The 72,089-nt window shown below is 40.8% G+C and overlaps 1 protein-coding gene and 1 pseudogene across 7 annotated transcripts; both read right to left on the minus strand.

The window, feature by feature from the left end:
• Positions 1-10,845: 10,845 nt before the first annotated feature.
• Positions 10,846-53,257, minus strand: ZNF169 (zinc finger protein 169). 6 transcript variants are annotated; one of them, XM_080668732.1, is made up of 7 exons: positions 53,160-53,254; positions 51,009-51,038; positions 46,590-46,615; positions 42,402-42,488; positions 27,810-27,936; positions 27,254-27,349; positions 10,846-13,999 (listed from the first exon to the last, which is right to left on the minus strand). In XM_080668732.1, exons 4-7 carry the CDS (start codon positions 42,432-42,434, stop codon positions 12,453-12,455), a joined length of 1,803 nt encoding a protein of 600 aa, XP_080524858.1. In that variant the 5' UTR covers positions 42,435-42,488; positions 46,590-46,615; positions 51,009-51,038; positions 53,160-53,254; the 3' UTR covers positions 10,846-12,452. The 6 variants fall into 6 exon arrangements, with proteins under 6 accessions (XP_080524858.1, XP_080524857.1, XP_080524856.1 ...); XM_080668731.1 differs by lacking the exon at positions 46,590-46,615 and having other exon boundaries at positions 53,160-53,257; XM_080668730.1 differs by lacking the exon at positions 46,590-46,615 and having other exon boundaries at positions 10,846-14,002; positions 53,160-53,257.
• A 16,490-nt stretch (positions 53,258-69,747) lies between these two features.
• LOC308248140 (AN1-type zinc finger protein 5-like) lies at positions 69,748-70,744 on the minus strand (annotated as a pseudogene). Its single transcript has one exon. The product of its transcript is annotated as an AN1-type zinc finger protein 5-like (transcript).
• Positions 70,745-72,089: the final 1,345 nt, after the last annotated feature.

The raw sequence follows: 72,089 nt of genomic DNA on the forward strand, positions 1-72,089 counted from the left end.
TCCCATAGATTTTGCATTGTTGTATGTTCATTTTCATTTGTTTCCAGGATTTTTTTTTTAATTTTTTCTTTTATCTCTTTGGTAACCTACTCATTTTTAATAACATCCTATATAGTTTCCATGTGTTTAAATGTTTTTGAGTACTTTTATTTTAATAGATTTCTAATTTCATGCCATTATGATCTGAAAAGATGCTTGATATGATTTCAATCTTCTTGAACTTGTAGAGACTTAGATTAGATTGTGTCTAATATGTGGTCTATCTTTGAAAATGTCTCATGTGTACTTGAGAAGAATGTATATTCTGTAGCTTTGGGGTGAAATGTTCTGAAAATGTCAATTCCATCTGTCCTAGTGTGTCATTTAGGATCGCTGTTGCGTTGTTGATTTTTTTTTTGTCTAAACCTATCTAATGATGTTAGTGGGGTATTAAAGTATCCTACTATGATTGTATTGCTGTTTATCTTTCCCTTAAAAATGATCCAGAAGTTTTTTTATATATATTTGGATGCTCCTGTATTGAGTGCATATATGCTTACCAGAGTTATATCCTCTTGTTGTATTGGTCACTTTAGTATTATGAAGTAGCCATTATTATCTCTTGTTATGGTCTTCACTTTAAAGTCTATTTTGCCAGATATAATTATTGCTACCCCAGCTTTTTTTTTTTTTTTCCATTTCCATTTCGCTGCTGTAGTCTTAGACCTAGATTCCCCAGCTGCCAGCAACCTTGTGGCTTTTCCTTTCCACAGTCCACAGTCGGACGTTATGCTGTCCCCAAAGGGGTAAAAAGAAAGAAAAGAGAAAAACTAAAGTGGGGACAGGAGAAGAAAAGTGAGTCCTTTGTTCTGAGGTGGATCTCTTGTAGACAGGATATATTTGGGTCACATTTTTCTTATCTATTCAGCTACCCTATGTCTTGATTGGAGGATTTAAGCCATTTACATTTAAGGTTCTTATTGATAGTTATTTATTGCCATCATTTTTTTATGCCTGTGTTCTGTTTCTATTTCTTCTTCTTAAACTAGTCCCATTAGCATTTCTTGCAGTGCAGGTTTAGTGGTAATAAATTCTTTTAGTTTTTTGTTTGTTTGTTTGTCTGTGAAGCTCTTTATTTCACCTTTGATATTGAATGATAGCATTTCTGGATAGAGTAGCCTTGGGTCCAGTCCCTTGGTTTTCATTACCGTGTATACTTCATGCTATTCCCTTCTGGCTTGAAATGTTTCTATTGAGAAGCCAGCTGACAGTATAATGGGAGCTCCTTTGTAGGTAACTTTCTGTCTCTCTCTTGCAGCCTTACGATTCTTTACCTTTAATTTTTGCCATTTTAATTAATATGTGCCTAGGTGTGGATCTTTTGGGGTTCATCTTGATTGGGGCTCTCTCTGTTTCCTTAACTTGAATGACTTTTTCCTTCACCAGGCTTGGGAAATTTTCTGCCATTATTTCTTCAAACAGGTTCTCTATTCCTTTTTTATATTCTGCTCCTTCTGGTACCCTTATAATGCCAATATTGTTACATTTCATTTTGTCCCAAAGCTTACTTAGACTCTCTTTTTAATTATTTTTCCATTTGCTGCTCTGAATTGGTGGGTTTTTTTCCTACCTCATCTTCTAATTCACTGATTCAGTTCTCAGCTTCTAGACCTTCCAGGGTGTTTTTTATTTCAGCTATGTCATTCCTCGTTTCCAATTGAGTCTTATTTATTGTTTCAAGATCTCTCTTCATGTTGATATAGGTCTCATCAAGACCTGTATAATTCTGATTAAGTTGTTTATAGTTCTCACTGAATTTTTTGAGCATTTTTATTACCATTACTCTGAATTTTTTATCTGACGAATTGTTTACCTCCATCTCATTTAGTTCACTTTCTGGTGATTCCTCCTTTTCTTTCAATTGGGGGTTGTTCCTTTGTCTCCCCATTTTTGCTGTCCCTTTGTTTTTGTTTCTGCATATTAGATCAAACTGCGGTACCTCCCAGATTTTGTGGGGTGGTCTTATGTAGTAGGTATTTTGTGGGACCCAGTGATGCAGTCTTTTAAATCTCCTGAGCTGGGTGCTCTAGGAAAGGCCCTTCCTTGTTTTATTTGGGTTCTCCTGTTGTAGTTGGGTCTTGAATGTTATTGTTCCACTGGTGGATGGAGTCTCCTCTCAGGCTGGCTATGTATCTCACCCACAGCCACATCATGTGAACTGTTGTGGAGGTGCTGACTGAACAGAACAAAATACAACACAACAAAACACTAAGCAGGAGAAACAAAACCAAAATGTACTCAAGATCCCTATACCACCAACAAAAGCAACCACCAGAGAAGAGAGAATTGGGAAAGAAGAGAGTAAGAATAACAGACAAAAAGAAAGAAAAAAATATGAGATGAAAACAAAACAAACAATAAACAAAAAAAAAGCACACAAAAAAAAAACCACAAGAAGAAAAGGGGGGACAAGAATATATAGATGAAATAAAGAAAATAAAAATAAAGAATTAAAGGAATAGGGGAAGGAAAATGGTTTAAAATAAAGGATGGAGAAAATAAATGAAAAGATAATAAAAAATTGAAAGGGAAAGTAATAAATTGAAAGGGAGAAAGCAGATAGACCTAAAATAAGAAAAAAAGATGAGCAAACAGGAGAAAAAGAAGAGACAGAGAGAAAAAAAAAAGTGAATAGTGAAAAAAGAAATAAGAAAAAAAATTGAGTAGGAAAAGGGAAGAGGAAAATTAAATATATAAATGAAACAACAGAGATTAGAATAACAAATCAATAAAGCAGATAAAGAAGATAAACTTTAAAAGGGAAAAAAGAAAGAGAAAAATGAAAAAAGAGAAGTGGGAAAAAATAAAGGGAGAGGGGAAAAAAGTGAAAATGGCCTTCATTTCAGCCGAGTCTAGTGCCCCATGGAAGCTCACTTTGGATCCCACCTGTCTGCCAATTCTGGGCTTCCTGTTAGGTACACAGCTGCTAACCACTGTCAGGCACTGTCCTTTGGCTTTCAGCAACCTGCTTGAAGGTCCAGGTGATCCACTGTGTCTGTCTCCACAGGCCTTGGCTGCCAGCAGGAGGAGCCAATCTCCCAATAAAGCATTTTTAACTAAGTTATGCACAGTTTTTTTTTTTTTAAGCTATAATGCTATTGTACACTTAATTGACTACAGTTTGGTATAAATGTAACTTTTATATATAATCAAAAACCAAAAAATTCATGTGACTTGTTTTATTTTGATATTTTCTTTATTGTGGTGGTCTGGAAGCGACCCCACAATATCTCCAAGGTTCACCTGTATAATTCTTTTTTTAAAATCATGGTTGGATTTAATTTGCTGATAATTTTTGAACATTTTTCATCTGTCTTCAAGAGATATTGGGCTACAGCTTTACAATTTTGCACTTTCTTTGTCTGCTTTGGTATAGGGTAGTATTGGCCTCATAAACTAAATTAAGAAATGTTTCCTCCTCTTTTATTTTTCTGAGAGATTGTGTAAAATTGGTATTAATCCTTCCTCAAATGTTTGGTAAAATACTCCCTCAAATCCTGGCAAAGAACATTCTATTTTCTACTTCTAGATGTTTCACTATTTTATATACTACACATAAGTGGAATCATGAGGTATATGTTTTTCCTATAATGTCCACTTGAATTTTTGGTATAACTTCTACTTTTTTATAATATCTTGTACTTTTTCATTTGCTTCAAGAGAACTTGTAGTTGCTTATAGCATTGTAATAATAGCTGCTTTAGCATCCCTGTCAGATGATTCCAATGCTATACTCTCTCACTGCTGGTGCCAGTTGATCATTTTTCCTCATTGTGGTTGTGATTTCCTGGTTCTTGTTATGACGGTTAATCTTCTGTTGTATTCTGAACTTTAACTGTTAAGAGATTCTTGGTCCTATTTAAAACTTTAATTTTAGCAGGAAGCCTCCCTATTTTTAAGATTAGCACCCAGATGCTGGCCTACTTTTCTTATTCCAACAACCATTTAATTTTCAGAGCCCTTGCGATGCTAGGTAAATCTGTTTGTTTGGTAGCACCAGTGCTTGCACTTTCCCTTGCTATTTTTGCATTATGAGCTTCTCCAAAACAGGCTGCTTTATCTCAAGATAAGGAAATGGATGCTCTAGGGCAGTGGTCGGCAAACTGCGGCTCGCGAGCCACATGCGGCTCTTTGGCCCCTTGAGTGTGGCTCTTCCACAAAATACCACGTGCGGGCACGCACGTACAGTGTGATTGAAACTTTGTGGCCCATGCTCAGAAGTCGGTTTTCGGCTGTCAAAAGAAATTTTTTTTTAATAAATCTTTATTCAGATTATCACAATTGTTTCTCCTCCCCCCCCCCCATAGCTCCCCTCCACCTGGTTCCCAACCCACCTTCTGCCTTTACCTCCCCCCCACTGTCCTCATCCATAGGTGTATGATTTTTGTCCAGTCTCTTCCTGAACCCCCCCATACCCCTTTCCCCCTGAGAATTATCAGTCCACTCCCTTTCTATGCCCCTGATTCTATTATATTCACCAGATTATTCTGTTCCTCAGGTTTTTAATTCACTTGATTTTTAGCTTCACTTGTTGATAGATATGTATTTGTTGTTCATAATTTTTCTCTTTACTTTTTTCTTCAACTTCCTCTTTTTAAAGAATACCTTTCAGCATTTCATATAATACTGGTTTGGTGGTGATGAACTCCTTTAGCTTTTTCTTATCTGTGAAGCTCTTTATCTGACCTTCAATTCTGAATGATAGCTTTGCTGGGTAGAGTAATCTTGGTTGTAGGTTCTTGCTATTCATCACTTTGAAAATTTCTTGCCACTCCCGTCTGGCCTGCATAGTTTCTGTTGAGAAATCAGCTGACAATCATATGGGTAATTAACTCCCTTGTAGGTAATTAACTGTTTTTCTCTTGCTACTTTTAATATTCTCTCTTTGTCTTTTGCTCTTGGCATTTTAATTATGATGTGTCTTGGTGTGGTCCTCTTTGGATTCCTTTTGTTTGGGGTTCTGTGCGCTTCCTGGACTTGTAAGTCTATTTCTTTCACCAGGTGGGGGAAGTTTTCAGTCATTATTTCTTCAAATAGGTTTTCAGTATCTTGCTCTCTCTCTTCTTCTGGCACCCCCATAATTATGATGTTGGTACGCTTGAAGTTGTCCCAGAGGCTTCTTACACTATCTTCAACTTTTTGGATTTTTTTTTCTTTTTGCTTTGAGTGTTTTTGCTTCTGGTTGAGTGTTTTTTGCTTCTTTGTATTTCAATTCTTTGACTTGATTCTTGTGTTCCTCTAGTCCAGGGGTGGGCAAACTTTTTGACTCGAGGGCCACAATGGGTTCTTAAACTGGACCGGAGGGCCGGAACAAAAGCATGGATGGAGTGTTTGTGTGAACTAATATAAATTCAAAGTAAAGGAGCGGAGGGGAGAGCAAGAGAACCCTCCACTCTTTCGGCTCCGCGGGCCAGATAGAACAGCCGAACAGGCCGGATCCGGCCCGCGGGCCGTAGTTTGCCCACGGCTGCTCTAGTCTGTTGTTGGGTCTCTGTATAATATTTTTTATTTCAGTCAGTGTATGTTTAATTACTAGTTGGTCCTTTTTTATATCTTCGAGGGTCTCGTTATATTTATCAGCCTTTTCTAGGATATTCTTGAAAAGCCTTATAACCGTAGTTTTAAATTCTATATCCAGTCGTTTGTTTTCCTCCATTTCTTTCATTTGTGATCTGTTTCTTTGTTGCCGCATTTTCACTGCTTCCCTGAGTTGGTAGGGTAGCTTTGTGTGCTAGGTTTCCTATATGGCCCAGTGGGTCAGCCTCCCCAGTTAACCTGAGGTGGATACTCTTGGTGCACCCCTTTGTGGACTGTGTGTACAGCCTTGTTGTAGTTAAGTCTTGATTGTTGTTGGTGTCACTGGGAGGAATTGACCTCCAGGCCAGTTGGCTGTGAGCATCTGCTGTGTCTACGCTGGGAGAAGTTCGGTGCTGGAGACAACCTTATAGGATTAGACTTGCCAAATAGCAAAAGCCTCTGTGCTCAGCTTGGATGGGGTGGAGTCTCAGGGCGGAGCAGACAGTCTTGGCTTCCCGTCAGCCTTGCCCTTGCGCGCGCGCACCTGCAGACCTCTGCCTTCCCCGGCTCCCGAGTCTCCGCCTGAGAGTCCAGATTCCCACCGCAAGAGCGTGGGTCCCCAGGAGCTCGCCTGGAACTGGGGTTCAGTGCAGTCAGAACTGGTGCTCAGTGCAGTCAGGAGCTTCTGACTCCCTTCCACTAGGGAAAGCCTGTGGCAACCTCCGCAATCTTTGTGCGCACTGGCGCGTGCGCCTCCAGACCTCTGCCTTCCCCGGCTCCCGAGCCTCCGCCCGAGAGTCTAGATTCCCCCCCATAAGAGCGTGGGTCCCCAGGGGCTTGCCTGGAACTGGGGTTCAGTGCAGTCAGAACTGGGGTTCAGTGCAGTCAGGAGCTTCCGACTCCCTTCTGCTAGGGAAAGCCTGTGGCAACCTCCGCAGTCTTTGTGCACACTGGCGCGCGCGCCTCCAGACCCCTGCCCGCCGGGGCTCCCCTGGGTCTCCCCCGGGTTTCCGAGTCTCCAGGTGCCTTTCTCTCTACCTGACAGTCCAGACTCCCCCTGTATGAGCCTGGGTCCATGGGGTTTCGCCCGGGACTGGGGTTCAGTGCAGTCGGAACTGGGGTTCACTGCAGTCGGGGGCTTCCTTCCCCCTCCCGCCAGAGAAAGTCAGCCAGGCTCTCAGCCGCCCTTCCTCTCTGCGCGCACAAAGCCCCTTTGCTGTACCTCCAATTCTCTGTGAGCTTTTCTCTTTCCTTCTAGTTGTAGAATTTTCACTCAGCCAGCTTTCCTGTGGTTCTGGATGGTGTCCGTTCTGTCTTTTAGTTGTAGTTTTGAAATTGTTGTGCGAGGCAGCAGTTTAGGTGCTTACCTATGCTGCCATCTTGGTTTCTCCCCTCAAAAGAAATTTCAATCGTTGTACTGTTGATATTTGGCTCTGTTGACTAATGTGTTTGCCAACCACTGCTCTAGGGCAAAAGGGAGGAAAAACTTCACAAGCTTAGCCACTGATGTGTCAGGGTTCCCCTTCCCTGTGCCTCTTGGCCACCCAATGTCTGTCAGGGGACAGGAGTCCCTTCCTGGGCTGGGCACTTTACAAGGAATGTCATTTCTGGTACTGCCTGGCTACCAGTTGTCTTGGATCTAGGTGGGGAGTCTCAGGTCTATGGGGATAAAGAGCACTTCCCAGGACAGGTATTTCTGTGGCAGAATCCCCCTGACTGGTGCCACCTAACTGCCTGCTGTCTCAAAGTGAGGGAAGTGTTAATCCTATGAAAAAAACAGAGTACTCTTTATCACTGTCAGTAGGGGTCCTAATCAGTCCCACCTGCTGGTGCTACTGGGCTCACCTGGTGTTAGCAGCAGGACTTACACCCCATCCAGGGAGGAGAGAATGTACCTGGACTACCATGGGAACCAAGAAACACCAGGCCACTTCCCTTTGTGAGGTGGGGGATGTAAGAAGCACTGTTCCCTATGTTGCTCTTCTGGTCACAAGGTCCACTCTGCAAAAATGGAGCTTAATTCCCAACCCTTGAAGTATGGGCTGGACTTAACAAATTACTTTTACCAAGTGATCAAGGTTAACATCACTAGGAGTAAGTCCTGTTGGCATCATGTACCTCTGGATGAGATGTAGTCAGGACATTTTACTTCTGTGTTATTCTTCCAAAGAGTCCATAATTCACATCTTAATAGAACATCACACAATTGCAACTTGAGGGGCATTCAATAAAATACCTGACCAGCTCTCTTCAAGTATCAAGGTCATGAAAGACAAAGAAAGACTGAGGAACTGTCACAGATTGGAGGAGACTAAAAACATATGGTGACTAAATGCAATGGGGAGTCCTGGGTTGGGTTCTAGATTAGAAAAGGGACAATGGTGGAAAATTCGAATACAGTGCGCAGTTTCTAGCAGTGTTGTCACAATGTTAATCTCTTCACTTCAACAAATATAATTATGTAAGACGTTAATTTTAGGAGAAAAAAGTGGTTACCATTTGCTCTTGGCACTGTACAATAAGCAACAGACTTCATTTATTTATATACTAGAGGCCCAGTGCATGAAATTCATGCATAGGTGGAGGGGTCCCATCAGCCCAGCCTGCACCCTCTCCAATCCAGGACCCCTCGGGGGATGTTCAACTGTCGGTTTAGGCCCGATCCCTCTCACGATGCCTCTCACAACTGGTAGCCAGGCAGTACCAAAAATGACATTCCTTGTAAAGTGCCCAGCCCAGGAAGGGACTCCTGTCCCCTGACAGAGAGACCACTGGCTCCTAACTACTCACCTGCCTGCCTGCCTGATCACCCCTAACTGCCCCCCTGCTGGCCTGGTTGCCCCTTATTGCCCCCCTCTGCCGGCCTGGTCACCCTCAACTGCCCCCCCTGCTGACCTGGTCACCCTCAACTGCCCCCCCTGCTGACCTGGTCACCCCACACAGCCTGCTGTTCAGTCGTTTGGTCATCCATCACTAACCCCCCTGCCAGCCTGGTCGCCCCATGCAGCCTGCTGTTCGGTCCTTTGGTCGTCCCTCACTAACCCCCCAGCTGGCCTGGTCACCCCACGCAGCCTGCTGTTCAGTCGTCTGTCTGGCCGTTTATGTCATGACGACCCCTGGCTTTTTGTATATTAGGATGTTGTTATAGACCCATTGGTTTCTTTTCCCCCCAATGGATTATGGCTCAGTGAACTCAATTAGTTTGTGCTTGACTTGTCCCAGATGTAGCCACTGGGTTGAAATCCCTTCAAACTGCGTCCTGTGTTTTAGTATCATGCTTTATCCTAGTTTTTGTTTTGGGGTGTATTTTTTTTTTTTGCACTTCCTTCCCCCCTGTCATTACCAGAGGATTGGGATCATCTCTTACCTACCCTGCCCTAACCCTGGAAGCAGCCATTAATCCAAGAAGCCTGGGTTTTTACTAATGGAAAATGGTGTCAGGACTAAAATCTGGATGCTAGATGTGCTTGCTGCTTCAGGATTGTCCTTGCTTCTTAGTCTTTTCAGCAGACAGACGTAGAAAATAAATACAAGTATATACACATATGCACAAATATGTATTAACACATAAACATATACAGACACACATGTGCAAGTGTCTAAGGAATCTTAAATTCACACTGGTACATCTTCACATGGTTCTTCCTTGCTTAGTTCCATTCTCCATTTGGATGGCTTTCCTCCCACAGTGAGAACTCTGGCTCCCAACCACATCAGCATTTGTTCAATCCTGTAATGCAGGGGTGGGGAATGTCCGGCCCTTGGGCCCTGTGGGGCCCACAAAATCATTTAGTCTAACCCTGCCAAAGTATTAGGAGTGAATTAAATGTTTGACCAGATATAGCAGGCTAATTTTTAACTTGATAATATTGTATGACCTGTGAATGATGTTATAAATATCCAAATGGCCCTTGGCAGAAAAAGGTTCCCCACCAAAATAGTTTCAGAATTGTTTCACCATACAGCTACAAGAAGCAAACCCATGAAAGAGTTTAGGATTTGTTTATAATTCTAACACACACATGTAAAATTAAACTCTGCCCAAGACTGAGGATAATACTGTAAAATACTATGTTCATTATTTTCCCTTTGTTCTTAAAAAGGTGACAGACTATATGTGCTTATGGCACTTGGCTCTTTTCATTTAGGAAACTTCCTCCATGTTTCACTAGTATGTTCTTCCTTGGTGTTTTTCTCAGCTGCATTTTACCCACTGAGTGTATGCTCCAGTCTATATAATTGACTATGCTTAAACATTCAATATTCTGGAACTATATGAAAATAACCATGTGCATGTGTATTCATAAAACTGCAACTGACCCTTCAGGAGAGACCTTGGAAGTGTGCTTGCTGTGTCAACAGTTACATGTATAGTTTACATATTGCCAAATTGCCCTCCCTCTAAAAGACTTTACCATTCTGCATTCCTAGCAACAATGCATGGAAATGCCTGTTTTCTCACAGCCCCACCAATAGACAACTGTCAAGCTTTTGAATTTCTGCCAAGCTGCTGAGTGTGAAATGGTATCCCAATGAAGTTATAAATTTGCCTTTCTCTTATCATGATTGAAGTTGAACATATTTTCATTTGTGTATACCTCTTTTGGTAAACTGAGTATGTTTCTTGCCCAATTTTCTCAAACTTCTGGTCTTTTCTGCTTGATTTTTTAAAGTTCCTATAATGTAGGGATATTAACCCTTTATCTGCAAAATACTGTTGATTTATGTTATATATTTCTCTTCCAGTCATTTGGTTTTTGACACTATTTATAGTATTTTTGCAATGCAAAATACTGCTCTTGTATTCAACTTTATCAATAATCTTTTATTATCTCTGGATTTTAAGTGAGGAAAGCATCTGGGCTGGGCATTTGTTAGGCTCTGGGGATTAGAGATCACAAGAGGAAATGACTAAAGGGGCAGCACCTTGCCTGGATTTAAAGATGTGTGCTGTAGACCCCCAAACTGGGGAGAGTTGTGACTGAAAGCCCTCAGTCCTTGGGCTTGATCACTGCCATGTGGTCACAGCTAACGGGATGGGGCCTCGAGCTGCAAGGACGGGTATTAATAGATACCCTTCAATCTGTTGTTGGGGGAGGCAGAGTGTGTGGCTTGGGGAACTCATGTCTGTTGGAGGACTTAGGAAGGAGTGTTGGATGAAGGCCATTATAATATTGCTCTCCCCTTTATAGGACCAGAGCCCAGAAGAAATACAGAATGACTCTCCATGTCTCCCAAGAAGTTGAATATTTTGAGGTTCTTGATAAAATGAGGTACACATCCCAGGTGTGCAGCTTTGTATAGAAGCAGTTTATTAAAATAAAAGGAAATACAATATATAGAAGGACTGCTGCTTAGAAAAGTAAACCATAAGCAAACTATCTCATGAACACTGGAAAAAAGCAACATTGTTTTCCCTCCATTCCATTTCAGCAGAGCACAATGTTTCCTAGTGATTTCTGCCATCTTCACATTCATGGTAATGGGAAGGAAAGGTCAGAACACATTTTTATGGCAGGAGTTTGTATCTGGCCACATCAATTTTGGGCATCCAGAGGGTTTGAGTTTAGCAGAGATTACCGAACAAGGTGTTGAAGGTACAGTACAGCCTGGTTTCTTCTTGCTACTGGATAAACTGAATGAACTGTTAAACAACAAGGAACCAGAACTTGAAGATTTGGGAAACTCTCAGCCTATCCATATTACAGAAAATAAGCACATCCTGGGAAGAACACCAGTGTGACTGGACAATTGTTTCGTAAAGATAGAAGTTTGGAACCAGTCACCTATCTCAGCAGAAACTCTGGCAGGTTGGATTAACCGTGATACACATGGGACAAACTGAAGGCATTCTATAGGTAGAATAGATCTACCCAACTGCAAACATGTGTTACCCATCAAGAAGGGGAATGACCCCAAAGGTGAAACAGAGATGAGCAGGTCCGCTACTCCCACAGTGGGCCCAGAGAGTAAAAGTCTAGGGGCCAGTATGTCTCTTCCATGGTTTCAGTGGGCCTGGCACTGCCGATGCCACCCAAGTGGGACCAGAGAGCAGAGGACCCAACCAAAAATAGTCCTTGAGCCTTAAACATAATAGAATCTAACTTACTAGGTTTTTTACTTGTTTGGGACCATCAGTCCTTTCTTCTCTCCACTTTTGGAATGGGGATGTAAATTCTAGGCCTGTCCCGCCAGTGTATTTTGGGACCAGATAATTTGTCTGGTTTACATGTTCACAGCTAAAGAGGAATTCTGCCTAGTCTCGCCCATGTGTGATTTAGGTGAGATTCTAGACATGCCATTGATGTTGGAAAGCATTAAGACTTTTGAAGTTCTTAAAATGGGTGGATGTATTTTGTATGTGGGAAAATGTGAATTGGGGAAGGGGTGGGGGCGAGACTAGAGGGCTGAATTATTCCCCCAAGTTCATATGTTGAAGTGATAATCTACTGTGTGACTTTTTTGATGACATGGTCTTTAAAAGGTAAATGTTAAGATGTCCCTAACCCAATATGGATGGATCCCTATAAGAGAGAGAGACCCCAGGAAAGCACACACATGGAAAAAAGGCCACATGCAAGAATGCAGTCACATCTGCAAGCAGAGGAGGGAGTCTTCAGTAGAACCAAACTGCTTACAGTTGATTTTGGACTTCTAATCTCACATACTGAAGAACAGAAAGTAAGTTTCTGTTCTTCAAGGCACCAAGTCTGTGGTATTTTATTATGGCAGCCCTGGCAAATTAGCACACATTCCTAGTGCAGTAAGGAAAACATAAACCAACTCTCTTATCACTGAAAGAATGCAGCACTTTTTCTCCACTGCAATGGAGAACAGGGGAACATTTCCTAGTGACTTCTACTGTCTGCACACTGAGGACAAAAGGAAAAGAAAGGTCAGGAGAATAGCTCTTTTGGAAGGGCGTGATGGCCAGACTTGGTCCTCTTATGTCTGTGGAGGTGAGACTTCTGGCTGAAGCCCCGTCCACACTCCCTGCACACATATGGCTTCTCTCCTGAGTGGGTCCGCTGGTGTCTGATGAGGGCTGACTTAAAGTCAAAGCCCCGCCCACACTCCCCACACACGCATGGCTTCTCTCCTGAGTGTGTCCTTTGGTCAGAGGTGAGGTCAGGTTTCTGGCTAAGTCTTTGCTCACACACTCCATACCCATCAGAACCCTCCCCTAAGTGTGTCCTCTGGTGTCTGGTGAGAAGTGACCTGAAGCCAAACGTGCGGCCACACTCAGAGCACATGTAAGGCTTTTCCCCTGTGTGTGTCCTCTGGTGTCTGATGAGGGTAACCTTCTGACCAAAGCCCCGCCCACACTCAGGGCACACATAGGGCTTCTCTCCGGTGTGAGTCCTCTGGTGTCCTATGAGGGCGACCTTCTGCCGAAAGCCGCGCCCGCACTCAGAGCACAAGTAAGGCTTTTCCCCTGTGTGCGTCCTCTGGTGTCTGATGAGGGTGGCATTCTGGCGAAAGCCGTGCCCACAGTCAGCACAGACATAAGGCTTCTCCCCTGAGTGTGTGACCCGGTGAATGAGGAGCAGGGACTGCTGCCTGAAACCACGCCCACACTCTAGGCACAAGAAGGGCCTCTCACCAGAATGTGAGCTCTGGTGTTGAAGGAGCGATGCCTTCTGGCAAAAGCCTCTCCCACACTCAGAACATACAAAGGGCTTCTCCTCCAAGTGTGTCCTCTGGTGCAGGACGAGGGCAATCTTCTGACGAAAGCCTCGCCCACACTCCTGACAGACAAAGGGTCTCTCTCCGGAGTGTATCCTCTTGTGGTTAGTGAGCGAGGACGTATACCTGAAGTGTCGCCCACATTCCCTGCACGTGTACGGTTTCTCCCCCGAGTGTTTCCTCTGGTGTATGGTGAGGGAGGACTTCCGGCCAAAGCCTCGTCCACACTCCCCACAACTGTAAGGCTTCTCCCCTGTGTGCATCCTCTGGTGCTTGAGGAGGTCTGACCTCTGGCAGAAACCTCGGCCACATTCAGGGCACTCATGATGCTTCTGGAGGCGAACCAGGCTTGAGTTTGTGCTGCGTCCTCGTGTGTATCTTTCACACAGGACTGCTCCAGATTCTGAGCAGTCTGCCCCTGTCAACATGTCTGCCCCCTCAGGATTCATCTTCTGGTCTGTTCCTTCACCTCTGTTGCCTTCCACCCTGTGTACTGGCTGACCTTGAAATGGGCCAAAGAATATGCTTGAAGTCCCACTTAGCTGCAGCCTCCTGACCACGGTGCCAGAGCCTTTGCTCTCTCCATCTTCTGCTTTTTCTCTCAAGCAGCTTGGAGCTTCCAGTGGGAAGTGACTTCCTACAGAAGAGCTTGGGGAAATCTCAGGGAGGTGGCCACACAGCACATATTGTCTGAGGAACTGTGGACTACAAAAGGCTGCAGGGCAGGAGAGACTGGGCTGGAATTCTGTCCTTGGTTCTGCTGGAGAGAAAGTCTGTCATAATCACCACGGTACCTTGTGGACAGTGAAACTTACCCAGCAGTCATTCCTCAGGTCACAGAAAGACTTATTTTAGAGAGCTGCCTTCCCTCCCGCTGTGACACCTTCATGTGTATACTGCTGCAACCCAAAAAACTCACAAGACGAGCCAGCTCTAAATGATCAGCCTGGCAAATAGTTTCAAGAAAACCTGAAAGATGGCTTTAGCCCTATAAAGTGCTGCCATTAGAGTCATACATTTCCCGCAGTACAGTTATCTCACAACCCACAGGCATTATCACTGATATAAACATTATCACAAGTACAGGTTGGAGCAAGAGCAGGTTTACAGTTGTGAGTAGGTGAAGCACAGAGTTTATTTTCATATTATTTTTGTATTGTTTTCCATATGAAATACTGTAAACCTACTTTTGGCACAGCCTGTATATGCTTTTACTGAAAGTATATGACTTACTACAAATTTCTTTAGTGATTTTTTCCTACAGGAAAGGAATGGGGTCATTACAAGGAATCATTCCACCTGGAGGCCCCATCGGGGAGGCAGTAAAAAGGAAAGGTCAGGGATCCATGCAGGAAATGAACCAGGAGGTGTTGCCACCATCCTAAACAAGTGTTTTCTAGAGGATATTTGCTGGGTTCCATGCGAGAAAGTGGGGACTCAACAGTGAAACAGTCTGCAACCCCTTAAAGGATTCTGGCACCTGATGACCCCAATCAATGCCAACCTGCTTTTCTCAGTGTTGTACAAATTGTTGTGAAAGGAACAATACCCCCTGCAATAGCTCTTTACTAGGAGACATCAATTTGTATGCCTTGTTTTATTACACTGGTTCTATCCACCTGAAGCTGATGAAAAAACCATGACACTTAAACTCAGTATCCCAGGCTTTTTCAGACCTACCAGATTCTTTCTTCAGTCACAATGAGATGTGTTTTATAAACTATCTACAACATGGGTTGCAAACTACAGTCCACCAAATGTTTTATAAATAAAGGTCCACAGCCACGCACTCTCCAAGTAGTGTCTGTGGCAGCTTTCACAGAACGGCAAAGTTTAGTAGTTGCATCAAAGAACACAAAGGTTGGAGAGGCTAAATTATTTACTGTCTGGCCCTTTAGAGAAAAATCTTTCCTGAACCCTGATTTACATTATTGACTCATTCAATCTTGTCTAAAATGCCAACTTTCAATACTAAGGATAGCTACTATGAAACCCCTTCCTAATACTTCAAGCTCCCTAGATTTGCTTTTCAGCAAGTTCTTAATAAACTTAGTTATGTGTGCATATGTGCGTGCACGTGTGTGTATATGTATGTATGTGTAGCTAGATCTAGAATCTCCTGTGAAATGGCCTTGATAATCACAAGTGCTGACTCCACTGGACATCCAGATGTGACAGTGAACATCCTTTCAGTCTTGCATCTATTTCTGGCCATGGTTGGTCTCATCAGCAAATGTGCTCCAGTGCAGCTCACTGAACTGTCAGTTTATTTTGTTAATCTAGGCTGTCCACATTTTCACAGCCTGTGGAAGGTGTATATATCTCTGAGCAGCAGTTTCCAATACTTAGTAGGCTGTCCACATTTTCACAACCTGTGGAAGGTGTATATATCTCTGAGCAGCAGTTTCCAATACTTAGTTGTAATTCTAGAATTCTGACAGCTGAGCTTTCAGTTTTGCACAATTGTCCATTTGTCTCTGAATTGATGGGAAGAGAAAGCAGCCACTGCCTTCTTGTCTTGCTTGTACACTCGATCACATAAACCCTAAAGCCAGTGGTACACAGCACGTCATGACAGCAGTGCCTTTCACTGAAAAAGGAAGCACTTTTGTGTGTCTTGTACACGAAAAAGTGGTACATACTAAACCTGACAAGCTCAGGGGAGGCCTGCATGGTGGCCTTACAAACTCACAAAGGATGGTCCAAAATTAAAACTTTTTAACTAAAAGCAGTTCATTATGAGTAGTCATGTCCTAGGCTAGAAATCTTTCCTGAAGGTCAATTTTCACCTTCACTAAGTGTGTTGTTTTGCATCTATGATAACATATCTTTGGAATGTGAAATTAATTTCCTTTTTCTGGACCCCTCATAGCACAGGCGCCACTCTGTGGAAATAAAAAATCCCCTCATTGTTATTGAGTTAAAATTGTTGACTGTTAACTATCCTGCACCCACCTATATAAAGAAGTATGTGTCTATTGTTTTACTTTTTATCCAACCCCAGAGGTTCCCCCCTTTATTGCTTTCTCCCACCTCCCTAATCTATCACGAATGGATTTCATATAACCCACTTATGTCTCCTCTTTTGATTGTAATGTGTAAAATAAGGTGCAAAACTGCCATTTTCTGGAGCATTTTCTCAATCCAGTGAGACTTTGCTTTCCTGGCAATTGCCATCAGTTTGGCACAAATAAACTCAAAAAATCTTTACAGGTTTGAATGTTTCTTACATTGACATTTACTTAAGAGTAGTTGGCAGGATTCCAGTGAAGCTCACCCAGGACCCCCAATGGATCCGGGCCCGGTGATAGGATCCAGCAAGGGGCCCATTGAGCCCCGCTGGCTCCCTGCCACATTGGGTGAACTTGGATGAGTTGTCTCTGAGCCAGGACCTTCACTTACTTGTGGTAGAGGGACAGACTTTATTTGAACTGTCCTTAGAAAATCCTCAAGGTGGCACTAAAAGATAGGAGTTGAGAAGGGTGGCTGGCTTTGATTTTGGCTTTTCAATTGGAATTATTCCACTGCAGTCTGAGCAAAGACTTGTACTGATGAGACCCTGAACTCGGGCTGTGAAGATAAGGACATACCCTCCCTCCAGCCAGAACCTTGGGTGTTTTGGGGAGACTAAGAATCTTCGTGGATGTGTCAGAGGACATTCCTCACAACCTGCAGAAGCCCAATAGGAAAATTCCAACTCAACTATAATTAAACAATTGACTTCTACGGGGATGCACATATAAAGGTGGTTTACCTAGCGCTCTGAGTCCTCATGGCTGTATTAAACAACTGGGGAGACAAACTGAAGCACGTGTTGAGCAAGCATGTCAAACTCGCAGCCCACAACTAATATTTTTGTGGCCCAGCCAATATAACAATGTGTAAAAAAACGTTTTAATAAAAAATTCGTAACTTAATTTTTACAATAGCCTGTTATACATAATTATTAATAACAAACTACAGTGTTCGCTAATGACTGATTACTATAATTGTGTTGCATTTGTTTCCCTTACGTGCCGGTGCACCATTTCTCCCCACTAATACTAACAGCAAATATTTTAGCAGCCGATTGCCATGTCATTAGTCTTGGACTGACTTGTTTGGTGTGCGCAACAGGAAATATTTCACTTTCGGAGAACAAGAAAAATAGGTTTATTTGCATACACTTATTAATGTGTGAGGTTATTCAGAGTCTAGTAAGTTAATGTTCAAGAAAAAGTATTTTTATTAAAATGTTCTATTTTATGTTAACAATTACTCATTTATTTCAGCCCTTTGTATTCAGCATGTCTCTATCGAAATAAACCTATGTTTCTATGAAAATTGAAGCTTTTGTTTTTTTGTGGCCTTCATAAACTTAAACCTTGTTTATTTGGCCCATGTTAGCCTTTGAGTTTGACATGCTTGGCCTAGAGGAGCTCATGTTATAAGCAGCACACTTTGACCCACTATATAACCTTCCTAGAAAATTTGTTCAGACTGCAGATATCCAAAGGAAGACTAAAATTAAAATGGGAAGTCGTGCCTCTAAGGTCCATGAATCCCAAGAATCCCAGCTCCCCATTAATACTCCTCAGAGTACATGTGTAATTCATATGGAATCTCAACTTGCAAGTATCTACAGAAATGGGGAAATTTAACTAAAAATGGTATCAGCTTGAAATGGCCAAAGGGGGGGATTTTGGAGACCTCCAAATTGATTTTTCTGCATGCTCAATTAGGAAAAAGCTGGCTCTAAAATTGAACGAATCGGAAGCTTATCTTGATTGGAAATTAGAAACTTTTAGGAAAGGCTCAACTAAAATATCTTCCCTACAGGAAGTTAATAAGAAAATTTAAGGGACTGTCTCTTAACTAAAGAAGGCTTCCAAAGCCAATAAATGCCAAGACCTCATTCCTCCCCTTCTACAGCTCCTCCACTATACCCTTTGTTCTCTGAGCTTCCTTATACAGACTTGCCCTCCACCTCCCTTCTTCCTTCTCTTTCTCTCTCCCCTCTACTACCACTCCCTGCTGACCTAAGGAAAAATTATAAAAATTCAGAGAAAGATAATTCAGGAACTTTAGCAGCTTGTCTCAGGTAGAGGGAAACCAGTGATTGTATATATTCCTTGGACTAGCACAGAATTAAGAAATCTAACCAAAGATTTCCCTGACCCTCTTCAGGACCACAACAGGTTTGCAAAGGCATTTGATTTAACTGTTAGAATATATGATTATGGCTATTCTGACCTATTCCAATGAATACTCTTACTGGTTTCTGAGAACAAGGCAATAGGATGGCTGAATCAGGTTTGCTGGCATATTCCTGTAGAGGATTTTTTTTAAAACGGAGAGAGACAGACCGGGAAAAATGCAGGTCATTAGCTCACCAGCTTTACCAAGCCATACCTGAGATTCTTGCCTGGAAAATGGAGTGGACCAAGATCCAACAATATAAAAGAAAGCCTGATGAATTGGTGCTGGATTTCTTTGAACATTTTGAAAAAACTTCAAACAATTCTCAGTTCTGTCTCCACACAGTTTTAAGAATCATCAAAATAATCTCTTAATTTGGCATTTTTGGAAGGACTAGATAAAGAGCTTATAACTTTGATCAAACAACATGAAATGGCAGACAACCATCAGAACTGGCTATTCTGGCTGGTCAACTATCAACCTATTCAAAAGAAAGAAAAATATAAAGCTGCCAACTTCATGAACTTAAAGCTCCAACAATTAAGGAATCAAGTCAGATCTATTCAGAGGTTTCTTAGACAAAGGCAGAGAGGAGTCTTTTTACTATAAAAAGCCAAGTCAGCATAAGGAGGACTGTAGAAAGTGAAATGAGATTTACAAAGAGTAAAAGAACAGAAGCAAGCATAGGGCTGCTTTAAGGACTATGAGAGGATATTTCCACTATTTACTAATATTTAGGACAGTGGTCGGCAAACTATGGCTCGCGAGCCGCGATTTGCCGCTCTGTTGACTAATGAGTTTGCCGACCACTGACCTAGACTCTTGATTCCAATAATTACAGGCTGTTGTTGTTCCTTGTGATTAAGCCCCTATCCCAATGGTCGGCAAACTCATTAGTCAACAGAGCGGCAAACCGCGGCTTTAGGAGAAACTGAAATGATCATGAAAGGGCAAGTTACTAAGGCCCTTGGAGATACTGGGGCTACGTTATCCATTCTTAACCCTACCCACTAAGTTTCCCTATCAGAGTAAAGCTTCTGTGCACATGGTAGGGGTGTATAACCAACCAATGACTGTTTTTAAATCAGGACCTGTCTCCTTTCAATTAGGGAATGTTATGAGGCAACATATATTTTTACTGGTTAAATCGGTCCCAATTTAGTGGATAGAAAAAGATTTTCTTGAAACCCATGATGCCCACATATCCTTTTCCCAGAAAGGTGAAATGTACTAGTATTCAGGACTAAATCAGATACTGAAACAATTGGGGAAATCATTATTTTAAAGGAACTTCCCACAAGAGGAAAGTAATGTTAAAACTGAACGTTTGTTGCAGTATGTTCCAATGCAACTTTGGATCCTTTCCAGTACAGATATTGTCAAGATCAATTCAGCCACTCCTATTAAAATAACTATTGATAATACTTTGCCTCTACCTAATATTCGCCAATATCCTTTAAGACCTGATGCACTATCTGGAAGTAAGCCTATTATACAAAACTAGAGGCCCAGTGCATGACATTCGTGCACTGGGGAGGAGGGGGAGGTGTGTGTCCCTCAGCCTGGCCTGCACCCTCTAGCAGTCCAGGACCCCAAGGGGTCCTTAGCGCTGCCACGGAAGCAGGAGAGGCTCCCGCCACCACCGCTGCACTCACCAGCTGTGAGCCCTGCTTCTGGCTGAGCGGCACTCCCCCTGTGGGAGCGCACTGACCACCAGGGGGCAGCTCCTGTGTTGAGCGTGTGCCCCCTGGTGGTCAGTGCGTATCATAGCAACTGGTCATTCCGCCATTCGGTCTATTTACATATTAGGGTTTTTATTAGATAGGATTAGTTAAAAAGGGGGCTTATAATTCCATGTACAAGCCCCTGTAATTCTCCTATCCTAGTAAAGAAACCAAATGGAAAGGATAGAAATTTGTACGGGATCTCAGAGCTATACATAAGATAGTTATTCCAAGACATCCTGTGTTCCAAATCCACATATTTTATCAGCCATTCCTTGGACTGCCAATATTTTTCAGTAATAGATTTATGTAGTGCCTTTTCTAGCATTCTAATAGAAAAAGACAGTGCATTCTCTTAATCCATTAAAATTCTCTACAGGTTTGAATGTTTCTTATGTTGAGAGTCTTCTGTATTAAATATGGTGACTGAGGTAAATATGGTTAATATTGCCTTTATGGGAACCAATTCTAACCATTCATCTAATAAGAATATTCATTCATTATAATTTTTGTGTTTAGCTAGTAATATGGCACATTTTAGCTAAAAGTGATTTGGAATTCCAATGTCCACTTTGGATAACCCTAAACTTTAACATGGTTTTAACCTATGGTTCTGTCTACCTGAAGCTGATGAAAAATCCAGAAGTTCCTGAATAAAAGCATAAATAAAAATAAAATTTAGCAAAGTAATGATTTTTAGTGAATCAAATAAATTTCCATGATGTAGAAGAAAATCAGCTCATAAACTCTTGAAAAATCTACAACTGCTCTTGGGCTGATTGATTATTGAGATCAATAAAAGTACATCAATAATTGTACATGAACTCAAAACTTTACAATACAAAGAGAAAAACCAATGCCTAATGGCTCATTAATGAAATGTTTCCTTCTGCAGCTGCTGAATGTAGTATAAAAGAACAGCTGTTAAGTGAATGACCTCACTGGCTCACAAGAGGAATGCTTGTGCTATCACTGCTTTTAAACAATTTAAAGAATTTTAAGACTTGGTTCGTAAATGTAAAAGGTGGATGTTTTCAATGTTAATCAGAATTAGTCCTTAGAAATTGGAAATTTTTCATAATATACCATGTGCATGATTTTAAGACAATATAAAAGAAATACTAACATATAATTAGTTTTATGTATCAACTTAGCTGGCCACCAATGTTTAGTCAAACATTATTGTGGGTGTTTCTGTGAGGGTGTTTTTGGATGACTTGAACACATAAATGGCAAGACTGACTATAGCCGATTGCCCTCCCTTTATGAGTGGCCTCATCCAATCAGTTGAGGCCTGAATACAACAAAAGGTTGACCCTCTTCCAAATAAGAGGGAACTCCTCGAGCCTGACTGTCTTCACGCTGGGATACGGGGGAGGAGGACGCTTTGGTTTTTCCTGTTTTTGCACTCAAACTGAAACATCTTCCTGAGTGTCAAGCCTGCTGGCCTTTGGACTGAAACCATACCATCAACTCTCTTAGGTCTTCCTATGACTCCATAATAATGAAAACCGATTCCTTATATCCTTATAATACATTTCATTGTGTGTGTGTGTGCATGCGCGCGCCTAGACATTTCTTATAAAACTACACATACAGTTACCTTATGCCCCAGTGTACTGGGTTGAACAGTATCCCACCAAAACTCATGTCTACCTGGAACTGCTTGCATTAAACACCTCAATCTTACCAACCAAACAGATATTCCTAGAAACTGTCAGAATAGTCAAAATAAAAAACAGTGCTAACACCAAATGCTGGCAAGAATGCAAAGAAAATGGATCACTCAAACATTTGCTAATCTATACATATAAAAGGCTAAGCAACCATCTGACTGACCAACCGTCCGACCAGCTGGTAGGTATGACTTGCACTGACCACCAGGGGGCAGATGCTCAACACAGGTGCTGCCGAGCGACAGCAACTTTGCAGAGTGCCCTCTCGCAATCTGGGACCCCTCAGGGGATATCAGAGAGCTGGTTTTGGCTTGATCCTCACAGGCCAGGCCAAGGGACCCCACCTACTGGAGGGACCACTCACTCCGCAGACGCCCTTTGAGGGACCCCATTCACTCTGCAGATGCCCTTTGAGCTGCGGTGCCATCCCAGGTGCGGCCGGCTGGGGAGGAACCATGGGAGGTTGGCCCCAGGGCATGTTTGGCCCGTCTCACCCAGTCTCGCCCCACCGGCCACGTTCTCATTAATTTCCTTTCAATGTGCACGAATCTGTGCACCACGCCACTAGTAGGAATATAAAATGGTATAGCCATTCTAGAAATGATAATGGCACTTTTTTACAGAACTGAATATGCCACTACCATGTGACCCAGCAATTGCACTGTTGGCATCTACCCCAGAAATGATAACCTTATGTCCACATAGAAACCTGTACACAGATGTTTATAACTGTAAAAAACCCAAATGTCCTTCCGTGGGTGAAAGGTTTAAAAAACTGATACATTCATACCATGGAACACTACTCAGCAATAAAAAGGAGGAAATGTTGATACAAGCAACAATTTGGATGAAGCTAAAGAGAGTTATGCTGAATAAAAAAAGGCAATCCCAAAGGTAACATACGGTATGATTTCTTTTATATGACATTTTTGAAATGATGAATTTATAGAGACAGAAAACAGATTAGTGTTTGCCAGAAGAACAGAGAGGAGAAGAGAGGGAATTGGCTGTGGCCATAAAAGGGTAGCACAAAGGATCATTTTGGTGGAACTCTGTATCTTTGAATCTAGTAGTATTTATATGAATATACATGGAAAATTTTTCAGAAAACCAAACACACACAAGAGTGAAGGTAAAGCTCATGAAATCTGAATAAGGTCTGTGCGTTGTATTAACAGAAATACAAGCCTGGTTTAGCAAGAAAAAAAATCAATGCAGTTCACTAAATTAAAAAACTAAAATAACTCTCATCCAACAAGGTCTAGGAGAGAATTCTGTGAAGCTGATAAAGGGCAGCTATAAAACTTACATTTAGGAGGAAAGCATTCCTCATAAGACCAGGAGCAAGGAAAGGATGTCCACTCTGACCATTTAAGTTCATTCACTGCACTGAATGTTTTTGCCATGCAATGAGGCAAGAAAAAGAAGTTAAAAGATATACTGGAAAAAAAAAACTATACTTTTTAAAAATATATATATATATATTTTATTATTTTTTACAGAGAGGAAGAGAGAGGGATAGAGAGTTAGAAACATCAATGAGAGAGAAACATCAATCAGCTGCCTCCTGCACACCTCCTACTGGGGATGTGCCCGCAACCAAGGTACATGCCCTTGACCGGAATCGAACCTGGGACCTTTCAGTACACAGGCCGACGCTCTATCCACTGAGCCAAACCAGTTAGGGCAAGAAAGCTATACTTATTCACAAATAACAAGATCATCTATGTAGAAAATCCTATACCGTTAAAAAAAAAAAAAAAAAAAAAAAAACTGCTAGGACTAAGAAGTAAGTTTTTAAGTTTAGCAGTTGCAAAGTCATTATACATAAATTAATTGTATTTCTATGCACTGTCAACAAACAATTGAAAATGAAATTTTAAAATAATTTAAATAGCATCAAAACAGAGGGGTAAATTTGACACAAGATGCATAAGACCTGTGTACAAAAACTACAAAAACAATGCTAACAAAAATTAAGACATATCATAAAAGTGAAGTGATATACTCTGTTTATATATTGGATGGCACAGTATTACATGTAAATTCTCCACATATTGATGTAGATTAAACTCCATCCCAATCAAAATCCCGGTAGACTTTTTTTGTGTGTGAAAATTACCAGGCTAACTCTAAATCCACATGGAAATGAATAAAATCTCTAATAACTAAAGCAAATTCAAAAAATGTTGGAGGATTGGTACTAAGTTCTAGCCTTACTATAACACTACAATAATCAAGACTATGTGGTATTGGCATCAAGATATACAAAGAAAAGAGTGGGGAAAAGACAGAGTCCAGATATAGACCATACATACATGGTTAACTGATTTACACCATGAAGGGCATAGGTAATTCAAAAAAGAAAGGGTTGTCCTTCCAATAAATGGTGCTGAAAAAATGGATATTTGTAGACACACAAAAAAAGACTTAAGTACCTAGTATAAAAATTTATTCAAAATAGATAATAGACCTAAATGTAAAATAAAAATTATTGAACTTTTAAAAACCAAAAAGTACATATGAAATCTTTTTGACCTATAGGCAAATATTGTTTAAATATGCCAGCAAAGTGAGACTCATTAAAGAAAAAAATGACACTTGCATTTCTAAAGTAAGAATTGCTCTTTGAAAGATAAACTCTAAGACAATGAAATGCAAGCCACATTTCAGAAAATAATTTGCAAATCAAATGTCTGATCATGGATTTCTATAACGAATATAGGAAGAGCTTTCAAAACTCAATAATAAAAAGGTAAGAAACCGGTTTTTTAAATGGGTAAAAGATTTGAGAAGACATTTCACCAAAGAAGATACACAGATGGCAAATAAGCACATGAAAAGATCCTCAACATCATCAATATTAGCCACCACACAGCTAGGAGAATGTCTAAGTCTAAAATAATACTAAGTGTTGACAAAGATGTGGAGCACCTGGAATTCTGCTGGTGGGAATGAGAAAAGGTGAAGCCACTTTGGAAACAGTTAATATAAAACTTAACCTTTTATATTTAGTAAAAAGTTAAATATACACATATCACATGACTCAGCCATTCTAATCCCAACTATTTATCTGAAAGAAATTAAAGCATATGTCTACACAAAGACTTATCATGAATATTCACACAGGCTTTATTTGTATTTGTCAGAACTGGAGACTACCCAAAGTCTTTTGATAGAATAGTTGAATAAATTGTGATATTGAGAAATTAACTACTGATCTATGCAACACTCCGCATAAGATTCAAAGTAATTATGTTAAGTGAGAGAATCCACTATATATTCTGTATTCAATTCCTATGAATTCCATAAAATGCAAACAAATTGACAATGATAGAAAGCAGGTCAGTGGTTTCCTGGAAATGGGAAGGGAGGAGAATGAGGCACAGGGAACTTTGGGGTGATAGGTATGCTTGGATTTTTTGGATTGTGGTGATGACTTCATGGATGTAAACATACATCATAACTTTTAACCAAAGTTTACCCTTTAAATATATGTAATTTATTATACTTTGATAATATGCCTTATAATTATCCCTTAACCATTGTACCATAACATATTTTTATATTATACTATAATTATAGATCATAAAATAGTTATTTTTAAATTAAATTAAAGCAATGAACTTACTGTAAAGAACAAGTCCAGATATATGGTTGCATTCAGATGCAAAAAAGAAAAAAAATAACAGAACAAAAATAAAATGCCAGGAATGTTGAAAATAAAACAATGAAAAAAGATAAATCATGAAAAAATTATCCTTATCTCCCAACATTCACATAAAATTAATTCCAGTTGGATTAAAAATCTATAATGTTCATAGAATTTATATGGAATTTCTACAAATCAATAACAGAAAGAAATAGCCCAAATAAAAAGGAGGAAAACACCTTGAACAGGCACCTCACAGAAGAGGAAACACCAATGGCTAACCAATACAGGAAAAGATGCTCACGCGCACAGGAAAGCAAACCCCCGTGAGACTGCAACGCAGAGCGAATACATGGGTAAAAAACGAGGTCTGACAGCACCTAGTGTAGGTGAGGGTGTGGAAAGAGCTCTCATCGCTGCTGCTGGAGTGTGAAGTGGCATAATAGCTTCAGGCACAATGTGGCACAGCCTCATCAGGTTGCAGCCACTCGTGCCAATGAACCTCTACTGCACTTGCTCCTACGTAGGCATCTGGAAAAACGCATATTTTTCCAAGGAAGTAACAAGAATATACAGCAACATTATTCAACAGCCAAAAATTAGAAGTAATTTAACTCTCTAAAAGAAAGGAAACTGCATTAAAATAAGAATATTCATATAATGTAATTATGTAAGTTTTTAAAAATATGAACTAAACCTACACATTATAATGTGAGTCTCACAGAACGTGGGTGAAAAGGCATGTTCCAGAGGGATGTGTGACATTACCATATTATGTGCAGAGTTTACAAACATGCAAAACAACACACTATATTAGCGATTTTAAACCTTTTTCAACTCATGGCAAACAAACTACTAAAATGCTGCGGCACCCCAAAATATTTGTTTTTGCCGATCTGACTAAAAAAAAGGTATACTTTTGGTTCATTCACACCAGACAACTGTTGTTGTGTTGGCTGTTGTCATTCTTTTATTTGGCAATCTAAGGGAAAGAGGTCAGTGCCCCTGACTAAATAGTCAGGTGTTGCATGTTTTAAAAATTCTGTGGCACACCAGTGTGCATAGGCAGGCGTGGCCTCAACCTCATTAGGCTCTGCCACATTGTGCCTGCAGCTATTATGCTGCCTCACACTCCAGTGCTGCTGCACACTGGTGGAAATTGCCGCTCTATATGGTTGAAGAACCATCAAATGGAAAATAAGGATAAAGGTAGTCATGGATATGCTGATGCAGGCACTGGATTCTCAGGGACAGGATGCAGGAGCAAAATACCACCAGGGAAGCTACAAGGCTGTCGCCTGGACTTAGAAAGTCCGTCAGGCTACAGGGAAGGCACAGTGGCACTCACTGCATAATTCTTTATGCCCTTTGTAATCTTAAATAATCCATCATAAAATAAAATAAAAAGTTAATAGAATGTATGGCTAGAATCAATGCACAAAAATGATACCAGGTTAAGAATAGTAACAGGACATTATCTAGCAGAGGCAGATGACTTAGGCTCAGAGGGCAAGTTACGCTGAAGATCAGGCCCAACAAGAAAAGCCCAAGAATAGGGAGATCCTGGATGTGCTGGAGAAGGGATGCCAAGTGAGCAGAGTGATGCTCCCTAGGGGAGGAGGGCAGTGTGCCAGGGGGACCCTCTCTGTGGTGAGCAGGAGGGCATGGAAGGGAGGGCTGGAGAAGAGCTTTCCCCCAGGATCTCACAGATTCTACTCCTTCCTCACCTGCTGAGCGCCTCACTGGCCTGTGTCCTTATCTGCTTGGTGCTTCTCACTCACCTGGACAGAGTTCCAGAAGGCATTCGCTCTCTTCTCGCCAGGGCTCGTCCCCTTGCTCCAGTTGTGTGATGAATTTTGGTTTGGAAAAGGCAATTCCTACTCACAGGAAAAGAAAGCAAGGTGACCTTGGGTTAGCGGATTAAAAGGCAATCTGAACTTAGAATAAGCTGGGAACGCAACAACCCAGAAGGGGGTGAGGAGGCACAGAGGAGGGCAAAGGCTCTCTGAATGCTAACAGAGTGACTAGGGAAGGGGGGTACTTCTGGACCTAAAAACAGTACACTGACTCTCCCCTGTGCTTCACTGAATACAAATATTCCTCCATTGGAAGCACCATCTCTTGGGAGGAAGGGGCCTGGAAACAGTCACTACATAGGATGAAATGCAGTAAGATACCACATACACACACCTAAATAACTTCACTATTTTCAAAGCTGGAGAACCCAGACATTTTCCGGGAATGTAGGGAAAATATTATTTTTCTTTCTCAACCAAAAGCCTGGTGGCTGCTGCCTAAATCTTGAAATGACCAAGACCTGAAAAGGGCTGTCCTTACCTAGCGACACCAAATGGCTGTAGGTCTCCAGCATTACATCCCGATACAGGGTCCTCTGGGCAGGACTTAACAGCTTCCACTCTCTCTCTGTGAAGGCCACAGCTACATCTCTGAAGGCTATTATTGTCTGTAATAGAAACACATCCCTGCTCACCCAGGAGCCAGCCACACCCCTAATCAGTTCACCTACTCTACTAACCAGCATTGAGGCAGCAAGAAGGCTGGTGTGGGGCACCTACCCTGTTTCCCCGAAAATAAGACAGTGTCTTATATTAATTTTTGCTCCCAAAGACGCGCTAGGTCTTATTTTCAGGGGATGTCTTACTTTTCCATGAAGAAGAATACGGTACACATTTATTGTTAAATGAAAATAAAGGAAATTTATTACCTGTATACGGTACGGTAGTACAGTAGTTGTCAACACAAACCAGACAAACTGTGAATCCTACAGTATCAAGAATTTACTCATTTATTCAATGACAATCATGTCATCATCTTCTGGAACATCATCATAACAATCCAGTTCCTGAATTTCCTGGTGAATTTCTTGTGACTCCATTTCTTTCAGAATCAGTGGACCAAATCTCTCATGTTTAGCAATAGCACTGTCTTTAAATGAGTACTTCTTGTCAAGGTAGCCTGCTCGCAGTGCATTTGCAATGCAACTGTCAGTGATTTTCTCCCATGAATTCTTCACCCAAGTCACAACTTCTTGCAGTTTAGGTTTCACAAAGTTTCCACACTGATTTCTCTCCATTCTATTTTCAATGTAGTCATTAATTTCCATGCGCAAATTGTCTTTGAATGGCTTGTTTATTGCAATATCAAGAGTCTGGAGATAGGCCGTCATTCCTGCGGGAATCATTATCTGATCTATTTTTCTTTCATGAAGAAATGTCTTCATGTCTTTAGCGCGGTGAGTGCTGGCTGCATCCCAGACTAGCAGACCTCTTTGGCTCCCTCGCATAACAAGCGGCAGCATTAAATCGACCCACTTCCTTATAACTGCTTGTGTGGCCCAGGCTTTTTCAGTTTCAAGAATAAAAACGCCCAAAACACGTTCAATCTTTTCCTTCTTGCTCTTAGAAATGATTAAAGGTGGGATTTTAGTGCCATCCAGACGAATTGCCAAAAGACAGGAAACACGTGCACTTTCGTAAGCAGTGGAGGGAATGTACGCCAAGGAGGCACCCCGCTGTTCAATTGTTGTTTGAGATGATTGGCCCATAAACACTGCAGTTTCATCCATAGCAATCATGTTGGAAAGATTGTATTTAGAGAAGTCAGCATCATCAATAAAGGACTTGAATGCAAGTGCTCGCTTAATAACTTGAGTATCTTCCAACCTAAACAATGTTGTAGATCTTCTTAAAGACAGTTCACTTCGCTGAAGGAAATTATCCAGCCAGTGTTGTGATACTTTGAAGTCTTTGGGGGCTATGTCAAACTGTGGTGCCATTGCAAGGGCAAATTCTTGAATCTGAGCCCTATTCACAACCAAAGCCTTTGCTCTCCTGTCAACAACCCATTCACAGATCAGGTCTTCCAGCTCGGAAAATAATGGTTGCCGACCTGATCCACACTTGTGCTTTTTAGCATTTCCCTTGTCCACTTGTTCAATGAGGTTACCATACTCTGCTCGCCATTTTTGGACCAATTGGATACTCAACATCTTCTCTTTGCAGAAAGCAGTAAGATTTTGGCCCCAAGAGTCTTCCATGATTCCTTTCTTGTACTCCACGGAGTAGCTTTTTCTTTTTGCGCTCATTTCTAGGGGTAAAAAAAGGAATTGGGGTATCAAGGTGGGAGGGGGATCACTCAAAATGATACAGGGGGGATCAGAGGGGGGAATCAAAATGGCACAGGAGAATCAGAGGGGGGATTACCATTTTAGTAACCCCTTTTGATCCTCCTGTGTCATTTTGATTGTCCCCTCTGACCCTCCTGTGTCATTTTGATTGTCCCCTCTGATCCTCCTGTGTCATTTTGATTGCCCCCTCTGATCCTCCTGTGTCATTTTAAGTGATCCCCCTCCCCCCACCCCTGTGCCACTGAACACCTTCACCAGACATCCCCCCTACCCCTTTATCAGACATTTACCCCCTGGGGCCTGCCTGGGGACTGTCACTGGTCTTGCTGGGGCCTGGATCTGGGCTGGAACAGGGTCTGCCACCGACTGAGAACCTTCAGTCATCATGAAGGCGGCCGCGAGCATCAGGTAGTGTCACCAGAGACAGACCAGCACTCACCACCTTCGCCGCGTCCTGTCCGCTCTGATCCTCCTGTTCTTCTACATGCATCTGTGAAAGTCTCCTCCTCTCTCCCGCCCCGCGCTCACCGCTCACTCCAACCTCCACTCCGCCTCCACACAGCAGTGACGTCAGGACTCCGCATAACGTCACTGGTTGCTAGACACCATTTGGGGCGGCCCTAGCAACCAGTTTACGGTAAATTAATTTTCATTCTGAGACAGAGCCTGGGGGCCTTATTTTTGGGGGGATGCCTTATATTTCACTCAGAAGGAAACCTGTAAGTAGGTCTTATTTTCGGAGGATGTTTTATTTTCGGGAAAGCCGGTAGATGAGACCCATAGATCCTGCTTCTAACCTGAACCCTGATGCCATGTGTCAACACAATAAACCCCCTGCCCACGTGGCTAGTAAGTCTATTTAGGAGTTCTCTGTTCTGCTCTGCTGATCTCTATGTCCGTGGCACTGTCAAAAACAGTGTTGATAACTGTAGCTATACAGCAGGCCTTGAAATCAGCTAGTGTGATTCCTCCAACTTCATCGTTCATTTTAAAGGTATTTTAGCTATTCTAGGGCATGTGCCTTTCCATATAAATTTTAGAATAATCTTATCTATAGCAACCAAAATAAGTCACTGGAATTTTGATGGGATTTGCATTAAACCTGTGTATCAATTGGGGGAGAACTGACATCTTTACTACGTTGACTCTTCAAGTCCATGAACTCATGTTCTTTTGATTTCTTTCATCAACATTTGGGGTTTTCAGCACACAACTCCTATATGTGTTTTAAGAATTTCTTCTTTTTAAAATTGTATTTTTTGTTTCAGTGGCTATATGTTCATTGTTATGATACAGAAGTACAACTGTTTGTATGTTTATCTTGAATCCTGCAACCTGGCTGAACTCACTTGATAGCTCTGAGTATTTTTTCTCCAAGGTCCCTTGAGATTTTCTACATAGAAAATTATGGCATCTGCATATGGGGACAGGTTTATTTCTTCCCTTAGAATCTGTCTGCATTTCACTTCCTCTTCTTGCCTTTATTGTAGCACTTCTAGCACATGAATGAATAAGAGTGGTAAGAGCAGACATCCTTGTCTTGTTCTTGATATAAGGAGGGAAACTATATCTCCAGCATTAGGAATACTAAGATACCACATCACACTCACCAAGATACCAAAGAAACAGAAAATAATAATTTTTTGGCAGGAAGTAGATAAATTGGAACCTTTGGGCATTGCTAGTGATAAAAGTAAAATTGTGTTTTCTATGGAAAAGAGTTGGGCATTTCCTCAAAAACTTAAACATACAATTTACTCTAGGGTCCAACAAAGAACTGAAAGCAGGGACTCAAACACCAATGTCCATAACAGCATTATTCACATTTGCTCAATTATGTACAGATAATTGTACATTATTCAGCCTTAAAAAAGGACATTCTGGCCAAAACCGGTTTGGCTCAGTGGATAGAGCGTCGGCCTGCGGACTGAAAGGTCCCGGGTTCGATTCCGGTCGAGGGCACGTACCTTGGTTGCGGGCACATCCCCAGTGGGAGGTGTGCAGGAGGCAGCTGATCGATGTTTCTCTCTCATCGATGTTTCTAACTCTCTATCCCTCTCCCTTCCTCTCTGTAAAATATCAATAAAATATATTAAAAAAAAAAGGACATTCTGATACATGCTAAATTATGGATTAACCTTGAAGACATTATGCTATAATAAAGAGAAATAAGCCAGTCACAAAGGGCAAATATTGTTTGATTCCACTATAACAGGTACATAGAATAGGCAAATTCATAGAGACACAAAGTAAAATAGAGGTTTCCAGTAACTGGGAAGAATGAGAAACGGGGGGGTTACTGTTTTAATAAATAGACTTTCACTTTGTGAAGATGAAAAAATTTTGGAAATGGAGAATGACAGTTGTACAACACTGTGAATGTACTTTATGCAACTGAACTGGACAGTAATTCCTCACTTAACATTCTTTATAGGTTCTGTGACTTTCAGCAAAATGATGTATCATGAAACCAATTTTATCATAGGCTAATTAATTGATATAAACCAGTGTTAAGTTCCTACAGTATCTCATCATTACAACAAAATGACATTGAATCAAAACACATTATTCAAGGACCTGATATATATTTCAGAATCGTTAAAATAAGAAATTTTGTTATATAAATGTTAGCAATTAAAAATTAGCTCTAGCCCTGGCTGGTTTGGCTCAGTGGATAGAGCGTTGGCCTGTGGACTGGGGGGTCCCGGGTTCGGTTCCGGTCGGGGGCGTGTGCCTTGGTTGCGGGCGCATCCCTAGTGGGGGGTGTGCAGGAGGCAGCTGATCGATGTTTCTCTCTCATCGATGTTTCTGGCTCTCTGTCCCTCTCCCTTCCTCTCTGTAAAAAATCAATGAAATATATATATTTTTTAAATTAGCTCTAGAATTATTGTAGATGTCCCTACAAAATAGAGCAGTTGCCATCTGTTACTACTGTTCTGTGCTTTTCAGAAATGGTTGCTAAATTTTGTCAAATATTTTTACTGCATCAACTGATATAATCATGTGGTTTTCTTCTTTAGTCAATATTGTGGGTTACATTAATTGAGTTTCAAATATAGATCCAGTTTTGTATCCTGAAATAAATGGTCCTTGGTAATGGCATATAGTTACTTTTACATATTTTTTAATTCAATTTGTTAATAATTTAAGGATTTTCATGTCTATATTCATGAGAGATGTTGATCTCCAGTTTTAGATTTCTCTGTTGTCCTTGTGTGCTTTTGATATCAGTTTAATACCTGCCCCATAAAGTGAATTGGAAAGTGTTCCCCTCGCTTTTATTTTCTGGAAGAAATTACATAGCATTGGTGTTAAGCCTCCTTTAAACATGTGGCAGAATTCCACAGTAAAATCACCTGGACCTATAGATTTCTTATGTGGGAGTTTTTAAAGTACAAATTGGACTTCTTTAAAGTTATAGGGCTGTTCAAATTATCTATTCCGTATCGGGCAAGTTAAGGTAGTTTTTGTTTTTGAAGAAATAGGTTCATTTCATTGAAATTTTCTGATGGCTAGAGTTGTAGTAATATCCCTTTTTAAATTCTTGACACTGGTAATTTGTGTCTAATCTCTTTTTCTTAGTCTTGCTCAATGTCAATTTTGTTTTCAAAGAAGAAGCTCTTCATCTTTTTTCTCTATTCTTTTTATTTTTTCAATTTTATTGATTTCTGCCTTTATAATTATTTCCTTCCATTTGTTCACTCAGTTCATTTTGCTCTTATTTTTGTAGGTTCGTAAGGAAGGTTTTGGTAAGGTTCTTAAAGTGGAAGCTTAGATGACTGACTTAGGACATTTTCTGTTTCTAACATACACATTTCTTTAGTGCTATAGGTTTTACCCTCGGAGCTCCTCTAGCTGCATCTCACACAGTCTGATAATATTGCATTTCCTTTTCATGTATGTTTTTATTTCCCTTGAAACTTGATTTTTTTGATTCATGGATTATTCCTTCTAGTGTGTTATTTCTTTTCTAAGTGTTTAGAGATTTTTCTGTGAACTTCCTCATATTGATTTCAAGTTTGATTCCATTGTGGTCAGAGAACACACTTTTGTATGACTTCAATTTTTCAAAGTTTGTTACAGTAAACAAATTTTTATTTTGTATTGTGTTGTTTTACAGCCCAGGGTATGTCTATCTTGGTATATGTTTTTGAGGGCACTTGAAAAGAATATGTACTTTGTTACTGCTGGGTGGAATGTTTTGTAAATGTTGATTAGATTCTGTTGTTTGATGGTGTTGATAAGTTCTTACTGATTTTGGGTCTACCTATTCTATCTTTGACAGAAAGATATTTATGTCTTGAATTGTTGATTTATTCATTTCTCCTTTCAATTTCCTGTTCTCCTATTTGAAGCTCTGTTATTTGATGTGTATACATTGAAGACCATAATGTCTTCCAGGTGAACTGACCCTCTGTGTCTGATAACTCTCCTTGCTTTGAAGTCTACCTAACCTTGTATTCATATAGTCACTCCTGGTGTATTTGATTAATGTTTACATGATGCACCTTTTTTATCCTTGTGTTTTAACCTGTCTACACTGTATTTGAAGTTTCATTTAGATAGCACATATGATTGTTGTTTTAATCCACTGTGCCAGTCTCTCTTTCAGTTGATGAACACTCTAATTTTGTTTCTCAGTTTTCTTTCTTTTTTAAAATTCTTTATTGTTTAAAGTATTACATGAGCCTCCTTTTTCCCCCATTGACCTCTCCCCACCACCGCCTCCCCCAAGCACAAGCCCTCTGTCTGCGTCCATTGATTTTGTTAATATGCATGCATACAAGTCCTTTGGTTGATTTCTTACCCCTCCTCCCCACCCCCTGCCTTCCCTCATAAGTTGGACAGTCTGTTCGATGCTTCTATGTCTCTGGTTCTATTTTTGTTCATCGGTTTATGTTGTTCATTATATTCCACAAATGAGTGAGATCATGTGAAATTTATCTTTCTCTGACTGGCTTATTTCGCTTAGCATAATGCTCTCTAGTTACATCCATGCTGTTGCAAATGGTAAGAATTCCTTCTTTTTTACAGCAGCGTAGAATTCCATTGTGTAGACGTACCACAGTTTTCTAATCCACTCGCCTGCTGATGGGTACTTAGGCTGTCTCAGTTTTCTTATTACTGACTTCTGGTGGGTTACTTGAGCTTTTTCAAAAATTTAATTTTGATTTACCTATAATGTTTTTTAGTATCTCTCTTTGTATAGCATTTTTAGTAGTTGTTCTAGTAGATACATTATGTATACATAACTTATCAATCTCCTGCTCATGTCATTTTACCAGTTTGAATGAAATATAGAAACCTTACTTCCCAAAACATCTTCTTACCCTTCCTACTTAAAATGTAACTTTCTTAAGTACTTCCTTTGTATACATTTAGAATCACATCAGGCCATGTAATTATTTTTGTTTCAACCACCAAAATTACTTTAGAAAACTCCTGTATAGGAGGAGTGCCTCCTGTATTTATCCTATTTTTCCTTCCTGTGTTCTTTTTCATCCTGAGTGCATCAAGGGTTCCTAAGACCACCCTTAGGTTTGATGTTCATTACGAGGAATCACAAGACACACCATATAGTTGTACGCAGGGCTGCAGTTACAACAAAAGGACACAAAGCAAAATCCACAAAGGGAAATGGTAGGAGAAACAAAGTCTGGAGGAAACCAGGAACTAGCTTCCAAGAATCCTCTCCCAGTGGGACACACATGCACACTTGTCCTCCAACAAGGACTTGTGACAATATGTGTTAAATGTTGTCTAACAATAAAATTCATGAGAGGCTCAGTATTCAACTTTTTAAATAGGAGCTGGCCCAGAGGCACCCTCTGCCTAGCACATATTATAAATCGAGGTCCCAGAAGGAAAGCAGGTGTTCAGCATAAACGAACCCACTGCATACTTTTAGGCCCAGTAAGCCATTCATATCAGTTCTGGGAACGTTGCCAACCCTCCTGAAATGCAAGGTCCTGATGCAACCAGAGGATGATCTAGCCCAGTGGTCGGCAAACTCATTAGTCAACAGAGCGGCGGTTTGCCGACCACTGATCTAGCCAACAGGACTTTCTATGGATAGAGGTATCAAGCCTGAGAATGTTCATTCTTTTCTGCGCACAGATGTTCCAAGGTTTCCTCTTTTATTGTTTCCATTTGTTAATATAATTGCCTTTATTCATTCTCCTGGAAACAAATTCCCAGTTTCTTTCATCTGTGAATTTCCTGATCTCCCCCTTCACTCGTGAAAGATATTTTCATTTGGTGCAGGACTTGGCATTAACAATTCTTTCCTTTCAGCTCCTGAAAAACACTGCACCCTTTCCATCTAACCTCTGTGGTTTCTGATGAGAAATCCACTACCATTCTAACAGTTTTTCCCCCAATGAGAAAAATGTGGAGTTTTTTTCTGGCTCCTTTCAAGGTGTTTTCCTGATTTTTAGTCTTCAGAAGATTCATTATAATGTGTCTTGGCATGGATTTCAGTGGGTTTATCATGTTTGACATACACTTGGCTTTATGAATCTGTAGGTTTACATCTCTTGCCATATTGGGGGGATTTGCAGCCATTGATTCTCTAATACTTTTTCAACCCTGTCCTCCTTCATTTCTTCTCCAGAACTACAATGGTACACATGTTAGATATTTTGTTATATTCCCACAGTTCATGAGACTGTTCATTTTTTCTTCAGTATATTTTCTCCAAGTTGTACAGATTGGGTAATTTATATTGTTCTACCTTCTGTTCACTGATTTCTGTTCTCTTGAATCTGCTACTGAGCTTTTCTTCAGGTATGTATTTTTCAGTTCTGAACGTTCCATATGCCTATTCATTATAGTTTATTTCTAATATTATGCCATTGTTGTCTGAGAAAATGCTTGATATGATTTCAATCTTTTTGAATTTGGGGAGACTTTGCTTGTGACCCAGTATGTGGTCTATTTTTGAAAATGTCCCATGTGCACTTGAGAAGAACGTATATTCCGTGGCTTTGGGGTGAAATGCTCTGAAGATGTCAATTAGGTCCATTTGATCTAGTGCGTCATTTAGAATTGCTGTTTCTTTGCTGATTTTAGGTCTAGAGGATTTATCCAGTGATGTCAGTGGTGTATTAAAGTCTCCTACTATGATTGTATTGTTGTTGATCTCTCCCTTGATATCTTCTAGGAGTTTTTTTATGTATTTGGGAGCTCCTGCATTGGGTGCATATATGTTTACCAGAGTTATATCTTCTTGTTGAATTGCTCCCTTTAGTATTATGTAGTGGCCTTCCTTATCTCTTGTTATGGCCTTTACTTTGAGGTCTATTTTATCAGAGATAAGTATCGCAACCCCAGCTTTTTTCTCATTTCCATTTGCCTGAAAAATGTTTTTCCATCCCTTCACTCTCAGTCTGTGTGAATCCTTTGCTCTGAGGTGGGTCTCTTGTAGACAGCAAATATATGGGTCATGTTTTCTTATCCATTCAGCTATCCTATGTCTTTTGATTGGTGCATTTAATCCATTTACGTTTAATGTTATTATTGACAAGTACATGTTTGTTGTCATATGTTTCCTTAGTGTTTGTGTTTCTTTTTGCCTTTCTCTTTCTTCTTTTTACAGCAGTCCCTTTACCATTTCTTGCATTGCTGGCTTGGTAGTGATAAACTCTCTTAGCCCTTTTTTGTCTGTAAAGCTCCTGATTCCACCTTCAATTTTGAATGATAGCCTTGCTGGGTATAGTATTCTTGGATTCAAACCCTTGCTTTGCATCACTTTGTATATTTCATTCCATTCCCTCTGGCCTCGTGTGTTTCTGTTGAGAAATCAGTTGATATTCTAATAGGAGATCCCTTGTAGGTAACTTTCTGTCTCTCTCTGGCAGCCTTTAAGATTCTTACTTTGTCATTAGTGTTCGCCAATTTAATTATGATGTGTCTTGGTGTCGGTCTTTTGGGGTTCAACTTGTTTGGGACTCTATGTACTTCTTGGACTTGCATAGTTTTTTTCTTGCCAATATCAGGGAAGTTTTCTGTCATTATTTCTTCAAACAGGTTTTCTATTCCTTGCTTCTCTTCCTCTCCTTCTGGTATCCCTATTATTCTAATATTGTTTCGTTTTGTGTTGTCCCAAAGATCCCTTAGGCTCTCCTCTTGCTTTTTAAGTCTTCTTTCCAGTTGCTGCTGTGTTTGTGTGTTTTTTCCTACCTTGTCTTCTAATTCGCTGATGCGGTCCTCAGCCTCTTCTAGTCTACTGTTTAAGCCTTCCAATGTGTTCTTTATTGCAGCTATGTCATTCTTCATCTCTTCTTGGTTTCTTTTCATGTTGGTGACATTCTCATTCAGCTCCTTATAGTTCTCATTGAGTTGTGTGTATTTGTCATCCATCCGTTTAAACATCCTTATAACCATTACTCTGAATTCTTTCTCTGTTAAGCTGCTAGCCTCAATTTCATTTAACTCCCTTTCTGGTGATTCCTCTTTTTCTTTCCTTTGGGAGTTGCTTTTTTGTCTCCCCATGTTTTCCTATAATGTTTTAATTGTAGATCCAATTGCTTTGCTACCCAGGTTCTTTTGGTGATGGTGCTACTGGTGTAATCTCTCAGTTCTCCTGGGCTTGGTAATCTAGTGTAGCTCCCTACTTGAGCTATTTGGGTTCTCTTGATGTAGGCCTGCGAGCTTGAGAGGCACAACTGTGGTGTCTAGAAGTCAGCAGCCGTGGAGGGGAGTATCCCAATTTTTGCTGTCTTGCACCCTTAATTGAAATCACGCGTGCCCAGTGGGGACTCACAGTGGCACCAAGGAACTGTCTGTCGGGGTGATATGGCTCAGGGGAACTGCACTCTGGAAAGGTGTGACTGTGATGCCCAGAGTTCTGTAGTTATGGGGTGGGCAGACTCAGCTTTCACTGCTGCACCTGTGGTGGATAGGCGCTTACTCCCAGTGGCCGCTCACAGGAGCACCCGCGGTAAGTTTGCCAGCGAGGCACACTGAAGCACTCTGAAGGGCCCTGGCAGTGTAGCTGTGTAATTGAGGTGCCTAACTTCTAAAGATTTCTCTTTAGGGCAGATCCTATGGCCTCAGGGAGTATTCAGATTCCATGGTGTTAATCAGTGTGGGATCTGGGTGTGGCTATATTGGTTGCCTGGAGACTGGAGGGAGGGGCTATCTCTCAGGAGAAAATGGCAACAGGGCCTAGATATGACTCAGCACCAGACTCGCTTCCCCCTCTCCTGGACCATCCGCTGCCTACTCTCCCCAGATTCCACAACCCCACTCCCTCTTCTGCACCTCAACCACAGGTAAGCGTCTGTATCCTAAAGGTCCTACGAACCAGGTTCAGTGGAGAAAGGCGCAGGCCCCAGCGCGAGGAGGAACCAAGTCTCTGCAAGTTCCTTTCTTGCCGGCACTGCGCGGTCTGGCAGCTCTTCAGGGCTGCCTTAGAGCTCAGATCCCAAATCCAGACTCCAAGGTCTAAAATTCCCTACCTCCCGCAGTCCCGTGGACCCCCCCCCCCTTTTTTTTTTTCAGTCAGACGCTTTGCCTGTCCTCAGAAACGCGGCTTGGCGCTATGTAGTTTCTCCCTGACCTTCTGGGCTCAGAGGTCTGGCAGATTTACCTTTATCGGGGGGATCTCTGCCCATCCCGGCTGCAAACTGTCTCACCAGCTGCGCCTCCTTTGCCAATTCGGGCTGGGTTCCACTCATTTCAGCTGCTCCCTCTATCTGCTCCGGGACAAGGCTCAGGACACGTCCGTCTATTCTGCTGCCATTTTGTCTCCTCCCATATGCCTATTCATAATAACTTCTGTTTCTTTGCAGAAGTTTTCTAGTGTTTCATTTATCTTAAGTGTGTTCTTTTAGCTGTGGATATCCAGCTGTCCAATTGAATGGACTTGGTATTTTTCCAACTGAATGGACGTAGCACCCTTGCCAAAAATCAGCTGACTATATATGTGAGGATTATTTGTTCTGAGATCTCAATTCTACTCTGTCATCTACATTTTTATCCTTTTGGCAATACAACAGTTTTCTAACTGTTTGTAGCTTGGCACTAAGTATTGAAATCAGCGAGTGTGAATCCTCCCATTGTTCTTTTTCTTTTTTAACTGGTTTTGGCTATTCAGGGTCCTGTGAGATTCCAAATGAATTTTAGGACAGGTTTTTCTATTTCTGCAACACACACATACACACACATACGGGATTTTGATAGGGATTGGATTGAATCTATAGATCACTTTCACTGCTGCTGTCATCTTAGCAATATTGTCTTACAATCCATAAGCATGGGGAGACTTTCCACTGATTTAGGTAATCTGTAATTGCAGCAATGTTTTGTAGTCTTTAATGAGCAAGATTTTGCTTACTTGGTTAAATTCACTGCTGGGTATTTTATTCTTTTTGATGCTATTATAAATGAAATTTTAAAAAATTCTTGTTTAGATAGTTCACTGGAAATGTATGAAAATACAACTGACTTTTGTATGTTGATTTTATATGCAGAGTTTCACATTCACTGTATTCATAGGTTTCTCTCTACCCCGAGGAATTTTTGCTTGTGGATTCCCTGACACTTGTTGTAAATTTTGACTAAAGGTTTCTCCACAGTCATGAGATCTGTGGGGTGCTATGGGTTGACTGTGTCCTCCCAAAATTCTTATGTTAAGCCCTAACCCCCAATGTGTGTATATCTGGAGATATTGATACCATTGTAATTAACCTAGTTATTAACAACAGGAAAGGAGCAAAAGGGACAAACAAGAACAATTGCATAGTCCTCTGCAGGTCTATAGCCAGCTTTTTTGGGGTTTCCCCTCCCTGCAAAGCCAAATATTATAGGTATGTCATTTGGGCAGCTTCACCAGGAAGCTAAAGCTTTACACTCCCCAGGGAGCCACCAGCCTATTCCCCACAGATCAGTGGGGGACGGGACTAGACAGGGAGAATAGACACATGCCCAGTAAAGTTGGGGTGACATCGGGAAGGAACTTGCCTATCATTCTCACCTGAGAACAGGTCACTGGTCAGAATGGGTGTGGCTGTTGCAAGGGTGCTAAACAATTTAAAGAATCCTAAAACATGTAATTTCTATGCCTCAAATAACAAATAGCAAAACAAACCCCTTTGGTTCTTTCATTCTTTCAAAATTAGTTAATATTTGGTCTTTTTATGAAACAAGTGTGTTGAGTGCCTGACACTCTTCCAGGTATGGAAACTACACCTTAAAAACTAACCCACTCTGATGCTCTTACCTGGTATCAACTTTTCACGAGGAAGCGAATCAAAGGGAAAATTGTTGGTCACAGACAGAATTAAGTTCAGGGTATGCTAAGGGTCCCATGGGAAATGGCAGAGTAGGTATGGGGAAAGTAAGCTGGTACAGCATTTCATTTTGGCCAAGAATGCTTCTCTTATTAACACTATAAATGATAAAGTGAAACGTACAAAGGAAAAGTTTCCCTCTTACATTAGGGAACATTCTGAATTGTATACACTATATACACATTTTTTTCTCAAAGGTATAAAAGATTTGACAATTGAGGGACACACAGCTCTCAATGATGTCTGATAACATCAAAACCAGATTTTTAACTTATACAGTAATAGGCAAATATCTACCATATGAGCCCAGTATTAACATGAAGTTTAGATCATCTTGCAAAAAAAAAAAAAAAAAATCTGCCTTCTTTATAGAACAGGCAATACAAATCTGAATGAGCACAGCTGACGCTACGTTGAGTTACTGGTGTAACCAGCACAGAGTGCCCACAGCATCTATTCAGGTGGCCAGTAAATGTTAACTGCATCTGATTATGACAAGCTCCCATACTGCCTGAGAGATTAGGACATCTTTATATCCATTCCATTATATATTTCCAAATCCTTGATTTCAACATGGCAAACTCTTTCTCAAAATCCTTCAAAGCCCATCTTGCTCCAAGTTCAAGTCCATACTCCTCAGCCTGGCTTTCAGGAGTCTGAACTGTCTCCATCCAGGCTCAGAGGAGATGAGGCAAAGCCTTCAGGGGCCGGGCAAGTAATGAGTGAGTGAAGCAGGCACTCGGCCTTGGGGCGAAGGGGCACGACTACACAGTGGAGATGCTGTTTGTCTCCAGCCACTAGCCATCTGCCCAAGAGTGTAGCTGTAGGACAGTGGGAAATAATCTATTCTCAGAGAAGTTGGCAATCCAGACCTTTAGGTGTAATCTTCCAATTTGTGGAAACTCATTTAAATATAAAGCATGGGTCCAGTCAAACTAAATCTATCTGAGTCACAAACAAAAACAGTTCAGCACCCTTCCCTCTACACAGAAAAATGATGTGACCCAAGGTCACTGGCAGCTCCAAGCTTCCCATATGGTGAGTCACCCAGACTGAGACACACTATGCTTCCAGTCTTTTGCAACAGAAATTCCTTTCCTCAGCTCTTCAACTTGCCAAGTCCATGGGGGGAGGGGGGGAGGCGGAGGAGGCATAGTCACTTCCTCCCTCGACAGCTCTTCAACTTGCCAAGTCCATGGCGGGGAGGCGGAGGAGGTACAGTCACTTCCTCCCTTGACAGCGTTCCTCCACTTTATTAGGCCCTGGGAGTCACTGGGCACTTAAGCACGAATGTCCAGTATTTTTAATTTAACTGCAATCTAAGTTTGCTACTTGGTGAATTCCTGAGTCCTGAATGAAAAGGCTCCAGGAAAGATGGGCCACACTTCCAAGGTCAGGGTTGGGTATTGCCTAATACTAGCAAGGTATTAGGACAAGAAAAGGCGATGGGGCCATCTGCAAGAGCTGGAAAGAAATTTCAGGACTCACCTTATCCCTGGTTGTCAGGAGCCCTGGAGCCATATTCCTGGTCGCTGAGTGCTCTTCCTAGAGAAGAGTCAAGTGGCACAGGCAGAGCTGGGGAAAGAGAAGAGCAGTGGAGGGATGCTTAGAAGGGAGGTCCCATCTAGCATCCCAGTTCAGCCCGAGTGAGGGGAGGTATGGAAGGCAGTAGCTCACCCTTAACCAATGTCCTGTAAATAGGGCCCCAGAGCTGGGCCACCAGTGGGCTCAGCCCCAATGCCTGCTTAAGTGAAGCCCACAGCAGCTGGTAAAACTTTGTCACTGTGCAGACTCAATTAAGAGGAAAGGGCCTCAGAGTGGCCACAGGTGAGCATTCACATTGAGAAATAAAGTGACTATCATAGTGAAAACAGAAGTTCCGCATCCACGTCTGCCCTGAGGCTAAAGGTCAGGACCCAGGAAATTAAAAATAGAGGCTTCACAGAATGCAGATTTGGGGGGAGACTTGAAGCAGGGTGGAAGACATAACCTTATTTCAACCTCCCCTCCACTTATATCCAAGATTAGCTTCCCAAGAATTGAAATATGTCTTGATTAAGAATGGGCAGTCGGCAAATGGCCCAGATCTTCAACAAATCAATTTCATAAAGAAGTTTTTAATAGGAGAGATTTTTCTTAATACCAAGCTGCATATGAGATAAACCACTCATCAGATGTCATGTATAGGCCTTGTTTGCACAAATGAACATTTTGGGGACTATGAATGACAACTGGGTATTAAATTATGTTAGAGAATTAATGTGAATATTATTTGGTGTGATCATGATATTCTAGATATAGAGAAAATGAGTCAAGAAATGCAGTCGAAGTACTGAGAGGTGAATTGACATATTTGTAATTTTCTTAAAATGTAAAGCCTTCAACAAGTTAATAGCAGAGGCAGGAAGGGAGAGAAAGGGAGTGTGAGCTGGAGTGTACAAACACTCTTATGAAATTAAAGGAAGATGAGGAGACATTGATCCATGCAAGGTGAGGGGACCTTTGTTTAGACTTCTTTTAAAAATATTTTTCCATTGATCCTTAGAGAAAATGGATGGGAGGGAGTAGGGAGGGAGGGAGAGAAGTAACAGGGAAGGAAGGAGAAATATCTATGTGAGGGAGACACATTGACTGGTTTGCCTCACTCATGTGCCCTAACTGGAGCCAGGGATTGAACCTACAACTGAGGTACATGCTCTTGACCAGGAATTGAACCTGTGACCCTTCTGTCTGCAGACCAATGCTCTAACCAATGTGCCAAACCAGCTAGGGCAACATTTAGACATTTTTGAGGCAATCATGGAAATCTGAACACTGACTAGATATTAGATGGCATTAAGTAATCAGTATTAATTTTATTAGGCTTAGGATACGAATGGGCTATGCCCACTGTCTCTCCACCTCTCACTAGGAGGGAGGCCTGTCCCATGTGGGATACCATCGCCCATCCCCTTCTGAAGAGCCTAAGTGACCAAACGACTGAACGACCCATCGACTGGTTGCTATGATGCACACTGACCACCAGGGGGCAGACGCTTAATGCAGGAGTTGCCCCCTGGTGGTCAGTGCACTCCCATAGCCAACCTCCTGCGGTCCCTCCCCCTGGTTGGCCAAACCTCCCACAGTTCCTCCCCAGATCGGCCCAATGTGGGGGCGGTCCAGCCAGCCAACCTCCCGCGGGGATGGGGAGGGTTGGGGGGGAGGGACCGTGGGAGGCTGGCCGGCTCCCCGATTGGCCCCAATTGCTGGCCAGGCTGAGGGATCCCACCTGTGCATGAATTCATGCACTGGGCCTCTAGTGCTTAAGTAAAGAGTGCAAAGTCTACAGTTAACATCATATTTAATTATGAGAAACTTGATGCTATCCTGCTAAGATCAGAAACAAGATTAGGATGTCTGCTCTCAGCACTCCTATTCAATATCACACTAGAATTCCTAGCTAATGTAAGAAGACAAAAAAAGGAAATAAAAGATAAACAGATTGGGAAAGAAGAAATAAAATCGCCTTTGTCTGCAGATGACCTGATTGTCTATGTAGCAAATCCCAAAGAATAAACAAGAAATTTCTGGAACAAGTGATTACATCAAGATTGAGGATACAAGGTTAATATACAAAAGTCAACTGCTTTCTTATATACCAGCCATCAACAAATGGAATGTGAAATTAAAACCACTAGGACATTTCTATTAACTCCCAGTAAAGTGAAATACTTAGGTATAAATCTTTTAAAAAAAATTGTATGAGATCTAGATGAGGAAAACTACAGAACTCTGCTGAAAGAAACCAAAGAAGATCTAAATAAATGGAAAAGGATAGTCCACATCATGGAAAGAGAGACTCGGTATTAAAGATGTCAGCTCTTCCCAACTTGGTCTATACACATTCAACAAAACCATCATCAAAATCCCAGCAACTGACTTTGAGTATATTAATAAAGTGGTTCTAAAGACTATATAGGAAGGCCAACACAATACTGAAGAAGAACAAAAGCAGAAGACTGACATAACTGGATGTCACAACTGACTATAAAGCCACGGCAAAAAAAATAAAAATATATATTGGTAGTTAAAAAATAGTCATGGGGATGTAAGTTTAGCATATTGCAATACTACGTATGGTGCCAGGTAGGTACTGGAAATATCGAGGGGACCACTTTGTAAAGCATATGATTGTCTAACCACTATTCTGTACACTTATAACTAATACAAAATAATACTGAATGTAAACTGTAGTTGAAAAAAATTAAAAACAGATAAAATAATAAACAGAATTAAATGATGAACACAGAAATATACCCACACAGATAGAGTCAACTGATCTTTGACAAAGGAGCAAAGGAAATTCAATGGAGAAAGGATTGTCTTCTCCATTAATGGTAGCACTGGAATAACTGAACATTGACATGCCAAATAATAAATAAATAAGAATCTAGACACAGATCTTACACCTTTCACAAAAATTAACTCAAAGTGGATCACATACCTAAAGATAAAATGTGAAACTATAACTCCTAGAAGATAACATGGGAGAAAATCTAGGTGACCTTGGGTGTGTCAATGTCTTCTCAGATAGGACACCAAAAGCACAATCAATGAAAGAAAAAAATTGGTAAGTTGGATTCTGTTGAGATTAAAACCTTCTGCTCTGTAAGATACTGGTAAGAAAATAAAAAGTCAAACCATAGATTAGGAGAAAATGCCTGAAGAAAAAAATGACTGAGTGAAAAAAAGAAAAAAATCATAATCAGAGTTAAGAAACTCACTATGCTTCTCAGTAAATGAAAAAACAAACTGACAGTAAATAGTAAGGAAATAGAAGGTTTGAAAACACTATCAAGCAGTATTGATCTTATTTAAATTTATAGAACACTAAACCCAAGTGCAGAAGTACACACAGACTCTTCACAAGGTAAATGACATTCTGAGGCATATAAAACAAGTCACCAATTTCAAAGGACTACATTTAAAGAGTATGTGCTTTGCCCAAGATGGAATAAAAGTAGAAATCAGTAACAATGAGATATCTAGAAAGACCTCCATAATTAGAAATTAAGCAATACTGATCTAAAGGAGATATGGATGAAAACAAATATTCCAAGAGACATGAAGAAATGTTATGAACTGAATGATTCTAATAAATACATGTCAAAACATATCACAACTAACCAAATTTGTGGCATGGAGTTATGAGCTGTAGTGTGTCCCCTATCGAATTCATATGTAAAAGCCCTCATCCCCCAGTACTATAGAATGTGACTATATTTAGCTATAGGTTGTTTAAAGAGGTAATTAAGTTAAAATGACATTATTAAGGTGGGCCTTAATCCAATATACTGGTATCCTTATAAGAATTTGAACAGAGATTTCCAAAGAGAAGATGATGTAAACACAGGGAGAAAGCCATCTACAAGCCAAAGAAAGGCTTCAAAGGAAACCAATTTTGCTAAAACCTTGATTTTTAACTTCTAGCCTCCAGAATTGTGAGAAAATAAATTTCTGCTATTTAAGCCACCCCGTCTGTGGTGCTTTGTTATGGCAGTTCTAGCAAACTAATACAACAGCTGAAGCTGTTCTTAAAGGGAAAGTTATATCCTAAAATCAATGTACCAGAAAAGGAGACATTTTTTAATTAAAAAAAAAAAAATTAGCTCACACCTTTATTTTTTAAATACTCACCCAAGGATATTTTTTTCCATTGATTTCTAGAGAGAGTAGAAGGGAGAGAGGAGGGAGAGAGAAAGGCAAAAAAAAAACATTGACATGAGAGAGATACATTGATTTGTTGCCCCCCGCAAGTGCCCCTACTGGGGCTGGGGAACCTGCAACCGAGGTAGGTGCCCTTGAGTGCCTTTGACCAACACTAATCACTGAGCAAAACAGGCAAGAACCAGCTCACATCTTTTAAGAAGCTAGGAATGAAGACAAAACTTTAGCAAGGAGATAATAAGTAATAAACAGGAAAAAAATCAATAAACTATAAAGGTTATTAAGAAATAGGTTGATTATTTGCAATTATTAAAATTGCTAAGACCCAGGCCTAAAACTATAAAAAGGAAACAGGGAAAATGGAATGACAATGTAATGGTCAATAACACCAAAAGCACATATAGGCAAATGAGACTAAGCTTAAAAGCTTCTGTGCAGCAAAAGAAACAATACAGTGTAAAGGTATAGTACAGAATGGGTCAAAATAGATGCAAGCCATATACCATATACGGGGTTAATATCCAGAATATTAAAAGCACTTCTACAACACATTAACTAAAAAAAAAAAAATAACCTGACTAAAAATGGGCAAACTACTTGAATAAACATTTCGGGCCAATAGCACATGAAAAGATGCTAAACATCATAAATTATCAGAAAAATGCAAATCAAAATCACAATAAGATAATCTCTAGTCCAACAGGAGTGATTCAGTGGTTGAGCTTCAACCTATGAACCAGGAGGTCACGGTTAGATTTCCAGTCAGGTCATATGCTCAGGGTGCAGGCTCAATCCCCAATGGAGGATATGCAGAAGGCAGCCCATCAATGATTCTCTCCTATCATTGATATTTCTATCTCTCCCTCTCACTTCCTCTCTGAAATCAATATATATATATATATATATATATATATATATATATATATATTTAAATATATTTTATTGATTTTTTCAGAGAGGAAGGGAGAGGGATAGAGAGCTAGAAACATCGATGAGAGAGAAACATCGATCAGCTGCCTCCTGCACACCTCCCACTGGGGATGTGCCCACAACCAAGGTACATGCCCTTGACCGGAATCGAACCCGGGACCCCTCAGTCCGCAGGCCGACGCTCTATCCACTGAGCCAAACCGGTTTCGGCTAAAAATATATACTTTTTTAAAAAGATACCATCTCTACCTGTTAGAATGGCCATTATAAACACACACACACACACACACACACACACACACACACACACAGGAAATAAGTTTTACAAAGAACGTGAGAAAAAACCCTGGTCGACTGTTGGTACAATTGTAAAATGATGCAGCCACTATGGGAAACAGTAGGGATGGAGGTTGCTCAAGAAATTAATAATAGAAGTATCATATGATACATTAATCCCGCTTCTGGATATATACCCAAAGAAATTAAAAAACAGGATCGTGAAGAGATATTTACATACACATGTTAGCCAAAGTGTGGAGGCAACCTGAATGTCCATCAAAGGGTGAATGGATAAAGAGAAAGTAGTAAAAACATAAAATAAAATATTAGTCATTCAGCCTTAGAAAATAAGGAAATCCTGCCTTTTCCTGGATGAACCTTCAGGGCATTATGCAAAGTGAAATATGTCAGTCATAAAGAGACAAATGTTGCATCATTCCACTTCTATGAGGTATCTAAATTATAATAAATTAAATTAAATGGAATTCCAAAAAATAATCAATGAAGGCAGAAGTAATAACACAGGAAGAAAAAATAGAGGAAGCAAATAGAAAACCAACAGTAATAGTAGAGACCTAAATCTAACCATATTGATAACTACATTAAATAACCCACCAATTAATTGAAAAGCACAGACTGTCAGATTGGAAAATAAAGCAAGGCCCTACCGTATGCTGTCTACACGAAGCACACTGTAAATATAGACACGGCTCAGGTAAATATGGAAACAGACATAGCATGCACACAGTAAGCATAAGAAGTTAGGAGTGGTAATATGTCAGACAAAGTATATTTCAAAACAAAGGGTGTTACCAGAGACACAAAGACATGTTTCATGATAATAAAGGAGTCTATTCATCAGAAAATATACTAAAGGCATTTAAATGTATATGCATTTTATAACGGTGCTTCCAAAATATATGAAGAAAAAAAAACACAGAATTAATGGAGAAACAGAAAATTCCACAATCCTACTTGAAGAATTTAACACCTTGTCACAGTAGTTGCTAAAATAATGAAACTATTGCTAAATAAATTGATAAAAATAACTAAACAATTAGAAAATAAAAGATCTGAACATAACAATCAAGCAACTTGAGCTAACATAGTATTAGAACAACACCCAACAACTACAGAATATATTCTTTTCAAGGACCCAGGGCACATTCAGCAAGGCAAGATATATACGAGTACACTGGGTCATGAAATAACTCCCAACTTACAAGGGCTGACACTGTACATACTTTGTCTTTGACCTGAATGGAATTAAATAAGAAATAAGTAATAATAAGTTATCTAGAAAAATCCCAAAATATCTGAAATTAGACATTGGATGGAGAAAAACTGCATTTATCAAGTATAGACCATTTCCTTGATGACTTTTTCTTTTTTAATCCTCACCCGAGGATATTTTTCCATTGATTTTTAGAGAATGTAAGAGAGAGGGAAAGACAGAGAGAAATATCGATGTGATAGAAACACATAGATTGGTTGCCTCCTACACGAGCCCTGATCAGGGCCTGGGCCAGGGAGGAGCCTGCAACCAAGGTACATGCCCTTGACCAGAATCAAACCCGGGACCCTGCGGTCCGCAGGCTGACGCTCTTTCCACTGAGCCAAACTGGCTAGGGCTCTCTTGATGACTTTCATTAAAAATGGGAGCAGAGAGATGAGGCAATAAATGAAGAAATCATGACCCTCCTCTGCTCAAAACCCTGCAGTGGGTCCCGGACCAAAGCTCCACACCTCTTACCTTGCCACCCACAGCCCTCCCAAATAACAGCCCAACCCCCTTTCCCACTTGAGTTTCCATCACTCCCCCCACAGATGTCACTTTCCAGGCAGAAAGGATAACCCCTCATTATCCTCACATCTGGGTGCCAAGCAGTGACCCAGGAGGAGCCAGGAGCCAGACAAGGTCCCTCAGAGAACTATCTCAACCAGCGAGACAGTCAGACCATCGGAATGCACCAGGCAAGCCCTCAAGTCCTCACGTACAAGTGCTCTGGGAATAATTCTGCCAGAGAACATTCAGAAATATTTGCATTGGAGAACCATCTCAGCCAGTTAACAAGGGTGAACGTGTGAAGCATAAAGGCATGAGGGAATAAAACCGCATGGATTGGAGTAGATCACCCTGTGGCTGTAAACCAGAGTTTAGTTGGAGTGAAGGGTGACAATGATTCTTGAAAGGCTCTTTGGTGAGTTCCGAATGGATACTCACCATCACCTAACACACTCTCCCTGAGCACTCACTGTGTGCCCTCACCCCTTCCAAAGATCACCTTTCTCCCTCCAACCCAGACATTGCTATTAGGCCCTATTTTACTGATGGGAAATAGGGAGGGACATCGAATGAGGGCAGATGCCCAGGGTCACAGAGTCAATACTAGTGGAGCCCCAGAGTCTGACTTCAGAACCCACAATAAAGAGAGGAGGACCTTTTTGTAACAGGAAGTAGATGAACTGGAACATGGGAGAAGACAATATGCTGAGGAGAAAGGAGAAGAGGAGAAAGAATGGGCAAGACTTAACAGCTCATCAGATTACTGGGAAATCTGGAAAACTCAAGGAGGCAAGAATCCTGAGGTCATGCAGTCTGTGCCAAGAGGTAGAATCCTGCCACTGAGATGGCAGGGGCAGAATGGGTGAGAAGAGTGCAGGGGCATTCAGAAGGCAGACTCCCAATAGTGTCCTGCACGTGCCCCTCACCTGGGCTGTTGAGAGCAGGCTTGAACTGCAGCAATGCATTTTGTGACAACTGAGGAAACGGAGCACAGCCTGAATATTAGATGGCATTGATAAATTGGGGTTAATTTTGTTGGGTATATATATGTGTGGTATAAAGCTTATTTTCTTTAAAGTCCTTATACAAAAGAGATGCATGCTGAAGTATTTACCCGTAAAGTATTATCTGAGATTTGCTGCAAAGTACTTCAGCAGAGAAAACTACGACGAAGAGCAAAATGTTGACAACTGCTGAAGCTGAGCACACAGGTGCTCCCACAGTATTCTCACTACTTTGGCTTTATTGTCAGATTTCCATAATTTTAAATTTAATAACCCATCTCCCTTCACATCCCCAAAAGTAGGAAAAAAAAAACTTAAAAGAAGAGGGATATTACAAATGCATATAATTTATCTTCTGGGAAGGAGCACGCAGAATTTAGTGTAACTTACTTAATAGTCACAGTTTCTTCCATCTTCCTCCTAAAGAAAAATAAAAACTTCTTTTATTATTTGGCAAGAGTCAAAAAGTCTTTATGCCCTTGGAAGAAAATATGACTGGCAGTCTCTAGGTACAAACAGAGAAAAACAAATCTAAGTGACCCCTCCTGAACCCCAGCCAGCCCCATGGCTAACCTATGCCTCTAACTACTATTCCTTGGTTATACAAAATGAAAGTTCAGAGGCATTTTAAAAAACAAGGACTATTAAACCTTTAGACTGTTGTGTTTTCTTCTGTGTTTTTAGTTTTAATTAGTTGCTATCACTCTAACACTTACATAATAGTCTGGGTTTGTACCATCTCTTTAAAAAAAAAAAAAGGAGAGGGGATAAACTAAAAATACTGGCTGGTCTGATTCTGATTCCTGCCTTCTGTTAGTGTCATTACTATCATCAACAGAAGTTAATGTCATTAGGGACTGGGAAAAAGGATCAGGAGAAAGGGAACAAATGTTCTATCTTTATCACATTAGATGCATGAGAGACAAATTTGAAAGGTAGAGCACCTGCTTTTACATTTTCATTAAAACTTTGAAAGTTAAAAAACGGCTGGCTCCAAGGTAAAAGTTATTATACCATTTCCCTCTCTATAAAATGAGAATTCTACTACCTAATGTACAAGGCTGGCTGAGGAAATAAACTATGCAGTGCACAGAATCAAACACTACTTCTCACCATCTTTGGTTAGCCAGGGCTCTGAGGCCCAGAGAACAGTTGGGTCGGGATGAGTGCCCTGGAGAAGTTGGGAAGCCCCTGGGAAACCACCTGCAGCTCTGAGCCACAGAGGAAAACTACACACCAGGTACCAGGGACAAGCAAAGCAAGCAGCCCTCTGTTATGGGCAAAAGCACTACAGGAACACAGGGGAGTGCTGCCCACCTGAGAAGGGGCTGCCAGGCCCCCACACCTCTTCTCCCCACCCTAACAGGCAATCCCCCTGGATATGGGGGGAGCATGGGGTGCACCAGGGCAGACTTGAGCAAGAGAGAGGCAACTCCAGCCAAAGGATTCTCTCCCAGCCCAGAGGGCAGGCTGGAAACCCCCACGCTTGCAGGGGGGTCCTCTTCACTAAAGTATCAGAACCAGGAAGCTTTTATGTCCCTACAGAGGCAAGGGGTGGGTTTTAGCAAAAACCTGCTCTGAGCTCATGTCAACACTTAGCACGACATCATCTTCTATGTGCCGGTGGAGTTTAGCAAACGCACAAATAACGTTCCTGAGCACTTAGCATGTGCTAGACGCCAGTTTCACCTTTTTCCACAATGAGGACAGATTCCGTGAGAAAGGGGCGCACCTGGATCTGAACTCTCCCTACAGATGCAGGATGGCAGGCCTCTAATAGGCTCCTGGGTAGAGACAACGCCCAAAGAGACGCACACTTGCAGATTTGGGGGGAGAGGACAGGTTCTGGATGTTAAATAGTGAATCTGAGCGATGAATCCATGGAACCTCATGGCCACATCTAGGCATGCTTGCAATGTTTTCATAATGAAAAGTTGCAAATAAGAACTTAAGGATAGATTCTTACCGCCTCCCCCTCCCTCGTCTCCTATAATTCAGGGGTCAGCCAGCCGCCCGTGGGGTTTGCGGGAGGTTCCCTACCCATGGGGTCCATTTCACTTATTCTACCCCAGGCTCTTGGAAGGGCCCCCGCACCGGCGGGAACCATGCGGACACAGGGAAGCCCCACGCAAGCAGGAATACTGACCCCGCCAGGACCCCAACCTCCCCGCAACGTCCTGAGGCCGCTAACAGAGTCGCTTGGCCTCAGACGCCCCACCCCAAATAAGTCTGCAAGCCAACGCTTCTCCCAAACCCGGGTCCGCGGGGCCAAGCAGCGCCTCCACCAGCACGGCGGGCACCACCCGGCCGCGCGCTCCATGAATACCCAGAAGGAAGCCCGAGCCGCAAACCCACAGCTCTAGGCACGTCTGCTCCCCAAATCACCCGTATTATTCCAGGCCCCAACAGGACAGGACGCTGGGACCCCAGCCCCCTACCCCGCCCTGAGAAATCACACCTCTGGGCCAGGGCGACACTTCCCAAGTTTTCCCTTCCCAGGTTTCCCGACTGTCCTTCCCCTGAACTGGCGGCCGAACCTACCTCGCCCACCACACGCCCGGAGAACAGTCACCACCGCCAAGCTACTCCCAAGGGGCGTGTGGGTCGCTCCCCACACTGTCCCAGGGCGGGACTACAATACCCAGAATGCCCTGGTGCTGGAACTACGCTACCCATAGTGCCCCGGGGCGGTAATACAATACTCAGAATGCCCCGGGGCAGGGAACTAAGTTATCTGCACTATTCACAAGATCCCATGTCAGGACTACACCTCGCTACCCACACACCAACCCGCCCGCCCTCACAGCCCCACTGGACTTGGACCTTCAGCCATGGTCTCAGGTAGATGCCCTCTCATCTGTCAGAATTAAAGCCACTCGCGCTCCGGGACAAATAGTGAAAAATCAGACAAGTAAAATCAAACTGACTTGGGGTGCATGAGAAGGGCGGTTCAAGTGAGCACTAAAATCTTTCTTTTTTTTAAGTTACAGGGTCTTTGTAATTTTTGTTTAATTTATTTTTAAAAGATGAAAAGGTGTTAGTTGCCTGGATGTGTACTTGTCCTCCAGCCTGCGGATTGACCCAGGTTTTTACATTTAAATTAAAGCACATAATGAATGAACTAGTAACAAATGCCAAAGGTACTGGCATTTTTCTTTTTTAAAGAGAATATTAAGAAGTTTGTTTTAAGAAAAATAGAGGTGTCACAGAATTAGTCCAGACAAGTATACTAAACAAAAACAGTCAAACAGCAACCCTCAGGAGTGAAAATCACAATCCCCAAAGTCTTTGTTGTCTGAAATACCAACAGACAAAATTACAATATATAAAGAAACAATGTGGGGGGCGGAACCAAGATGGCGGCATAGGTAAATACCTGTACTTGCTGCCTCTCACAACCACATCAAAATTACAACTAAAAGACAGAACAACTATCATCCAGAACAGTGGGAAAGCTGTCTGAGTGGAAGTTCTATAACTAGAGGTAAAGAAGAAAGTGCATTGAGACTGGTAGGAGGTGCAGAGGCATGGAAGGGGCTGGCACCCAGGTGCGCTATTTTTTTTAATTAGGAGGGAGATACAAACTCCTGTTCCGGGCAAGACTCAGGGGGACCCAGGCACATATGGGGAGAAACTGGACTGTTTGGCATTGGAACAGGAACGCAAGGGCAGCTTTCTTTCAGTCAGAGGTGTGCGCAGTTGTCATTGTTCCTGCATGGGGAACTCTCCAGTGCAGGGCTGACTGGCAGCCATTGCTGTTTGCTCCACCCTGGTGATTCTCTGAGACCCTGTCCCACCCAATTTATAACCCCACCCAAGCTGTGTGCAGCACCTTTTGTATATGAATGGCCTGTCCTTTCTCAGCCTAAAATTTGTCAAACAGGCAGCAGCTAGGTCAGGGAGCCCCAAAGCAATCAATCCGGCAGCAGCAGCTTGCCTTGCTACACAGCTGGGCCTTGTATGGGCATTTCCAAACCTGATACAAAGAGGAGGAATCTTCAGGTTCCTCTGTAGCTCCTGCTGGGTGACCCCCAAGCAGTGGCTGGCTTTGTACCTCCTTGGAGATTCAAGAGCCAGTGTATCCAGTGGTCAGTGTGAGACCATACCAGATTACAACTCTTCACATTCATAAGTGACACACTCAAGGGGCAGACTCAGTGAGCACCAAAGCCCCACTGAAGCAAGTCCTGCCCCATAAGGGTGTCTCCTGCACAGCAGCTCTTCCATTGTAGACACAGCCGGTCCTCACAGCAAATAGGCCTGGAGGTCAATTCCTCCCAGTGATATCAACAGCAATCAAGGCTTAACTACAACAAGACTGTGCACACAGCCAACAAAGGGGTGCACCAAGAGTGTCCACCTCAGGTGACTGGGGAGGCTGAGCCACTGGGCCCTATAGGACACCTACAACACAAGGCCACTCTATCAACTCAAGGAGACTTAGTGGCTACCCAATACATAGAAACAAACACAGGGAAGCAGCCAGAATGCGGAGACAAAGCACATGTCACAAATGAAAGAAATGGATGAAAGCAAAATATGGGATATAGAGTTCAAAACCACAGTTATAAGGTTACTCAAGAATCTTCTAGAAACCTCCAAGGAACTTAGTGAGACCTTCAAGGATCTTAGTGAGAATGCCAAAAAATAAAAATAAAAATAAAAATGGAAAAGGATCAGTCAGAAATTCAGCATACACTGACTGAAATAAAGAATAATATACAGAGATTCAACAGTAGACTAGAGCCATGGTCGGCAAACTGTGGCTCGCGAGCCACATGCGGCTCTTTGGCCCCTTGAGTGTGGCTCTTCCACAAAATACCACGACCTGGGCGAGTCTATTTTGAAGAAGTGGCGTTAGAAGAAGTTTAAGTTTAAAAAAGTTGGCTCTCAAAGGAAATTTCAATCGTTGTACTGTTGATATTTGGCTCTGTTGACTAATGAGTTTGCCGACCACTGGACTAGAGGATCCCAAGAATCAAGTCAAAGATTTGAAGTACAAGGAAGCAAAAAACACCCAACTGTAGAGCAAAAAGAAAAAAGAATCCAAAAATATGAAGATAGTGTAAGGAGCCTCTGGGACAACTTCAAGCGTACCAATATCTGAATTATGGGGGTGCCAGAAGAAGAGAGAGAACAAGATATTGAAAACCTATTTGAAGAAGTAATGACAGAAAACTTCCCCTACTTGGTGAAAGAAATAGACTTACAAGTCCAGGAAGCTCAGAGAACCCCAAACAAGAGGAATCCAAAGAGGACCACACCAAGACACATCACAATTAAAATGACAAGGGCAAAGACAAAGAGAGAATCTTAAAAGCAGCAAGAGAAAAACAGTTAGTTACCTACAAGGGAGTACCCATACGACTGTCAGCTGATTTCTCAACAGAAACTATGCAGGCCAGAAGAGAATGGCAAAATATTCAAAGTGATGAATAGCAAGAACCTATAACCAAGATTACTTTACCCAGCAAAGCTATCATTTAGAATTGAAGGTCAGATAAAGAGCTTCACAGATAAGAAGAAGCTAAAGGAGTTCATCACCACCAAACCAGGATTATATGAAATGCTGAAGGGTTTTCTTTAAAAAGAGGAAGAAGAAGAAAAAGGTAAAGATAAAAAATTATGAACAACAAAGTGACAACAAATATATATCTATCAACAAGTGAATCTAAAAATCAAATGAATAAAAAACTGATGAACAGAACAAACTGGTGAATGTAATAGAATCAGGGGCATAGAAAGGGAGTGGACTGACAATTCTCGGGGGGAAGGGAGTGTGGGGGGGTTCGGGAAGAGATTGGACAAAGAGCTTACACCTATGGACGAGGACATTGAGGGGGTGAGGGCCTGGGGTGGGGTGGGAACCGGGTGGAGGGGAGCTATGGGGGTGGGGAGGAACATCTGTAATAATCTGAACAATAAAGATTTTAAAAAATGTGACTCATACTTATGAAATAAAGCAGTCAGTAAAAATTATCACTGAGCCCAGCCTGCATGGCTCAGTGGTTGAGTGTCGACCTATGAACCAGGAGGTCACAGTTCCATTCCCAGTCAGGGCACATGCCAGGGTTGTACCTTGATCCACAGTAGGGGGTGTACAGGAGGCAGCCTATCTATGATTCTCATCACGGATGTTTCTATCTCTCTATCCCTCTCCCTTCCTCTCTGAAATCAATAAAAATCTATATATTTTTTTAAAAAACTATCTTTGAGTAATCTCAGACAATTAATTTAGAAGACAAAAATGTACAAAAAACTATTTAAATATACATTTCAAAGAAATGGAACCACATTTAAATAAGGAATAAATCACGATAATGACTCAACAAGTAGAGAATATCAATAAAGAGAAATAAAATACTTTTTTAGAGAATCAAGTGGAAATTCTCAGAAAAGAACAATAACTGAAGTGAAAATTTTACTAATAGGGATCAGGAAAGATTTGAGATGGCAGAAGAAATAAACTTGAAGATAAATAGCACAGTTGAAATCTTCTAATATGACAACTGAGAGAAGTGATTTAAAAAAACAACAACAGTGCCACCTGTAAAACAACCTCAAGTGTACTAACGTATATGTAATGGGCCGTTTCCAAATCTTAGCTATTGTAAATTTCGCTGTGAACATAGGGGTGCATATATTCTATCTGAAGAAAGTTTCGGGTTTCTTCAGATATATTCCTAGAAATGGGATCACTGGGTCAAATGACAGTTCCATTTTTAAGTTTTTGAGGAAACTCCATACTGTTTTCCACAGTGGCTGCACCAGTCTGCAGTCCCACCAGCAGTGTACTAGTGTTTCCTTTTCTCCACATCCTCACCAGCACTAGTCATTTGTTGATTTGTTGATGATAGCCATTCTGACAGGTATGAGGTGATATCTCATTGTTGTTTTAATTTGCATTGCTTGGATGATTAGTGACTGAGCATTTTTTATATGTCTCCTTAGAGGAATTCTTCATGCCCTATACCTAGAAGATGGAATTTCTTCTAAAGTTTTTATTTATTTTATTTATTTTTTTAATTTTTTTATTTAATAAATCTTTATTGTTCAGATTATTACAATTGTTTCTTCTTTTTCTCCCCATAGCTCCCCTCCACCCGGTTCCCATCCCACCCTTTGCCCTTACCTCCCCGCCACTGTCCTCATCCATAGGTGTACGATTTTTCTCCAGTCTCTTCCTGCACCCCCCATACCACTTTCCCCCTGAGAATTATCAGTCCACTCCCTTTCTATGCCCCTGATTCTATTATATTCACCAGATTATTCTGTTCCTCAGGTTTTTAATTCACTTGATTTTTAGGTTCACTTGTTGATAGTTATGTATTTGTTGTTCATAATTTTTCTCTTTACTTTTTTCTTCTTCCTCTTCTTAAAGAATACCTTTCAGCATTTCATATAATACTGGTTTGGTGGTGATGAACTCCTTTAGCTTTTTCTTATCTGTGAAGCTCTTTATCTGACCTTCCATTCTGAATAATAGCTTTGCTGGATAGAGTAGTCTTGGTTGTAGGTTCTTGCTATTCATCACTTTGAATATTTCCTGCCACTCCCATCTGGCCTGCATAGTTTCTGTTGAGAAATCAGCTGACAATCATATGGGTGCTCCCTTGTAGGTAATTAACTGTTTTTCTCTTGCTGCTTTTAATATTCTCTCTTTGTCTTTTGCTCTTGGCATTTTAATTATGATGTGTCTTGGTGTGGTCCTCTTTGGATTTCTTTTGTTTGGGGTTCTGTGCGCTTCCTGGACTTGTAAGTCTATTTCTTTCACCAGGTCAGGGAAGTTTTCTGTCATTATTTCTTCCAATAGGTTTTCAGTATCTTGCTCTCTCTCTTCTTCTGGCACCCCCATAATTCTGGTGTTGGTACGCTTGAAGTTGTCCCAGAGGCTTCTTACACTATCTTCAACTTTTTGGATTTTTTCTTTTTGCTTTTCCGGTTGAGTGTTTTTTGCTTCTTTGTATTTCAAATCTTTGACTTGGTTCTTGTGTTCCTCTAGTCTGCTGTTGGGTCTCTGTATAATATTTTGAACAGTGTATGTTTAATTTCTAGTTGGTCCTTTTTCATATCTTCGAGGGTCTCATTATATATATCGGCCTTTTCTAGAATATTCTTGAAAAGCCTTATAACCGTGGTTTTGAATTCTATATCCAGTTGTTTGTTTTTCTCCATTTCTTTTGTTTGTGATCTGTTTCTTCATCTCCCCATTTTTCACTGCTTCCCTGAGTTGGTAGGGTAGCTTTGTGTGCTAGGTTTCCTATATGGCCCAGTGGGTCAGCCTCCCCAGTTAACCTGAGGTGGACACTCTTGGTGCACCCCTTTGTAGACTGTGTGTACAGCCTTGTAGTTAAGTCTTGATTGTTGTTGGTATCACTGGGAGGAATTGACCTGCAGGCTAGTTGGCTGTGAGGATCAGCTCTGTCTACGCTGGGAGATTTTCGGTGCTGGAGACAGCCTTATAGGATTAGCCTTGCCAGATTGCAAAAGCCTCTGTGCTCAGCTTGGAAGGGGTGGAGTCTCAGGGCGGAGCAGACAGTCTTGGCTTCCCTCAGTCCTTTCCTTGCTCGCACGCCTCCAGACCTCTGCCTTCCGCGGTTCCCGAGTTTGAGTTTCCACCTGACAGTCCAGATTTCCTCCGTAAGAGCGTGGGTCCCCAGAACTGCGGTTCAGTGCAGTCGGAACTGGGTTTCAGTGCAGTCAGGAGCTTCTGACTCCCTTCCGCTAGGGATAGCCTGTGGCAACTTCCGCAGTCAGTCTTTGTGCGCACTCATGCCTCCAGACCCCTGCCACTGCGGCTCCCCCGAGTCTCTGAGTCTCCGAGTGCCTTTCTCTCTACCTGACAGTCCAAACTCCCCCTGTATGAGCCTGGGTCCACAGGGTTTCTCCCGGAACTGGGGTTCAGTGCAGTCAGGGGCTTCCTTCCCCCTCCCGCCAGAGAAAGCCAGCCAGGCACTCCACCGCCCTTCCTCCCTGCGCACGCATATCTCCGTACCTCAGCCCTTTGCCACTCCTTCTCCGTGAGCTTTCCTCTTTCCTTCTAGTTGTAGAATTTCCACTCAGCCAGCTTTCCTGTGGTTCTGGATGGTGTCCATTCTGTCTTTTAGTTGCAGTTTTGAAATTGTTGTGCGGGGCAGCAGTTTAGGTGCTTACCTATGCCATCTTGGTTTTCTCCCAGCTAAAGTTTTTATATATTAATTTTCTTACTTACAAATATGAGTTTTTCAATAGGTGGTAGAGTCACCTCTACCTTAGATCAAGGTGTTAGCATAGTTTGATAAATTTCATTACTTCCTTCCACATTTTCTAAAACTATGAAAGTCTATATAAGGTTTTAATGCCTTTTGAGTGAAGGAGGAGACCAAAGTTCATTAAGGAAATGGATTATTTTTACTTAATGTTGTTCTTATAAAGTGTCTTATTAACACTTAATATTTATTTTCTTATCTTTCTCCCCTTCCTGTTTGTGAAAGTAACGAATATCTTAGAAGATGGACTTAACTTTGATTTTTGAATGTGGGAAGGTTTGTGGTTTGACCTAAGCACAGTGGTGGAGTTGACATGAACTACTAGGAAGCGTGGAGTTGTTCATGTGAGAGGCTTCCTGTGCTTTTCCCAATTCCCTTTGCAGAGTACATTGGCTGTGGCTTCTCTACTATTAGTGTTGTAATCACAGTTGCAGTTCATTTGGTGGGGAATTGGGAAGTCAGGACATCGACTGGATGGCAAGCTGGTCCTCAGTCCTTGTAATAAAGGGAAGGTTGTATGGAAAGGTTTCTGAAAGCACTTTTTCATGTAAAAGTCTTGAGTTCTGTCAGAATTACTTTTCCTCCAGAATTAGTCTTAATCCATAGTTAGTTTCAAATTAGAGTTTTTGTTTTAACTCAAAGTGAACTTTGGTGATACCTTAAAGGTCAAGTGGAATTTCTTTCCTGTCTCTCTTGTTCTTTGCTGCCAAGAACCCACTTTCTGTCCCCTCTTGCTAATGTGTCACAGTGTTTTTATTTCTAACAGTTCTAGGTATGGGGGTTTTCCACTTCCCTTCAAAAGTCAGCCAGCTTTTCTCCTGGTTAGAAATGACTTGTTTTCGTTCCCTTTTTTGCCTTTGAAAGAGAAAAGCTTTTACTTGCTGTTTACATTTATGAAGTGTTACAGATTTGTAATCTCGATTCAGATTCCTGGCGATTTCATGATTTAAATGCAGATTGGGGAAAGTACAGTCTTAAGTCAGGTAGACTTAAAGGCATTGTGCTCATTAAGTTTGTTAAGCAGTGTGCTTCTATAAGTTGAGAGAGAAACGAAGGCTTGATTCTTACAGGGTTTATGCATTTTTGAATAATGGGGTGAGACACTACCAGGATCCCAGAACTGTCTAAGTTGAACTAGCCTTGTTTCATGTGTCAGAGGGTAGAAGTGAGGAGCTGTTTGAAAAATTAACTGAATCTGTTGACTGGTCACTAACATCATTAACATCTGTTTTTCCTAGTATTTTTGTTAAGAAAAATATTAAATATGTAAAAAGTTGAAATAGAATGTGTCTATTAATATATTCATCATATTGGTTCAATGATTAACATTTTGCTAAAAATGTATGTATATGTTTGTTTTTTAGTTCAACTATTTGGAAGTAAGTTGCAGATATCATAACACTTCACCTATGAAAACTTCCATTTATATCATCCCCACCAAAAAATAAGGATAATCTCTGACTTATTCATATTACATTTATCACATCGACTAAATTAGCAGTAATTCCTTAATGATGATTTTACCCATGAACGTTGTTTCCATATAGAATTGTCTGCATCCCATCCACTTTTTAGTTTCTTCTTTTTCCCAGTTGTGAAACTAACTACATCTTTTGAAAATTTGGTTAGTTGTTGCTTGTGAAACTTTCTTATGATTTTTATTAGTCCTTTTTAACAGTGTTTTGTATATACAGCTTTTAAAGATATCTGATTTTGCATCCCCAAGTTCAAGTCTTTGTTGGTCCATTCTGTTTATCCTACTATATTTCGCCAAAGTCAAATCTGCTTGACTATTGTACACAAAGGCTTGGTATTGTATCAACTCACTGGAGGCCTGGTGCATGAATTCGTGCACGGGTGGGGTCCCTCTGGGTGGCCTTCAGGGATCGGGCTGAAACCCGCAGTCCAGTGCTGCCTATAGCTCCTACCTGCCACTCCCACTCATCCCAGCCCCACTGTGCCTGCCGCAGGCTCGCGCCCAGTCAGTCCTGATCGGGAGAGGCTGGCGCAGCCATAGCAGCGCTCACCAGCCATGAGCCCTGCGTCCGGTGCCCTCCCAAAGGGAGTGGCCTGTGGTATCAGGCTCTCCGACATCCCCTGAGGGGTCCCAGGTTGCAAGAGGGTACAGGCCAGGCTGAGGGATCCCACTGGTGCACGATTGGGCCAGGAAGGGACCACGGGAGGGCTCCAAGGCGTGTCCAGCCCATCTCGCTCAGTCCCAATCAGCTGGACCCCAGCAGCAAGCTAACCTACTGGTTGGAGCACCTGCCCCCTAGTGGTCAGTGCACATCATAGCAACTGGTCAGCCAGTTGACTGTCTGCCCTGGTGGTCAGTGCACGTCATAGCAAGTGGTTGAGCAGCCTTAGCATATCATTAGCATATTACACTTTGATTGGTTGTTCGGTCTATTTGCATATTACCCTTTTATTATATAGGATTATCTAACAAATTCAAAGCACTCCTTAACATGTGTTACCATGATCTTCATGCTTTCAACATCTCAACCTCACAGTCCACAATGCTGGTTCAGAGTGGAGCATGTTAGGATGAGCCTCTGAGGGTTAGGAAGTACAAGAAGAACCTGCAGGTTAGGAGGAACATAAGATGATTAGCTCATGGGATGGCATCCACAAAGAGGAAGCTGAGAAGGAAACAGAATTGTGTTTTGTGCTGCCTTACTTATTAATCAGGGAATCATGCTCAAGGCAGTGCTAGACATATTTAGAACCTGAAAGCACATGAGGGCTGCAGCAAAGGGGAAGTAGGGTGACCAGTTAGGTTTTAAGCTTTTCAATACTTTAGTTTTCATGTTAAGAGCTGCTAATAAAATGGTTTCAAATTTCTTAGATTTGGAAGTAAAAAATATTTTATTTGTATTCAGGACAGTGAGAGACCATTTAATGTAACGTAAAATTGTAGAAAGGGCTTCAGGGGTGTGGAGCAGCCGACTGTGGTGGGAGCACCTGACCATAAGCATGGGCTAAATGAGCAGCCTTTTAAAAAGGAGTTTTATTATTCTTGTGTTGTGGAATTTTTTGCTTTGGTAGGTATTTAGTTGTTTTAATTTTTTAAAATCTTTTAATTTTTAAATGAACCATCTGTTACCATCTTTGTATTCATTTTAATGGTTTTTGTATTCTTAAACTTCATGCATTTCTACTTTATATCCCCATGAGCTGTTTATTACTCCCAAGTATTTCCTCCCATGGAGTCCCTTTCACTATCTTCTTTTTATTGACCAAACACCTTGCAATTTTATTCCAGCTTTTCCTTTCCAAGACCTCCTGCAAGCATTGATCTCCTGTAGGGTTATGCAGTCTCTGTATGCTCTCCCTATATCACGGCCCAGTTGTGGTGAGCAGGCAGAGGAGACCCCCAGCCCAGCTCTGTCCATCAGACCAGGCCAGACTCATAGAAACAGAGAGCAGATTGACAGCTGTCAGAGAGATGGGGTTTTGGGGGTGCTAAGTGAAAGGATTAAGCTTCCAAAAAATACTCAAAGACACAGATAACTATATGGTGATTACCACGAGGAAATGGGGTAGGGCAAGATAAAAGAGAGTAAAGAGGGGTTAAATGGTGACAGAAGGAAGCAAGACTTGGAGTGGTGAACACACAATACAATATACAGATTATGTATTATGGAATTTTACTAGTATACCTGAAACCTATATAATTTTATTAACCAATGTCACCCCAGTAAATTCAATTTTAAGAAAACAATGAAGGATGTTGTATAATTTGTAAAATTGGGGATTATTATATGTTTTATATCATGGCTTGTTTTAAGAGTTAAATTATGTAGTAGTTGTACAGAGTGCTTATGCAGTTGTATAGTTCTATTTAAGATCTTTTATAAATATTTATATAGCATCACAGCCTAGCTAAGTTATAAATTTTCATATTCTAACAACTGAAAATAACTTCAGTCTTGTTATTGTGGATATTATTACTCAGAGAGCAAACAGTACCTTCTAAATCTCACCTTTTAAAATAACTAATGATATAGTTAAATGCAAAAATATGATTTTAAGGTCATAATCAATCTATGGACAATATTATCAGTAATTTGTAAAAATTAATACCAAAGTAGTGCTTCAGAATATTTTCTGGCTTTCCAAAATGGCAGCAGATTTGGTAGAAGCTACACTGACCTTCTCCCAGGACCAAACTGGAATTACAACTAAATATAGGAAAATCATCCTGAATAACCAACGGAAGACTAACTGGTGAGAAGCCTTATAACCAAAGACTTAAAGAAGAGGCCACATCGAGACTGGTTGGAAGTGCGTAAGAGGGCTGGCCAGACTCCCACAGACAGCAGCTGAAGTTCCAGAGGGAGATCTCAACTGTGGGAAGTTTCCCCCTGACAAATCTGGGCTCTAAATCCAAAACTGGCTTCCCCATTCAGAGCACCAGAACCAGGAAAGGTGTCCACAGAACATCTGGCTATGAAAAGCAGCAGGGTTTCTGCTCACCAGGAAGAGATAGCTAGTAATTCAGGCACCCTCTTAAAGGGTCAATGCACAAAATTTCATTTGTAGCCACTCACCTTGGGCTCTGGCAGAGGGAGGGCAGAATAGACTAGAGCTGTATGAGGAGAGTCTAGGATTGGTAGTTCTGGGGAGAGAGCTGAGAGGATAGCTGCCTGGATCCCTGTGTTGAGTCATTCCCCCATACTGCGGAAGATACCTTTCCCATCCATGCAGCTTTAGCCTAGGGCAGTGGTTGGCAAACTCATTAATCAACAGAGCCATATATCAACAGTACAACAATTGAAATTTCTTTTGAGAGCCAAATTTTTTAAACTTAAACTTCTTCTAACGCCACTTCTTCAAAATAGACTCGCCCAGGCCATGGTATTTTGTGGAAGAGCCACACTCAAGGGGCCAAAGAGCCGTATGTGGCTCGCGAGCCACAGTTTGCCGACCACGGGCCTAGGGGAAAGCAATAGCACCATCCATGAGAATCCCTCTTGCCCCACCCTGTGGAGCTTATGTAAAGCTGAGCTCTACAGTCAGAGGCCCATTAAGTGACAGACTAACAAACAGCCTGCAGGCAGAGGCGGATCCCTGTGTGCTTTGAGTCTTTGCCTCATCTCCTTGGCCCAAGGCTAGTAAAAGCAGACTTTGGTGCACAGTTTGGTCCTTTCTACACACACCCAGGCCCAGCAGAAGGAGCCACAATTTGTGGGTCGCTGATAGCCCCAAACAGATTGCTGGGGCCAATCACAGACAGTGTCTGACATTGGCCTGTACCAGAGTCCCTCCAAAGAGGCCCAGGAACAATACACCCAGTAGCCAGCTTTACGCAAAAATGGAGCAGGATCCAATAAGCTGCACAAGCAGCATATCCACAGGGAGATCTCAGCAGGCACCAAACCCCTTTCTACACACACCCAGGACATGATTCCACTTCGTATGATCAGCGCTTGCACAGCAGCTTGCACACTGTGTTGAAAGGTTGAGCCTCACTGTCAGCCAGCCTGAGGGTCAAGCTCACACGTGAACAGGCCAATAGCAATCAAGGTTCAATTACAACAGGAGCATCCACACAGCACACACAAGGGATGTTCTTAGAGCACCCAGTGGTAGTGATCAGGGAAACTGCACCACTGAGTCCCACAGGTCACCTACTACATAAGGCCACCCTACCAAGACTGGGAGTCATAGCAGACCTACCTAATACATACAAACAAATGCAAACAGGCAGCCAAAATGCAGAGACGAATGAACAGGCCCCAAATGAGGAACAAAAGAATACTCCAGAAAAAGGGCTAAATGGAGTAGAGGTAAGCAATTTACCAGAGAATTCAGAGCAATGATTATAAGGATGTTCAACAGCATTAAAAGGATATAGAAGCCATAAAAAGGACCAGTAATAAATAAAGAAGGCCACATCTGAAATAAAGCATACACTAGAAGGAATAAACAGCAGGCCTGATGAAGCAGAGGGTCAAACCAGGGATTTGGAGGACAAGGTAGAAAAAAAAACACCCAATCAGAGCATCAAAATGAAAAAGGGACTGTTAAAAATGAGGATAGTTTAAGGGATTTTTGGTACAACATGAGGCATAATAACATCCATGTGATAGGGGTACCAGAAGGAGAAAAGAGAGAGCAAGGGATTGAGAACCTATTTGAGAAATAATGTCTGAAAACTTCCCTAACATGGTAAAGGAAAAAGACAAATCCAGGAAGCACAGAGTCCCAAAAAAGATGGACCGAAAGTGGTGCACACCAAGACACATCATAATTAAAATGCCAAAAGTTACAGACAAAGAGAGGATCTTAAAAGCCACAAGAGAAATGCAGTCAGTTACCAACAAGGGAGCTCCCATAAGATTGTCAGCTGATTCCTCAACAAAAACATTTCAGGCCAGAAGGGATTGGCATCAAATATTCAAATTGATGAAATACAAGGACCTAAAACCAAGGCTACTTTACCCAGCAAGGCTATCATTTAAAATTGGAGGTGAAATTAAAGGAGTTTGTTACCACCAAACCAGTATAATAAATGTTACAGGGCTTGCTTTAACAAGCAGAAGAAAAAGAAAAAAAAGAAAAGAGGAACATAGTTAAAAAATAAAATGACAATAAATATGTACCTATCAATAATAACTTTAAATGTAAATGGCTTAAATGCTCAAAAGACATAAGGTAGCTGAATAGATAAGAAAATAAGATTATATATATATATATATATATATATATATATATATATATATATATATATACTGTTTTCAAGAGACCCACCTCAGAACAAAAGATACACACAGACTAAAATAAAAAGGATGGAAAAAGATATTTTATGCAACTGGGAAGGAAAGAAAAACTGGAGTAGCAATACTTATATATGACAAAATAGACTTAAAACAAGGGATATAGTAAGAGACAAAGAAGGAACTACATAATGATAAAGGGATCAATCCAGTAAGAGGATATAACCTTGTAAACATTTATGCGCCCAACATAGGAGCACCTAAATATGTAAAGCAAATCTTGATGAACATAAAGATAGAGATTGACAGTAATACAGTTATGGTAGGGGATTTTAACACCCCGTTCACAACAATCATTGATCTTCCAGACAAAAAATCAATAAGGATATAGAGGCCTTAATTGACACAAAGATCAAATGGATTTAATTGATATCTTCAGAGTATTCCATCACAAGGCAGCAGAATATACATTCTTTTCAAATGCAAATGGAACATTTTCCAGGATAGATCACATGTCAGGACACAAAACAGGTCTCAATAAATTTAAGAAAATTGAAATCATATAAAGCATCTTCTCTGATCATAATGCTAAGAAACTTGAAATCAATCACAAGAAAAAAACTAGAAAACACACAAGGACATGGATGCTAAATAACATGTTATAACTAAACAATGAATGGGATAAAAATGAGATCAAGGAGTAAATCAAAAGATACCTTGAAAAAAAAGAAAATGAGAACACAACAACCCAAAATCTGTGATACACAGGGAAAGCAGTCCTAAGAAGGAAATTCATAGCATTACAAGCCTATCTCAAGTAACAAGAATAAGCTCAAATAAACCACCTAAGTTTTCACTTAAGGAACTTGAAAAACAAAAGCAAACAAAACTCAGAATGAGGAGAAGGAAGGATAAAGTAAAGATCAGAACAGAAATAAATGAAATAGAGTCTAAAAAAGCAGTACAAAAAATCAATAAAACCAAGAGCTGGTTCTTTGAAAGATAAACAAGATTGTCAGACCTTTAAGCAAGCTCATCAAGATAAAAAGAGATAGAAACCATATAAATAAAATAAGAAATGAAATAAGAGAAGTAAAAACTGATACCAAAGAAATACAAAGGAATGTAAGAAAATATTATGAATAACAATATACCAAGAAATTGGACAATCTACATAGAAGAAATAGATAAATTCCTAGGCACATACAACCTTCCAAAATGAAATCAGGAAGAATCAGAAAACCTGAATAGACAGATTACAACTAGTGAAATTGGAGCAGTAATAATAATTTTAAAAACTCCCAACTAACAAAAGCCCTGGACTGGATGGCTTTACAGGTGAATTTACCAAACATTCAAAGAACTACCACCTATCCTTCTCAAACTATCCCAAAAAATTCAAGAGGATGGAAGACTCCCAAGTTCATTTTATGAGGCCAACATTATCCGAATTCTAAAGCCAGATAAAGACACGACAAAAAAAAAAAAAAAAGATAATTATATGTCAATATCTCTGATGAACATAGATGCTAAAATCCTCAAAAAAATATTAGCAAGTCCAGCAATACATTTAAAAGATTATACACCAAGATCAAGTGGGATTTATTCTGGAGATGCAAGGTTGGTACAATATCCACAAAACAATAAATGTGATACACTACATAAATAAATTGAAGGATAAAGACCATCTGATCATATCAATAGATGCAGAAAAATCATTTAATAAAAACCAGCACACATTTATGATGAAAACTCTCAGCAAAGTGGGAATAGAGTAAACATACTTCAATATAATAAACACCATATATGACAAACTTACAGAAAACATCATACTCCTTGGGCAAAAACTACAAGCGTGCCCCTAAGATCAGAAACAAGATAGCAATGTGGGCATTCACCACTCTTATTCAACATAGTACTGGAAGTCCTAGCCATAGCAATCAGACAAGAAGAAATAAAAGGCATCCAATTTGGAAATGAAGAGTAAAACTATCAGTATTTAAAGATGACATGATACTGTATATAGAGAACACTAAAGATTCCACCAAAAGATTACTAGAACTGAAAACTGAACTCAGTGAAGTAGCAGGATACAAAATAAATATCTAGAAATCAGTCCCATTTTTTCCCTCTGTACATGGCTTTTATTATTTACATAATACAATATAGTATCAATGCTGGATAGCATGATTATGTGCAATACATAAATATGAACTATCTGTACACATCTGCAAATCTAACTCAGAACTAAGGTACAAAGATTTGAAAGCAAAATTGAGTGCTTTAAGAACAAAAGTAAAACTAAGACTGAACACTGCAATAAATCAGAAGTAGTGCCTCGTGTACATACTTAACTATTTACAGATGAAAACAGGCATTACCACAACACTAATCTAACTATACTCATTTATATATAAAAAACGCAAGTTTCATATATCACAGAAAACCTTCCATTATAACACAGAAGTGATATTACCAGACAAGCATCAATGAAGTATACTGCCTCTTCTAGTTGTTATTGTACAATGCTGTAAATAATGCAGCCCATGCAACACACCCAAGAACACTAGTCCTTTACCCAAGTACAATTAATGATAAAGCAGCCCTCTGCAAATGGTGCTGGCTACCACTAAGTAAGAAGTCTACTGCAGCCATGTTGGTTATGATTTTCCATGCAGAAGTGTAGTTACATTAAGAACTGAAGTCTTTTAAAAAAGCTCTAAACATTCTTTCTTCAACCAAAACATTCAACAAAAGATGCACATGGAAAATTAACTGTTCAGATACCTTTGTAAGTTAAAATTCAGATGCATGTTACTCAACAGAGCTGCTGTATGTGAAAACCAAATGCAGTTTTAATTTCTTTTTGTAAACAAATTAATCCTAGTGCAGTTCTGTGCTACACATTTTTTAGCAATAAGTAATGCAGACATCTTCTGGTGCAGGCCAACAATAAGCTTCAAAGACAACTCCAGACCCTGTTGCTTGATGGTTTTACTCTTATAACCAGTTGCAATGTTTACCTTTCATAGAATGTCTTTATTTGACATCTTTTAGACCAATTAGCCATGCTTATATATGGCATCAAATACTGGTTTCATGGAAAGGTCTGATCCTCTTTATCACCTTCTTCCTGCTTCCAAAGAACATGTTGTGGAAATTAACAGTGAAGTTTAAATATGGTAGAAGTAGACTGCCAGTCCTTTTCTGGTATACCATTTTTTAGAAAAATACAGGCACATAACACTAGCCAAAGATTATACCTTGATACATTCCCAAGAGGCAGATATGCTGCAAACATGCAGAGATTTCATGTGTTTTGTTTGGCACATAGGAGCTAAATTTTGTCCTTGTTATCTGTGAAATTCAATTTGATATGCAGATTTTCATCCAATTTTATTCAAGGGAGGGCATATACATTTTGTAGGGCTGTATCTGTCCAATTCTGCCTGTAACAAACACCCAAACATCCTAAAATATCAATTATAAGACAGACAAGTAGTATAAAGTAAAACTCTGGAGAACATCAAAGGAAAATGGCCATGCATCTGCTCTTTAATGTTTTCCTACAATATATTAAAATAAAAACAAAGTTTCAGTCTCTTCACAAGTAGTAATTTATATTCTCTGGATTTTTTCAGCCACAACAACTGGATTCTCTTTTCTGATCTTTGCTGCAGCTTCTGCTTTGTAATCATATGGACAGTTGTGCTTGTCAGAGTAACGGTGAAGTCCACAAAACAAATTTCCACATCGGCAGTCAAACTCTGTAAGGCCAACTTTCTTTCTGCACATAAAACATCTATTCTTCTTTGGTTTGGGTAACTCGGGAGCTTTTTCTTCACTTTGAGAAGTACTGGGTTGAGAAACTGATGAACTGGGCTGATTGACAACTTGATTTTTCAGATGTGCTGCCAGCAACACCTTCACAGTTGTTTAAACTAGCATCTGCTCTTTGCACAGATGCAGAATCTGAGGTAGGACTGTTGGAACCACTAGCTGTCCCCATTGGGCTCATTCTGCCACTATTCTGCTGCCTCTGAAGATGCTCTTTGTAGCAAACAGAACACATTCCATTTGTCCTAGGATTCCCATAAAAGCCACATCCTGTACTACAAAGCATGGGCCCTGGGGTCTGGTTAGTCTCCTGAGCCATATTTTTCTGCAGTTGTATCATGGTGCACGTGGGATATCGGTGTGAGATAGTTTGATGTTTCCCTGTGTCTCTCCTCCTCTCTCTGTTTCTCTCCAATCAGTCCCATTTTTATACACCAATAATAAACTATCAAAAAGGGAAACTAAAAAAAAAAAAAAGAATCTCATTTACAGTTGCTTAAAAAATAAATAAAATACCTAGGCATAAATTTAACCAAGGATATAAAAGACCTGTACTTGGAAAATTATTAGACACTGAAGAAAAACTTTGAGGAAGATACAAATATGTAGAAGCATATACTGTGTTCACGGATAGGAAGAATTAACACCTTTATAATGTCCATAGTATCCAAAGCATTCTATAGAGTTATGCAATGCCTATCAAAATACCAATGGTGTATTTCAGAGAACTAGAACAAACAATCCAAAAATTAATATGAAACCAAAAAAGACCCCAAATAGCCACAGCAATCTTGAGAAAGAACAACAAAGTTGGGGAGGTATCATGCTACCTGATATCAAACTCTATTAAAGACTACAGTAATCAAAATAGGATAATACTAGCATAAAAATAGACACATGGTCAGTGGAACAGAATAAAGACCAGAAATAAAGCCATACCTATAGGTAAATTAATATATGACAAAGGAGACAACATACAATGGGGTAAAGATAGCCTATTTGATAAATAGTATTGGGGAAATTGGATAGATATACACACAAAAATGAAACTAGACTACCTTCTTACACCACACAGAATAATAAATGCAAAATGGGTTAAAGAGTTAAATATAATACTTGAACCATAAATCTCCTAGAAGAAAACATAGTAAAATTTCAGACATTTCTCTTAGCCATATTTTTTCTGCTATATCTCCCCAGGCAAGGGAAACAAAAGAAAAAAATTAACAAATGGGACTATATCAAACTAAATGTTTTTGCACAGAAAACGAAACCAGTAACAAAATGAACAGACAACCTACTGAATGGGAAAAATATTTGCTAATGATACATCATTGAGGGAATAATATACAAAATTTACAAGGAACTCATACAACTCAACACTGAAAAACCAAAAATTCAATTGAAAAGAGGGCAGAGGGCCTGAATAGACATACAGATGGCCAATAGGCATATGAATGTCACTAATTAGCAGCAAAGTGCTAATTAAATCCACAATGAGATATTACCTGACACCTGTCAGAATGGCTATCATCAATAAATCAATAAACAACAAGTATTAACAAGGTTGTGGAGAAAATGAAACACTCATGTGCTATTGGTGGGAATGCAGATTGGTGCAGCTACTGTGGAAAACAGTATGGAGTCTCCTCAAACAATAAAAA

Source organism: Plecotus auritus (assembly GCF_963455305.1).
Source record: "Plecotus auritus genome assembly, chromosome: 5".
Taxonomy (NCBI): Eukaryota; Metazoa; Chordata; class Mammalia; order Chiroptera; family Vespertilionidae; genus Plecotus; species Plecotus auritus.

What these genes read in the sequence shown, in the direction of transcription:
- ZNF169 (XM_080668730.1), bottom strand. Translation starts at nt 42,434, where the DNA reads ATGGCTCCAGGGCTCCTGACAACCAGGGATAAG. An exon ending in CAGCCATTTGGTGTCGCTAG is followed by an intron (nt 27,350 to 27,809) that starts GTAAGGACAGCC and finishes TCCTGTGAGTAG; the next exon opens with GAATTGCCTTTTCCAAACCA. An exon ending in CCTTCTGGAACTCTGTCCAG is followed by an intron (nt 14,003 to 27,253) that starts GTGAGTGAGAAG and finishes CTTTCTCTCCAG; the next exon opens with CAGAACCAAGGACAGAATTC.